Genomic DNA, 72,089 nt, shown 5'->3' with positions numbered 1-72,089 from the left:
TTTTTTTTTTTTTTTTTTTTTTTTTTGAGACGGAGTCTCGCTCTGTCGCCCAGGCTGGAGTGCAGTGGCCGGATCTCAGCTCACTGCAAGCTCCGCTTCCCGGGTTTACGCCATTCTCCTGCTTCAGCCTCCCGAGTAGCTGGGACTACAGGCGTCCGCCACCTCGCCCGGCTAGTGTTTTTTTTGTTTTTGTTTTTTTTGTATATTTTAGCAGAGATGGGGTTTCACCATGTTAGCCAGGATGGTCTCGATCTCCTGACCTCCTGATCCGCCCGTCTCGGCCTCCCAAAGTGCTGGGATTACAGGCTTGAGCCACCGCGCCCAGCCCACTAATATTTTTAATAGAAAAAATAAAATAAAATTAGCTTAATATTTACCCACAGTAGAGAATATTTAACTACCTTATGCTAAAACTACAATGACAGCATATTCTATAGACGGCAATAAGAATGAGGTGGATTTTATTGAAAAACCAAAAAATAGAAGTGTGCACTACTGTTATGTAACACAAATATGCTTGTGTGTATCTGCCACGTATTTATTACTTTTACCAAGAGTTTATAATATGAAACTATTAACTATAATTCAGGAAATTCAATGCATGAGTCTAAGTTGGCAATACGTCTTACTTACTATAACTTTTACTATATTTAAAGTTTTAAACATTTTGATGCATTTTTATTACTTAAAAGACTAAGAGATGAAAATATAAAGATTAATATTTTCCTTTTTCTTTTTTTTTTATTTTTGAGACGGAGTCTCGCTCTGTGGCCCAGGCTGGAGTGCAGTGGCCGGATCTCAGCTCACTGCAAGCTCCGCCTCCCGGGTTCACGCCATTCTCCTGCCTCAGCCTCCCGAGTAGCTGGGACTACAGGCGCCGCCACCACGCCCGGCTAGTTTTTTGTATTTTTAGTAGAGACGGGGTTTCACCGTGTTAGCCAGGATGGTCTCGATGATTAATATTTTCTAACTAAAACACTGTGTGCGATTTTACCTTATGCTCTCCTTAGGAGCTGTGTGATCAATTCCTTATAGAATTTGATATGAAATAAAATATGGGAAGAAATCTATGCAAACCTGTCTTCCTTTTTAAATCTCTTAAAAGTATCCAATCCATGTGAGAAAGAAACCATTCTACCGCTATTGGAAACAAAGAGGGACTTGATAAAGACATGTGTAGAGGCATGGGATGAGAGTAGAGAAAAGGGAATTAGAAGCTCACTTCCCTAACAACCACCATTCACGAAACTCAGGTGAGACTTCCCAGGGGTTTTTCTCAGCTCTGCCTCCATTCACACAGTCTCCTCACTTCCCTTTTCATTAACATTTTCCAAATGAGATTCGACTCTACAAAGAAAGATAAGCAAAATATGCCAGAAGGAAGAAATTCTAAAATTTAACTCCATGAAACTTTAAAAAAATTTTTTATCTTGATACAGAAATTTAAATTCAAATATATAATTAAACCATTAGCAGACTAAATCTAGGATTTATATCTTTCAGTTGAATAAGGAAGTGAGGGTAAGACATGATTGATAAAACTAGAAGTAAAGAAAAAAATGCAAGAAAAAAATAATCAACAGAGAATATAGAAAAAGACAAAAAAAACCTTTACATATGAGTTTTTCATAATACTATGAGGAAGCTAATGTGTGTTTGTGTGTGTGTGTGTGTGTGTGTATGAAAAGATCTCATAAAAATCTAGCTCAATCACTTTTATAAATATAGACGTAAAAACGTGAAATAAAATATTACCAAATTTAATCCAGCAAGTCATGATCAATTACAGTGTCATAAGGGAATGCAATTTCTTCTGAAAGCATGAAATTTGTTAATGTAGCTCATAATGTTAATGTATTATAGTAGAAAAAGAAACATAAACTGGATCAGTATTTCTCATCAGGGACACTGATTGCAGTTGAACATGATATTGCTATGCATGCGAAGAACCATTGGTATTTCTGCCACTTTCCAGTAAATTCCTGTCATAGTCACCAGTTACTGGAACAACCAAAAACACCGCTTCCCTCTTTCACACCACATTCAAATGCTTTCTATGGGAGACTAATACTACCTCTGGTTGAACGTTATAAGTCCAGCCAGATAGAAGCTGAAAAGCTTTTGTAAGATCTAATATCTATACCTTTTTTCAAGTATTGATAAACCAAGAACAGTTAAGTTTGTCCATAGGAGAACAATAGCAAGTATCCTTTTACAAGGTGAAATGGTGAAAATGTGCTGCACTGAAGACAGAAAGAAGAAAAAGAAGGCTGATTTGACAACTAATACTCAACATTGTTGGAAATTCATGTCTACGTGAGTATAAGTATTGGGAAAAAAGTAAAACAAGCATGAATGATAGTGGATGTGATTGTCTCCCTAGCACATCAAAGAGACATATATGAATGAAAAATAAATAATTATGTGTTTGTGTGCAAGTGTGTGTGTGGGATCTAAGCCATGAAGGAAGCCAATAGAATATATAGATAAATCCATAAGGCTGTCTATACATCAGCAGTGAATAATTTAAAATGGAATAAAAAGGAAAGCTCGAAATGCAGTAGCAAGATATGAATACACTTAATATGGAAAAGCAAATAATAATTTGGAAGACCTGTATGAAGGAAATATTAAACTTTACTCATGGACATAAAGAAAATTGGATTAACTTGAGAAATATTCTGTGTTCTCGGATTCTCTCCCAAATTAATCAACAGTTTTAAGCAGAACTATCAGAGATAGGAACTTTGTGTGTGGTAAAACTGGCATTTCAATTCATTGGTGATAGGATACATAATTAAATGAAAAATTTTAAGTCAAATTCTTAGTGGATTTTTGCTATTTATTTACAGTTTGACAAAATAATTCTAAATTTTACCAGGAAGTACAATATCTGGAGAACAGATACTATTTTTAAAAGAAAACAAGTAATCAGTATTTACCTTAGAAAATGCTAAGTTATATTACAAAGGTACATTAATTATAGCAGTGTGGTATTAATATATAGGAAAGAACAGATTGTAAAATTCAGAAACATTAAACTAAAAAGAAGCACTTAGAATATGATAAATAGGGCCGGGCGTGGGGGCTCACGCCTGTAATCCCAGCAGTTTGGGAGGCGGAGGTGGGCAGATCACCTGAGGTCTGAGACATTGGAGACCAGCCTGCCCAGTACAGCGAAACCCCGTCTCTCCTAAACATACAAAAAATTAGCCGTGGTGGTGCGCGTCTGTAATCCCAGCTACTCGGGACGCTGAGGCAGGAGAATCGGTTGAACCTGAGAGGCAGATGTTGCAGTGAGCCAAAGTCATGCCACTGCACTCCAGCCTGGGAGACAAGAGCGAAACTCTGTCTCAAAAGAAAAAAAAAAAAATGATAAATATATCATTTCAAATTACTGGGGAAAGGATATGTTGTTTAAAAATAAGAAAGGAAATCAGTATATCAAAGAGATATCTGCACTCCCATTTTTAGTGAAGCATTATTTAGAATAGCCAAGATTTGGAAGCAACCTAAGTATCCTCCAGTAGACAAAGCGATGAAGAAAATGTGGTCCCTGTACACAATGGAGTACTATTTAGCCATACAAAATGAGATTCTGTGATTTGCAACAACATGGATGTAAATAGAGTTTATTATGTTGTAAAATAAGCCACAAACAGAAAGACAAACTTCCCATGTTCTCACTTATTTGTGGAAACTAAAAATTAAAACAATTGAACTCATGGAGATAGAGAGGAGAATGATGGTTACCAGAGACTGAGAAGGGGAAGACAGGAAAGAGAAAGAAATAGGAATGGTTAATGGGTACAAAAATATAATCAGATAGGATGAATATGATCTGGTATTTGATAGCACAACAGGGGCACTATGATCATGAATAGTTTACTGCACATTTTAAAATAGTTAGGAAAGCAAAATTGAAATGTAATAACACAAAGAAAGAATAAAATGCTTGAGTTGATGGATACCCCATTTACCATGATGTGATTATTAAGCATTGTATGGTTGTATCAAAATATCTGATGTATCTCATAAATATATATACCTATTATGTACCCACAGAAATTAAAAATAAAAAATTAAAGTAAAAATAGATTTAGGTCAATATTTTAAAATTAATTTCTTTTGTTTTCATCTATAGGTACTTTATAATTTTCACCAAAATAACTTGTGGGATGCTTATATTTGAAAGTATAAATAATGTTCTAAATCTACTGGAGTAAAATTTAGAAAGGAAATACACACAGACACGCATGCATGTGTGCACATATATGTTCATAATATTGCAGAAATTTTTAAGATTCATAGTAAAGTAAAATGTGCAAAGGGAAAGACTGCTAGACCTAGCTACTTAAAAATGTAATGTTTCTTAATGGTAAGTACAGACAACAAATTAAAGACCAAAAAGTGAACTAACAAAAGTAATGAATGATTCCGATATGACAGCAAAGGATTAATATTGCTAATATTTAGAACCTTTTAAAAGATCATTAAGGAAATAAAATGACATTAGTAGAAAAATGGGCTAAGCATATTAATGGACAAAAGTTTAATGTATAAAAAAGACACATGGAAAGACATTCATCCTCACCAGCAAAGAAATGCAAGTAAATGCCAAAATGCCATGCTCTGCCTATGAGAGTGGGAAATATAAATAAGTATATACAGGCATACACAAGTACATACTTGTACTAATTGGCATTGATGAAAGTAATAAAAACAAACTTTCATTCGCTCATTTTTTTTTTTTTTTTTGATTAATGAAGAGTTCTATTGTAAGCCTTTGTCCAGAAATGTGATCTCTGTTAGGGGATTCTAAGGAAACACTAAGAGAAATAGGATATAAACGAGGACGCTTATTGCAGCACTGTCTTAAAAAGAAAAAAAATATGGGGAACAAAATTCTGTCTCTCTGTCTCTGTCCATGAAAACACACATGCACATAGAATTGTGTAATCACTTAATAGTCATACAAAAATATTATACCATCATTAAAGTAACTGAATACGTTATTTCCTGACATTATGCAATCTCTTCATGACATATTGTTATAAGCAAAAGCTGTATTATGAATATAATTGCATCCAATTTTTATAAAAATGTATGCACAGAAACAATTTTGAAAGTACAGCACATGCTCACATTAACGTTTAGTATCTCTGGACTTTGAGATTATGAGTATTTTTATTTTCTTCTTAATAATATTCCATATTTTAACTCTTTGAAATGAAAACACATTACTTTTATAATTATTAAATAATAAATTATAGATAATTCTAATTGTTTTTCTAATGAGAAGAAACAATAAAGCTATTTCCCTAAGCTTCCACAAATATGTAATGTGCCTATTTTGAATATTTTTTCATATTTTTTTTACATTTATATAATGAGTTCTATTTTTCCGTTTTTGTTCAGGCTGGCTAGAAGCTCAGCAGCTATTGTCATTTTCTAGTAAAAGATTATCTTAGTCCTCATATTTTGATTTCTTCTCTTTTCTAATTTAATATCTTTTCACACTTTAAAATTTACAATTTTCATCATTATTCCAATTACTTTCTTTTTAATATTTTTATTACAAGTCAACTCAAATTCTACTTGAAAGGAGTCAGAATATCAGGACATAGATAAGCAATGTAATAAAAAATGATGTGCTATTTCATGTCTATTGTTTCATGATTGAGTTTCAACTTCTTTCTACCCCCTGCTACACCCCAAAAAAGGAAGTAGGGTTGTGTTAGCTGGGAAGCTAAGAGAGAAAGCTTTTTTGTCTGATGACAGACAAGTTTAAGTATTTACTAGCATTGCACTGGTGCTTCAGAGATTAAGCTCCCAAAAAGTGATCACATACAAAGAAATCAATAATAAAATATTCTGTGAGGGAAGGTAAATTCTTAAAATTTCAAAACAGTGATATTCTCTCTCCAAGTATTCCTCTTACCCCTTTTTGATAATGCCTATTTTCTTCAACCTAATCATCCTATACACTTTTTATTTAAAATGTTTTAACTTAGTTTTTTTTAACATATTAAACATTCCAGAAGGTAGGCATTATTATATCTATTTTTCATGCTAACAAAGACAGACTAAGGCAGGTCAAGTGACTTGCCCAAGATCAAATAGCTAGTAAAATAAGCAGAACTTGGTTCTGACCTCAGTTTTTTAAAAATTTTAACTATAGTTCTACTCGTCATCTATCAAGATGCATCACCTGCATTGTCAGTGAGAAAGATTTAAGAATTCTAAAGTTGCTCACACTGCATGGTTTCAGCTAAATTTCCAGTTCCTAACAGGATTACAATGTATGTAGCGTTAGTTCATCTTTGCAATCTAAGCTGACTTAAAATTTTAAATGACTTGATGTAGTGCTATACTCAAGAAAAGTGCTTCTTTTAGCCTGCCTTCTGATATTTATTCCTTCTGTTAGAAATTTATTTTATCTTTATTCATTGGAATTTGTTAAGATCAGTTAACAAGAAATGTATTGCTACTAAACTTCTGGGTGACATTTGCGATATGTTGAGTCATTTATGAGATCTACTTATTTTGAATATACTGATGAAGAGGTTCTCTCCAAAAATTTATTTAGGTGGAATACAGACTTTGAAGTCATGGATAACTGGGCTAATATTCTATTTCAAACAATTATTAGCTTTATTACTGTGGACAAATTCCATGTTCTTTTCAAACCTCAATTTCCTCATCTATGAAATGGGGCAATTCCCACTTCTCAAGGCTGTTGTATGGAACTAATGACAATGAAAAGGAAGCACTTAATCTAGTATTTGTCACACAGTGTGTACGAAACAAATATGAGTCTAAAAATTAAACTGTATAAGCCTAATAGTAATATTTCTATCTGCATCAATTATATCTGCACTAATTATGTATCATAGACACTGTCTCTGCTATGGAATATGATGAGAAAGATGATGATTCTATAGGTTAGGGTCCCACCTGGAAACAAATGGTTCACTTAATATTGGCATTCAAAGAGAGTTTCAAAAAGGGACTATTTACAAAAGCATGCACAGCAGTAAGAAAAACCCATAATAGATGGTGAAGTATCTCTTGATTGCACACAGTCACTACTGTTCTAAGGTCTGGAGGGATAATAACTGCAGCTGGAAGAGACAGCTCTCCAACACAAGCTGTGGCCCTGGTGGATCATTGAAAAATTGGTCTAATACGGACGAAAGCAAGGATGATCACTTTCTGCATTTGTTCTGTGATCTGAATGAACCCAGTTGGATGTAACATGGCAAGACAGCCAAGTTCTATATGTCCATGGAAGACAACTTCTTGGACACTGAACAAGAGAAATGAGTCTTAGGAGTCAAGACTTAATAACACTTAAGCAAAAATAAGATACCATATATTAAAATTTGAAAGGAGAAAAAAAAGCTGCTCACGTGTCCTTCTCTGTGCAGTATAATCTATGGAAGCCCTTGAGTCAAACGAGCAAAAGATTATAAGTTAAACATTAAATCAAATGAAAATATATGTTATTTGAAAAATTAAAGATGGATAATAATAGTGATGAGAATAAAGAAAAAAAAAGGGTGGGGAGAATAGAGAGTTAGAAATGGTCAGTGAATGGGCAAAAGAAGAAAGAGAAAAAGAAAGATCATGGCCATGGTCTCTACAAGAACTAAAAAGAAATAGATTTGGGGTGAATGTTTTACTCGGAAAAAAAGTTGGGATTACTACCAACATAATTCTTGGTCTGCCTCTTTGAAGTGTATCTTTCACCCAACAACCCCATATCTAACTCCCCTCTTTCAATCTTTGAACAGTGGCTTAATAGTTTATATCCCAATGAGCCCTATGCTGATTTTTTTTTTTTTTTTTTTTGAAACAGAGTCTTACTCTGTCACCCAGGCTGGAGTGCAGTGATGCAGTCTCAGCTCACTGCAGCCTCCTTCTCCTGGGTTCAAGCGATTCTCATGCCTCAGTCTCCCGAGTAGGTGGGACTACAGGCACACACCACCACGCCCAGCTAATTTTTGTATTTTTGGTTGAGACGGGGTTTCACTATTTTGGCCAAGCTGGTCTTGAACTCCTGAGCTCAGGTGATCCACCTGCCTTGGCCTCCCAAAATGCTGGGAATACAGGGGTAAACCCCTGCACCCAGCCTGATCATTCTGTCTCACATTGCACTCCTGATCTCAATACCCTGTTCATTTTTTCCATCATCTGTTAACATACCATATAATTTGCTTCTTCATAATAGATATTATGAACAGCCTATCAACCCATGTAAAACTAAGCTCTAAAGGGTCAAAAATGTGTGCTTTATTCATCTATGTATCTTAAAAGTCTAATACAGTTCTGGGCATAGATTAGCTGCGGTGCTGTATAGCAGCACAACTTTGGCAAGTTCTCTTCAACATATCTAGCCCTTTTGCAAACTGATTAGTTTATTTTCCCTGCAATCAGAGTCTCCATAAGAAAGAACGATGCCCCTTCCTTGTACAGGCTTGGCTTATTGTGAACTATGTGACCAGATATAAAAGGATTCTTATGCTGCTTAGACATTTATGACTTAGGGTAAGACATGCAGCATCTTTAACCATTTGAAAAGTGTAAGTATTAATTCTTTATTTCTCAGCCTGAGAAAGCCACCAAGTACAATGTAGGTACCAAATAAGTCATTCCAATTATTTTTTAAATTGCCTTCTACTTACGTGTATGCTCTTGCTTCCAAATGGATCACGTATCCAAAGAACCATGAAATCTTTTGTGCCTTAATGAAGCAAACATCAGTACCATCCCTGGAGGCAACTTGTGACTGGGAAATTTTTCTCTCAGCTTTGCAACTCTGGTGCTTGAAAACCTTGGCAAAGGATCAGACATGCAGCCATGGGCTTAGATACTTATCCAAAATTACCTCCTGAACATTCTGAAATTTTCTAATTGCTAATTGCCAATCAAGGGCTGTTTTGTAAGGATTGATTCCTACCTTACTCCCTCTAATGTTAGCAGACTTTTAATTTAAACCCAGAAATGAAAACTAGTCTCAATTTTGATCTGAGATCAGACTTTAAAAGTTTCCACTTCATTACTTTAATGCGCACGCACACACAGACACACACACACACACACACACACACGTATGATAAACCAATTTGGGCAAGGGTCATAGCACCCATTTTATTAATATTAATTCCTTAGCAGATACCAATCTTTAAATTCATGTTGGTTTTATAATATTCTTTATGTAAAATAAACAAATAAAAAGAAGTAAAATTAACATTTTTTGAAGTTATAGGTCAGAAGAAATTGAAGTTTCTCATCCAAGTATAAAAAGGTTAACAACCACACTATAGACCACCCAATATAGAAAAACACAGCATTGACTTTAAATAAATCATCCAAGAGATGGTGAACTTCCTTAAATGGCAAGAAATACATAGTTTTTCTTTTCTATTCTAGACTCAGATCTTTAAATATTTTTAAAATAACTGCTGCCTGTGGGAAAAGAGCAGATAAACCAAGGTTTTAGAGTTCCTTCAACAATCATAAATATATTTAACTAAAAGACTTGTTGTTATTATATCAAATGTGTCTTGGAATGGGTAACACTTTCCTTTTCTATATCACTACCTCAATTATTTCTATCTCCAATCAATTACACAATGTATCTATGTTTGTTCTTTTGTGTGTGTGTGTGCACAGAAGCAGATTTGTGCAACATAATGTCTAATGTAACTACTTTTCTGAGTGTTTTTTGGTGCCACGCATCACACAGATCTTCCCACGCTCTGGGGGGTATGGAATGTTCCGTCCGGCCTTTACTACTTGGTTTCTCACCTGTGGTGGGACTAGAAAAAGACAAGCAACTCAGCCTATTCAGTTTGGATTGATTAATTTTATTTATGTAAATGAAAAGATGTGGCAGACAAACCAAGGACATTGCTAAAATGAGAAGGATGGGAATAACTAATAGCTGCCCACAGGGATGACTATTCCGGCTGCCTCAAAGATAGCATCCCTTATCACAGGCACTGAAAGTGAGGCTAGTCTTCAGTGCGCAAGTCTAGTACTGTACAAATAAGTAAGTTAAAGGGTTCGATTACTAACACAGACCCCACCTCCACCTGCTCCCTGGTCACCTCTCCTTCTGGTTATTTGCAGATAGAAAAATGTTAGATCCTGGGCCTGTCTGTCTAACCTTTTGGTTTGGAGGTCAGGAGATCAACAAAGACCAGAGAAGACAATGTCATTCAGGGCAGTTTTCATGTCTAGTTTTCTTTCCTGCTGAAAGACTTAGATAAGCTGGGGATTAAATATAACTCATGCCCTTTAGATGGTGGCACTTTCATCTACAAGAGCTTTCTAAAATTTAATGCTAACAAATGCTAAAAGCAGACATTTCCGTTCACAGCATGAAAGGAAGCATCATTACATTACAGTTTATTGGGGAAAGGGAACCTTTTGGTAGGTAAAAGAGAAGGGTTCTCCTAAACTCTTCCTACAATGTTGTTAGGTGTTATTTTAGTTTGTATATCGTAATAACAGCTATGGTCTGGTTAAAATTTCTGTTTTCAAGACATAAAATCAATGATATTTTACAAAAGTTTAATAGTGGCATTTACTAAAAGGATCATAGGTTATCTTATGGAACCTGAAGGTACAATATGATGCCAGGGTTGCTCCAGAATTCTTCACGCCTCTTTGTTTCTCGTGGTCCAGACACTGTACAATTTTCATCAGAGGATGTTCCCTGAAAACTGTAGTGGAATTAACACATAAAGAGGTCCTCAGCCAGGGGCTGTGGCTCACGCCTGTAATCCCAACACTTTGAGAGGCCGAGGCGGGCGGATCACCTGAGGTCGGAGTTCAAGACCAGCCTGACCAACATGGAGAAACCCTGCCTCTACTAAAAATACAAAATGTGCTGGGCGTGGCGGTGCATGCCTGTAATCCCAGCTACTCAGGAGGCTGAGGCAGGAGAATCGCTTGAACCTGGGGGGCCAAGATTGCAGTGAGCTGAGATTGCACCATTACACTCCAGCCTGGGTAGCAAGAGTGAAACTCCGTCTCAAAAAACAAACAAACAAAAAAAAGACGTCCTCCCCTGCACATATCCCTACCCAGTTGTCTATCACGCCATCTATGTTGTTTTTTTACATGGTGATTATTAATATCAGTGCATGTTTGCTTACCATCATCTGTCTCAGTGGCTCCTAAGATAACAAAAATCTTACAAGTAAAAGGGCTCTTCCTTGCTCAAAACTGTTTCTGTAGCAGCCAAAATGTGTCTTGGGCATAATGTATACTCAGTAAATATCTGTTGAGTTATTAACTTAATAACTGAAACCAAAATTGAAAAACAATTGAATGTTAGCAACTATCTCTTAGTTTACCTTCAAAGTCGTTCTTTCTTGTACTCTTTTATCTTCCTTACTCTCTTAATGTTTTCTCACTTTCACTTTGGCAGCTAATCTTTAGCCTTCTTCTTTTCCCCTTGACCTCATTCACATGATCTCTTGTCTGTTTTATTGTTATTATTATTATCATTTTAATATGTCAACAGTATTTATTGCTCTTTGCAAGTGAGTTTTCTCTACTTTCTCCATATAGTGGTAGAAAACAGCTTTCTCCATAGAATCCTCGTTGATAACTTCTCCAGAAAGAATGTAGACTAAATTGGGCTCCATAGGTCTCTATTACAAATTTCTGAAAGAGAAATTTTGATAGACCCAGCTTGATATTCCACATTTGATCAAATCCCATGTGTTCAGAAATGCTGTGTAAGATGCGACGGAAGCTGCTGAGCATTTCCAATGCTGAGAGGTGGAGAATCTTACAAAGAAGCTACTGTGAGTTTGAGAGAGAATTCAAAACAGTGCCTGGTACATGAATGGATTTCATCCTAATTTTGCAGAAGAAAAAAACTAAGACTTAAAAGCTAGATAAAGACTAAGCAAGTTGCAGAAATCATTAGTCATCAAGTGCCAGAGACAATTTCTAAAGTCAGGATGTTTGATTCAAGACATCTATACTTAATCATCTTGGTCTAATTATGCTGTAGAACTATCCAGAGGAAATTGAAAACCTTATGAATATGATAAGCTACCCTTCTCTTGGTTAGTTATGTTATGTGACAAAGGTGAAGGGATTTTACAAACGCAATTAAAATTCTTAATTATTTGACTTTGAAGTAATCAAAGAAAGCTATCCTGGGTAGACCTGACCTGGACCTAATCAGAGGAACACTGAAATAAGGTCCTAGAAGCCTGAGAAAATTTCCAGCTGTCTTGAAAGAAGCTAGTCCCTATGCTTTCTACAGTCATGAGGTTTCGAATCTGCCAAAAATGATGTGATCTTAGAAGTGGGCCCTGCACTTCAGATGAGACCACAGCCCAAGCTGATATCTTGATGTGAGACCTTGAGTAGAGGATTTGGATAGACTGTGTCCAGATTGCTGAGCCAGAGAAACTGTGAAATAATGAACATTCATAGTTTTAAACTACTAATCTGTGATAATTTGTTATGCAGCAATAAACAATGAATAAATATTAAGTAAAGATAATAATGCAATCATTGGGAAAATTATATGGACACGAAGTTCTTTTTTTTTCCTTCTCTTTCTTTCTTTCTCTCTTTCTTCCTTTCTTTTCTTTCTTTCTTTCTTCTTTCTTTCATTTTATTTTATTGTGGTAAGAACACCACATGAAATCTACCTTCTGATATATTTATTTTAACTATAGCATTTTGAACATGTCTTTTCTACCCCGTGAGCTTAATTTTTCTTACCTACAAAAATGAAAGACTTGGGCTTAATTTGTTTTTGTTTCTTTTTCCAGCTATCTGCTTGCAACATGATATATCTGATAAGAGAAGCTTCAGATATTGAATACTGGGGAAAGATGGAACTGTAAAAAGCATTTTCTTCCAATATCCTAAAACTCACAAGGATACACCTTTTCTCCTCCTCAGAGCTGCCCATTGATACCTTGCTTTGCTGCTTCTGTTTATATGCCCCACCTTAAAACAAATCTCCACAAATACATTAGAGTAAATGGTTAATACTAGGTTGGAAGGCCCCATCATGAGGCTTTACAACTAGGCCAGAGATGCAGTACTTCCCTTTGGGGAAGGTAACTCTTTCTATTAATAACTTAAAAGATCTCATTATGGAAGTCAAACTAGAATCAATTAAAATGAATAATATACTCAAAGCACCTGGGGAGAAGGACCCTAATTCCAAGAACAGTAAACTTGAGAATAAAATATCATGAGATCTCATTTTCAATTAAATTATCTTGAACGGGGTTCAAACTCAGAAAGTTTGTATAATTACTAACTAAATTACTATTATCTTAATGTTGAGATTAAATATTCTCCCCTCGTCTTTGATTTCCCTCTTTTCCTGGATTCTGGTGCATACTGAAGCACCAACTGCTAACAAGGGCATTTGGTAGTAAGACTTACATCAGAAAAAGAGGATATTACTCTCTCAACATGATTATGCTGTAAGGAGATAAATACTGACAGTGCAAAATCTCTGATTTACTACTGGAGACCACACCTACAGTAAAGCAACATATTCCTATTTAAATTTTAGAGATATTATTCTGATTGCAATGTAAAGATTAACAATGAGCAGTGGAAAAGCCTAAAGGGAGATCAGTTAAGAGAATTTTAAAAAGGCCTTAATGAAGATGATGGTGAAATAAACTGAATTAAAACAATAGCATTGGGGGTGGAGAAAAGCATATAAATCAAAAGCCACTAGAGAGCTAAAAATGACAGGATTTGTGATTGATTAGCAAACTGGGATAATAAAGAGAAAAACAAATCAAGGTGATACTTAGATTTCTGTCTTGAAAAAAGACAAAACACCTCAGGAAGGGAGGTGGTGAGATGATCTGTATTTCTTAATTTATTTTGGAATTTGATTGCTTGTGGAACTTCTCAAATTAAGCTACTAAAGAATTAAAGCCTGCATCTAAAACTCAGGAGGTAGATCTGAGTGGAAGGATATTTGAAAAGCATCAGCATTTCAAGATGAATTGAAATTAAGGAAGTTGATTCAGTTCCCCAGGGAGAATGGGTTATTAGAACAGTGCCTTTTCAAGAGAAGAGAGTGATTTAAGGAGAAAGAAAGTGTTGACAGATTCAAGTACCGCTGAGGGGTTTAGAAGAGTTAGAACGTTGTTGTACTTGGCATTAGGTTTATGTGCAGGTTTCACTGTTGTGTTGCTATAATAAATAAGCATTATTTTCCATCACTGCCTCTTAAATTTACATGGCAGAGCTGTCTACTTCTGATCAAATTTGTTGTCTCTTCTTTGTGGTTATAACCAGATGACATTCTCAGTCTCCCTTCCAGTTGGCTGAAGTTATGTGACTGAGTTCTGACAAAAATAATACAAAGTTTTAGTCAAAATTTGCAAAAAAAGACTGTTTGTTTATGACTTTGTGGTGTAAAGGAATCCCTCTGCCATCACATTCATTTCAACAGAGGTTCAAAGATGATTGAAAGGAAAGTAAGGTTGATAGAGTATTTTAGCTCAGGTTGCTATAGCAAACACCATATACTACATGACTTAAAGAAAAGTCATTTATTTCTCAAAGTCTGGAGACTGGGAAAACCAAGATCAAGGATGCAGAAGATCTGGTACCTGATGAGGGCTCTCTTCTGGATTCCCACACAGCCGTTGTTGCCTGGGTGCTCACATGGCCTTGCCCACGAGCAGGCACATGGACCGAGAAAAGGCAGCAAGCTCTCAGGTGTTCCCATCATCAGCACTGTACCCTTATGACTTAATTACCTCCTAAAGACTCCAGCTCACCTAACACATCACAGTGGAGTTAGGGTTCTAACATATGAATTTTGGGAAGACTCAAATACTTCATAATGTAAAGTAAAAAGAATAAAACACTGAGGCAATTTCTGAATGGCAAGCATGCTATTCGTGTGGAATTTGGAAACCAACCAAGCTGTTACCTGTTCTCGGACTCCCAGCCTTCACAAAGTAAGAAATAAGTTTCTGTTATTATGAATCACTCAGTTTAGGGTACTTTGTTATAGAAGGAGAACAAGGTGGTAAGGTTGTATGGAGATTCTGATGTTACCTCAGGGTTTTCCATACCACCTTCTTCTATTTCAGTCTACACAACTTATTTTTGAGGAATTTCATTGACCTGTATACTATTCATTGCTATGTGTAAGTAGCCTCACCTTTTCCTTGAGGAATACATTCCAAGACCCCAGTAGATGCCTGAAACCACAAATAATATGAAACTTAATTGGCCTAAATTGGCAAATGTTTCTGTTTGTTTTTTCCACTCACAAATTTAGTGCCTTTTTTCATCTTAATTAAGCACTCATCACATAGTGAGGCTATAGGTTCTGCGGTTTGAAGGGAAATGGCAACACAAGCAAGAATTTCTTTTTCCTTTTTCACAACTTCACAGGTAGAAGATTTGTTCTTACCCTGGATCTTAACAACCTTGGTATGTGTTCTTTGTTCCTCACTAGGTGGAGAACTTTCACTTTTTCACTTACAGGAAGCACATTATGGCTTTTCTTTGGCATATCCGCATTGCCAGCACCACAACCATTGTGCTTTGTGGCCATTGTTAAGTAAAATAAGGGTGACTTGGCCACAAGGACTGAAATGCTACAACAGCGGATCTGATAACCAAGAGAGCTACTAAGTCACTAATGGGTAGATAGTGTCTATAGCATGGATACACTGGACAAAGGGACAATTTACATCTTGGGCACAAGATTTCATCACACTTCTCGAACTCATTATTTCTGGAATTTTCCATTTAATATTTTTGGACTGAGGTTGACTCTAGGTAACTGAAACCTTACAAAGTGAAACCTTGGATATGGTGGGACTACTGTACAATGAAAGAATCTAAATCTAAACTCACATTGTACTACTGAACTTCAGATAAGTGTATGGAAATGCTTACTGCACATCGCTTTTTAGAACTTCCTAAGATATATAAAAATATGCCAAAAAAACCTTATAACCCTTCACTACTATCATCAACACACACATGCAACCACACTACTATTCTTTCTACTGTGTATATTGAAGGCAAAAAAATTATAACTTGGGCATGACTTTTATTTAATCCCTTGAAATGGAACAGCTATTCCATTCCAAGTCATGCTAATATTATGATCTAAATATTTTTCACACACACGCCCGCTCTCTCCACCCCTGTTCCTACCTCAGACTTATTATTCTGTGGTCTATAGAGCTGTGACTCAGGGCTATCAGTAGATCTCATTTTTATTCAGACAGTGCTAAGTTCACCGTAGTCCTCTGGAAGTCTGTGGTGGTCTCTGACAGTATCTCAGAGTCTGGCCATACTACTCAAATTGCAATCAGATTTGATGAGGCTCTCATATAAGCAAAGTGGGCTGAAGGACAGAGGCCAATTGGAGCTGATAAATGCCCTTAGGAATCTGGTGCCGAGAGATTCTTAATGAAGTGTTTTGGGATGAGGAAATGTTCGATAACCATAACATCATAATTAATGATCTCAAAATGGAAGAAAACAATGAGTATAACAGTTCGCTGATGACAATAAATAAATGAAGAAGTGTTGGACATGCTATTATGAGTCTAATATTTATAAAAGATTTACATGATTAGGCAAAATTTTAGAAAGTGATTTAACTCTCCAATTTGCAATGGAATACATTTCTGAGAGGCAGGCTAGACAGTAACAGGATGTAATGCAAATCTCTGAGGCAAGACATTTAAAAGAATAAATGAATCATTTAATTTGCCTAATTTTTCCCACTAATTATCACACTATTTATGTGTTTATTTTTTCAGAATAATTGATGAAAATAATGGTGGCTCACAATGTTGAATTAAAGTCATATTTACTTTATGATAAAAATGGTACTATGTTTTGATAGCTTAATTAGTGCTCTAGTATTATCTCAAATAATAACTAATCTGGAGAAGCCAATGCAGAAAAACCAAAAGCACAATATTTATAATCATTTTCCTCATGTTTGTATTGCCTTTTATGTAGAGCACAGTACTTCATACTGTATGTTTTGTGTTTCAGACATAAAGTCCATTTTTCTGGACTTCTCAGGTAAAATGAATTTTCTGATTATCAGGAGAGAAATACAGGAATGTAACAGGCAGAAAAATGTTTTCCCCTCACCAAAGATGACCATGTCTTAATCCTCAGAACCTGTGAACATGTTAAGTCACATAGAAAAAGGGACATTGCAGATTTGAGTAAGGTTACAGACCTTGAAACAGTAAGATTATCCTGGATGCTCAAAGTGGGCCCATTAAAATCACATAGGCCCATGAAAGAAGACATAGTCATCAGGTTGCAGACGCAGCAGAAGGGGAGTGGGAGAAGGATTTAGCTTGCCATTCCTGGGGGCCACAAACCAAAAAAATGTGGGTGGCCTCCAGAAACAGTACAACCACCAGGTGACAGCCAGCTCTAAACGGAAGTTAATTTCTGCCAACAACCTGAAAAAACCTGAAAGCAGATTCTCCTCCAGTCTGCAGCAAGGAAGGCAGCTCTGTGTATGCCTTGATTTCAGCCTGGGGTGGAGGAAGCTGGGTTAAGCTGTTTGTGCACTGCCGATCCACAGAAATGTGAGATAACAAATAGGTGCTACATTTAATCACTGAGTTGTAGCAATTTGTTATAACAATGATAAGCAACTAATACATTGAACCCACTAAAGATGCCAATTACTGGAAATTTGTATTAGTCTGCTAATAAAGACATATCAGAGACTGGGTAATTTCTACAGGAAAAAGGCTTAATGGACTTACAGTTCCACATGGCTGAGGAGGCCTCACAATCATGGCAGAAGGCAAAGAAGAGCAAGTCTCATCTTATATGAATGGCAGCAGGAAAAAAAGAGCTTGTGCAGGGAAACTCCCCATTATCAAACCTTCAGATCTCGTGAGATTTATTCACTGTCATAGGAACAGGATGGAAAAGACCTTACCCTATGATTCAATTACCTCCCACTGTGTTCCTCCTACAACTGGTAGAAATTTAAAATAAGATTTGGGTGGGGACAGAGCCAAACCATATCATTCCACCCTGACCCCTCCCAAATCTCATGTCCCCAGATTTCAAAACCAATCACACCCTCCTGATAGTCCTACAAAGTCTTAACTCATTCCAGCAGTAATTCAGAAGTCCAACTCTATAGTCTCATCTGAGACAAGGCAAGTCACTTCTGCTTATGAGCCTGTAAAATCAAAAGCAAGTTAGTTACTTCCTAGATACAATAGAGGTAGAGACATTGGGTAAATACAGCCATTTCAAATTGGAGAGAAATTGGCCAAAACAAAGGGGCTACAGATCCCAGGCAAGTCCAAAATCTAACAGGGCAGTAAAATCTTAAAGCTCCAAAATGATCTCCTTTGACTCCACTTCTCACATCCAGGTCACACTGATGCAAGAGGTGGGTTCTTGGACAGCTCCACCCCTGTGGCTTTGCAGGGTACAGCCTCCCTCCTGGCTGCTTTCACAGGCTGATGGTGAGTGTCTGCAGCTTTTCCGGATGCACATTGCAAGCTGTCAGTGGATCTACCATTCTGGGGTCTGGAGGACAATGCCTCTCTTCTCACAGCTCCGCTAGGTGGTGCCCCAGTAGGGACTCTGTGTGGGAGCTCTGGCCCCACATTTCCCTTTCACATTGTCCTAGCAGAGGTTATCCAAGAGAGCCCCGCCCTTACAGCAAACTTCTGCCTGGACATCCAGGCATTTCCATACATCCTCTGAAATCTAGGCTGAGGTTCCCAAACTCCAGTTCTTGACTTCTGTGAACTAGCAGGCTCAACAACATGTGGAAGCTGCCAAGGTTTGAGGCTTGTATCCTCTGAAGCCATGACCCAGGTTCTACTTTGGCACCTTTCAGCCATGGCTGGAGCAGCTGGGACACAGGGCACTGAGTCCCTAGGCTGCACACAGCACAGGAACTCTGGACCTAGCCCACAAATCCACTTTTTCCTCATAGATATCTGGGCCTGTGATGGGAGGGGCTGCCAATGAAGACCTCTGACATGCCCTGGAGACATTTTCCCCATTGTCTTGGGAATTAAGATTTAGCTCCTTGTTACTTATGCAAATTGCTACAGCCAGCTTGAATTTCTCCCCAGAAAATGGGATTTTCTTTTCTATTGCTTTGTCAGGCTGTAAATTTTCCAAACTTTTATGCTCTGCTTCCCTTGTAAAACTGAATGCCTTTAACAGCACCCAAGTCACATCTTGAATGCTTTGCTGCTTCGAAATTTCTTCCAGCAGATACCCTAAATCACCTCTCTCAAGTTCAAATTTTGCATATCTCTAGGGAAGGAGCAAAATTCTGCCAGTCTCTTTGCTAAATCATAACTAGAGTCACCTTTGATCCAATTCCTGGCAAGTTTCTTATTTCCATCTGAGACCATCTCGGCCTGGACTTTATTATCCACATTGCTGTCAGCATTTTGGGCAAAGCCATTCAACAAGTCTCTATGGAGTTCCAAACTTGCCCACATTTTCCTGTCTTCTTCTGAGCCCTCCAAACTGTTCCAACTTCTGCCTGTTATCCAGTTCCAAAGTTGCTTCCACATTTTCGGATATATTTTCAGCAGCAGCCCTGGTACCAATTTACTGTATTAGTCTGTTTTCACAATGCTAATAAAGACATACCAGAGACTGGGTAATTTATACAGGAAAAAGGCTTAATGGACTTACAGTTCCACATGACTCAGGAGGTCTCACAATCATGGCGGAAGGCAAGAGGAGCAAGTCACATCTTACATGGATGGCAGCAAGCAAAAAAAAAAGAGCTTGTGCAGGAAAACTCCCCCTTATAAAACTGTCAGATCTCATAAGATGTATTCACTATCATGAGAACAGCACGTGAAAGACCTGCCCCCCATGATTCAATTACCTCCCACCAAGTTCTTCCTACAACAGATGGGAATTTAAGATGAGGTTTTGGTGGGGACACAGCCAAACCATATCAAAACTTGAATATACAAATGACACTTGTTCATTTAGTTATAGGCTAGAAGCCTATAGAGGCTAAAAAGAACGTAGAACCATTGGTTGTTTACCTTAAAATGAGGTATTGCTCAAAGTTGTTCCTCTGCAATTTTCTGTTCTATCATTTATAAATGTTGGTCAAATACTTTTTTAAAAAATACAGTTAATTGTAATAACAAAAGTATTATGTGCCTTGAAAAAGATTCAATACAGAAGTTTGCAAATGTAAAGTCACAGTTGTTTCATCATCTGTACTTCTAATACACAGAGTAAGTAGTGATAATTTTTCCCAGATATGCTTCTGTGTATTTATCTTCCTAGATTATTTTTATTTATTCATTTTTAGTAGATAACACATCATCATAGTTAAGTATTCAGATAAATATATGAGAAAATATTTTCCATGTCTGCCCTATGTAACCAGGTCTTCCCAACCCAAAATAGGCAATCACATTTTTGTATTTGTGTATTCATCTAAAGATTTTAATGTATCTGCAAATACTAATATATATTTATCTTTATAATTTTTACTTTTTTTTTTTTTTTTTTTTTTTGAGACTGAGTCTGGCTCTGTCGCCCAGGCTAGAGTGCGGTGGCCGGATCTCAGCTCACTGCAAGCTCCGCCTCCCGGAATTTTTACTTTTTTTTAACATGCTGTGCACCTCATTCTGTACTTTGCTTTTTTATAACTTAAAAACATATTTTGAAAAATTTTCATATTATTACATAAAGCTCCTAATTCAAGCAACATGATTGCGTAATGACTACATTAAGAACAAATTCTGGGCACAGGGCAAATTACAAATGTATATAAACATGGTCCCTTTCACCAATAACTATTTCACCTAGCAAATGGATAGCGTAAGTAGGAAAGAGCTATCATATAAAACAGTTCCAATAAAGCCCACAAGAGTAATGTAGGCACTAAACAGTATAGAAAATATTGGGAGGGGAAGGTCACTTTCAAATAGGAAGTTTTTATGTGTGTTCACAATTGAAAGAAGTAATTTATGGTGGCTAAGAAAACAGGAAAAAATATTCTAGGGAGATGGCAAGGGCAGGAACAACCTCATGGCAAGAAAGTGTAGCATTATGGGGAAAAAAGAAGCAAACATAAAAATGGCCACGTAAGGTAATAAAGATTGGCATGTGAAGGCGTTTGAAGGTATTGGCTCCTTCATGATTGCCCTGTGAAGGGAAATGAAGTGAAAAGAGACCCAGTGTCAAATTCTGACTCTCCCACCTGTAGCCTTATTAATGGGTAACCTAGAAGAGGAAGGAGTTTATGTTTGAAATAATGTTTGAAAGCCTTTCTGGAAAGATGCCTAAGTAATGAATTAAAGGGAGTGTGATGATGTAAGTTATGCCAAGTCTCATGTGCTATGGACTGAATGCTTGCATCCCCACAAAATTCATATGTTGAAACCCTAACTCCCAATGCGATGGTGTTTGGAGGTGGAGCCTTTGGGAGGTGATTACGTTTAGATGAAGTAATGAGGGGAGGACCATCATGATGGGATTAGCACCACTATAAGATGAGACAGGAAGACCAGAGCCTCATTCTGCCTGTACCATGGGAAAGCACAGTGAGAAGAGTACCATCTGCAAGTCAGACAGCGAGCCCTCACCAGGGATCAGATAAGCCAGCATCTTCCCACTGGATGCCCCAGCCTCCAGAACTGTAAGAAATAAATGTCTGTTATTTAAGCCACTCCATCTGTGGCATTTTGTTATAGCAGCCCGCACTGCAAATGTGATGACATGGAATAAAAAGGTAGGTATCACTGGAGCATAGGGAGCAGGAAGCAGAGTGAGATGAAGTGAGGCTAGGGAGGAGAAGAGACACAAGTCATGCAGATTGTGTCCACCAGGGTAAGGGGTGCATATTTAAGAATACAGGACATGCAGCCGGCGCGGTGGCTCACGCCTGTAATCCCAGCACTTTGGGAGCCTGCCTCTACTAAAGAAACAAAAAATTAGCCAGGCATGGTGGTGTGCATCTGTAATCCCAGCTACTTGGGAGGGTGAGGCAGGAGAATTGCTTGAACTCAGGAGGCGGAGGTTGCAGTGAGCAGAGATCACGCCATTGCACTCCAGCCTGGACAACAGGGCGAGACTCTATCTCAGAAAAAAAAGAATACAAGACATGGAAATCTATTAGAATGTCTTAGACTAAACATACTGTATATAAATAAATTAGTACTGTTTCTGCCTCATGGTTAGTGTCAAAATGATGACTATTATTCTTATTTATCTTAGATGGTAAAGTTGGCATAAGCATCTTTTTAATAAATTATTTCCACAGGATCTTGATAAGTTAGGATAGATTATAAGCTATGTCATGGTACATGGGACCAAAATTAATACTGCATTAATATACAACCCTACTAATAGAGAATCAGAAGTATCTTTATATACATAGAAAAGAAGAGGATGGGTTCTGAGTGTAAAATGTTAGGAGTTGCGGTCGGCAACAGGACAGGGGCTAAATCAGGCAGAGTCCTGTAGGCCATGGTAAAGGATATAAGGCTTTTACTTTGAATGACATGAAAATCCATTTGAGGCTTTGAGTAGCAGAGTGAAATCACCTGGCTTTAAAAGCTTACTCTGGCTTCTGTGTGGTTGGAGGAGAGAAAGAATGCAGATCAGTTAAGAAGCTGCTAAAATCACCAAGAACAAAGACAATAGTAACATGGACCAGGGTGCTAGTTATGAAGTGCTGTTAATTGATTAGATTTTGGATATATACCAGTGGAAAGCAAAATAAGTTTGCTACTGGATTGACTGTGCTCTGTGAGACAAAAAGAAGACACAAGAATATAATGCATTAAAATTGTACTTTACATCTGGGTCTGCCTCCCCAAAACCCATCACCCCAGTCTAATAAAGGGAAAATCAAATTCTAACAGAGGGACATCCTACAAAATTTCTGACCAGAACCCCTCAAAATTGGCAAGATCATCAAAAACAAGGCAAGTCTGAGAAACAGGCACAGTCAAGAACAGTCCAATCAGATATGATTGTTAAATTGCCTTCGTCGGTTCAAGATGCAGTAATAAAAATACAGTAGACTGGCTGGCTTAAACAAAAAGCATCTTTCCTCATGATTCTGGAGGCTAGTTAGTCCAAGATCAAGGCATCAGCAGATTTGGTGTCTGGTGAGGGCCCTCATCTTGGTTCATAGATAGTATCTTCTGATCTCTTAGATCAGAAGACATCTCTTGATCTCCTTATCAGGTCACCAATCCCATTGTGGGGCTCCCCTGTCATGACCTCATCCAAGTCCAATTACCTTCAAAAGATCCCACCTTCAAACCCCATCACAATGTGGCCTCAAAATTTTAATTTGAGGGAAACACAAACATTCAGTCCATAGCATAAATGTAATGTCATATCCTGGATGGGATACTATAATTTTTTTAAAAGTTCATTAGTAAATACTAAGGCAAATTGAATGAAGTGTGGACCTAATTAATTAAATGTGTCAAAATGTATTAATAGTCACAAATTTTCCATACTAATGTAAAATGTTAATAATAGTGGAAACTGGCTAATAGCTAGATCTTCACTTTTTTGTAAATCTATAAAGGAAAGCCTATGTATAAGAAAAAACGTAGAGTCCAGAATGACTTAACTTTTATGTCCTGAGCAATAAGACAAGTGCAGTTGTCATTTAGTAAAATGGAAAGAGTTGGGGGAGGAGATCTGGTGTTCTGCAAAGTGATATGACTTGCTTCTGCCTTCCTCCCTGACATTCCTCCACTCCATCCTCAAGACACAGAGACAGAGGACTTACTGCCACGTGAGTACCCAAGGCTACAAAGGTCAGATTTAAGAAAGTTTGGGTTTCTTGGGATGCCTTCTTGGAAGAAGTGGTGATTGCGGAATGCACTGAAGATGGGAAGTATTTGTAAACATAGAAAGGATAAAACACTTCATTGCAAGGAACTTCGTTCCTACCTTTGTAATCCCACACTTTTATTCTGCATATTTCCTTGCCTCTTTAGTTGATATGTCTTCCCATTTAGTAGAGTTTTGATTAACTTTTGCCCTTTATTCACGTTCATTTACTCTCTTTTTCTCAAAGCATGTTTATTATTAAGTAGTAGGTAGCCCTCTGGGGACACATTAATTTTTTTAGGAATCCTTTCCCATGCTACACTGGTGTCCTTTATCTTCTCGTTCCGTTTGGTTGCAGTCAGCACTTTTTCCTGTCTCATGAAATGTCTCTGATGAATTGCACCGCTCTCACTGCTATTACTACAAATAGGAGATGCAACTCCCCACCATCTGCAATAACGGTGCTTACAGAGACACATTAGCGGCATTTAAAATTATAACTCCTTCATAATATTCTAAATAATTCCTCTGAAGCATAGGAATAGAAATAAACTGTGAGGTCGCTGATTCCCAGCTATGCTTTCTTCAGGCAGCACTGAACTAAATCTACTACAAATATGGAGGCTTGCACATATGTAACAAATATTCTTGTCAACTCTTACCCATTTTTAGGGATTAGTCATAGTGTCTCTCATAGCATCCCTTTTGGAATAACTGGAAAATCTATTCTTTTATATTTCCATATTTTGCTACCCTATTACCAATGGGAATCAGAAATAAAACAATTCTCTTTGCCAATTTCATAGATCATTAACAAATTTCTCCTTTCTCTTTTTCCAATTTAAAACCCAGTAGGTAGAACTATTTAGCAAATAACAAAGTATAGTTTGCTAACGTAGGTGAACAAGTGTGAGGAAAAAATGATTCAGGGAGTAAAAACGATCATAGTAAAGTCTAGTTGCTGTTTATCCTTAACTAGATTTTGTCTTCATTTCTAAAAAGATTTGACTGCTCATCTAAATTTCAACTCAGGATTGTAAGGGCCAGAGGATGCACTCAAGTTTCAGAGCAGTTCAGGGTATTACATTTTGGTTATGCCTAAAAATCGAGAATTGGCAAAATTTAATAAGCACGGGCTTTTACAGCTGCCTCCCGACACATCCAGGCTCAAATAGAAAAAACATTGCTTCCAGCTGAAGGATTTTCCCACGGCCTCATCCAATCTGTTGTGGCTGACACCTGCTAACGGAGGCGAGGGGGAGCGTATAAAATGGACATGCTGCCACAGCCTATGGGTGTAAGGCACTGGCCATTCTTATCTGCTCAGTCAGAAGCTATATTTGTGTCTGTGGGTCATAAGTACTGCCGAAGTGGCAAGACTGCAGAGCTTGGCCCTACTGTACCATTGGCATAGAGGGGAACTGGAATAACATGTGCTTGTAGAGAGCTGAGCGGGTGTGTTTGTGATCTTTACCAGAAGAGCTCAGGTGGCTGCAGACGTTATTTCACCATCCACCTCAGTCAAGGTACTTAACTGCAATCTCAAAGCTGCATCATCCTAACATAATCATCCAACCCGTATAAAAGAAGCCACATTACACGATGAGTTTGTATACTTAAAGTGACCTATCATGGCTATAAGATTAGTGATAGCCACAAGGCTCACTTCTCACTCAAACTTCTCATGAGGCCTACACTGTGTGTCACTTAACAATGTGATGTAGTGTGGTCTGCGGAATTCCCACCCTTGCTGAGAGATTACCTGATCTTCATAATAATGAGACCAAAAACACTGGTTTCCCCAGGGACAAGGCCACTTTAGCAGAGACGCAAAATGAACCTTAAACAAAGCTCATCCTTACAAGAATTGCCTAAACTTCCTTCATGAAAGAAATATCTGGTAACTGACCTGAACTGTACACAGATAAAGAAAAGGGGTAAGAATCCCTTGAACTCTGAGAACAGTCTCTGGATGGAGAATCTTGAAAGCAGGGGAGTCATCTGACCCCTTTCTATATCTAGCCTATGCCACTAGCCATAGGCATAATGCATACGCTCCTGTTATCCATCTTGTAAGAACATTAGCCATAGGCATCTAGCATATGCTCCTGCTATCTATCTTGTAAGAACACTGCCAGAATAAACTGTACAAGCATGACATGGTGTCTAAGACTCATCATGGGTGGAACTGGAGGAAGGGGAAAAGGTGCCGCTAGGGAAGCTGGTTAACTAGGACCACTCTGGGGAAAGATAGGCTCCAGAGCATCTTCTGGTAGTTTTTCTCCCATTGTACTATCAACTGATCAACAGAAATGAATGAAACAATAAATAACTAAATGAGTATATCTTTTAGTTATACAGCTGGCTTGTTTGTAATACAAAGGATAATTGTTTGAGGGGATAGATAACTGAGTCTTCATGGCATACTATGCAGTGCATGCCTGTATCACAACATCTTATCTACCTCATAAATACATACACCTACTATGTACCCATAAAAGTTAAAAAATTAAAGTACATATATTCTAAAAAGTAAATGCAATAGGTGATTCTAGGGACAGCACTGAAGTCTAGTATTAGCTCTTAAGTGAAACACATTTGAAGGACTCCCATGGTATGTTTTATAAAAAATGTGAAGAAAGAAATTCTAAGTAAAAGAGGTCGAGGAATGTGTATGTGATACCAATTCAAATGCTACCTATCTTAGAAAAGGAAGTTGTAGAGTAATTTTAACTAGAGCTTGCTGTAAGTCATTCAGCACATCTTTGGAATCGTTTTCTGTGACCAGTATCCAAGTACCTATAAGATAGGACTGCATAGTAAATAATACCACAGGCAGCTAACATGCCTGTGTGAAAAAGTGAGAGCCTTTGCTACTTCATAATCCAAAAGGGAGGGAGGAGATATTCCTCTCTCAAGAAAAGCAACAGAACTCATCTGAGTACAAAAAAGGAGCTAAGAAGAGATAAGAATCCGTGCAAGGAGCCAAAACAGCCACAGAAAGTTAGTGCTGAACAATATACATAAATACCCGTTGAAGCAAGGAACTTCAGGACAGAGACCCAAAGTTATTCCTGGAAATAGTGAGAAGAATATTTGTTGGTGCTCAGAAATGCTTGAGACGCAACTACGGCACTCACAGTACTGGAATATGAGGCTGGCTTTGCACTCTACCATTTCATAACTGAGAGCCAAACTGGAGCAATTGTAGTTGTTTTCTACCCTTTCAGTTTGATTTTACACTACTGGTTGATGTGAGTAGAAGAAGTGTGGTCTATCCAAATAATTGAGGAGTTACTAAGTGGTCATCCTTGGGCTCATGATTAATGAGGAATAAAAATGAAGCCCAAAGTTGTCACTTCATTATTTTTATGTTCTAATTTTTAGGTTGTTGAATCATGAAGTGTTTGTGGGTAACTGAACCTAGTTTTAAATTCTGCCTTACTCGCTTTTTAGCTCTCTGGCCTAGTCAAACCCACCAAACTTTGTAAATTTTACTTCTCTAATCTGTGAAGTGGGGATAACATTTTATGACATGTGTATTGATATGGACTGAGTTTGTCCCCTTAAAATTCATAGGTTGAAATCCTATGCTAGTGGGAAATGGCAGTAGGAGGTGGAGCCTTTGGGAGGAGATTAGGCAATGTGGGCAGGGCCCTCATGATTGGCATTAGTGCCCTTACAAAAGAGACCCCAAGAAGTTACCTTGCATCTTCCACTATGTAAGGTTACAGTAAAAAGATTTGTCTACATACCAGGAAAAGAGGCCTTCACAAGACACAGAATCTGCTGGTGCCTTGATCTTGGACTTCCCAGGCTCCTGATGATTCTGTTCTTTATAAGCTACCCAGGCTCAGATGTTTTGTTATGGCAGCTTGAATGGATTAATAACATTCAAACATGAAGGTCAGTGATTTATTTAGTCCTTTATAGAACCTGATGATCAAGATTAGTGCTTCCTTAGTGAGGAGGGTAAGTCAGCAGTGACCCCACAGGCACAATTTTAGACTGAGAGCCTCCTGTGTCTTCACAGCTCCCTGTGGTTGCTCCTATCACACTACACCTTTCAGTATAGCATCTGTCTTCATGGATGTCTCCCCACTAGACTGTGAACTCCTAGAAAAAATGAATGGTGTCCTAGTCACCTTTGTGTCTATTATCTGGAAAATATAAGGACTAGGAAAATACGACACAAATAATTAAGTAAATGAGGTCATATATTATAACACTTTCAGTTAGGAAGATGTTAAATAGTAGCATATAAAAATTAACATATTGTTTATATCCCAAATCTGAAATAACACAGATAGTCTCAAATAAAATTTCATCAAGAATAACATGCACTCAAGGTAAGATTTGAAAGTACATTTAGTATAGCCAGTTTAGCTGCTGTTTGAAAATATGCACCCTGTGGGACTCTCAACTGAAGCTTAAACTCTCAACTGAAGTTGTTCACAAAGGCCAGTCTCCCTTAGAAGAACTTGAATTACAATTTGCATCCTCTCCTGTCCCCTACCCCCAGGATCACCCAAATCTCTGACCAGCTTATCAGCCACCAGTTTCTGTCTGACTTTCAGCCACTATGCCAGTTACTACAAATGAGCTTGTTCTTAAAGAGATCTTTTGCCAAATTTTGAACTCACTTCTTTACACTTCCGTTCTCTCGGTATTCTGACCCTTTTGTGGCTTTCTCAATTGCTTTGAACTTTAATTCTTGTCCCCAAAGCACTGTAATTTCTACCAGCTTTGCTCAGCTTCTCAGTTTCTTCGAAGCTGCTTTCTTTCAGTTTTTCATCCTCTGGAACCCGCATAACTTATGCATCTGCAAATGCCCTGAGGGGGAAAAATAGTGGAGCAGATTGGAAAACATATTATTGGATTTTTTTTTTTTTTTTTTGCGCCAGCATGTTTGTTTTGAAATCCCTGGTAACTTTGATAGCTTTTCAATACCTAAAATCAGAGATTTAAAAAAATATACACGTTCTTCATTTTTCTGATTGTCAAAGACTAAATCTAGGCTTATTTGTTAGCAATATATTTTCTGCTGTTATCTAATAAGCTTCTAATCTATGGGCTGAAGTCCCTGTTTGGGGCTAATAAGTCATCTGCAAATTTCAGTCCCACTTCTCACGTGGGCTTTATCCTTTGCTTCCTCCTCACCTGCTCACTCAGTTCTCAGTCTCTTGGCTAAATGATGCAAAGTGGAAGGTTGAATGGGAAAGGCACACCCTTGTTCTCCTCAGTTGTCCGGTTATTTAATCCAAATATTTAACACATTTTCAAGCCTCTAAGATCAGTTTTTCACAATTTATTCACCTGATCACAAAGCAAATGCAACATATCTCACGATTATTTTTTTCAATAACACTCTACTTCCATTGCCAATTTCTGTAGTATTCATGGAACGTTACAGAAGAAACTACAGCAGACAGATCCTGAATTTTCAGTGGATTAATATTATAAAGGCTAAATTCTTGCTCACATTACATTCACATGGGACTGGGAAGCTCCTCAGGGCTGCTCTCCATGCAGTGACGCAAAGATCAAGGCCACTTCCATCCTTTGTCACATCATCTGGAACCGAGAGTCTACCATATCCTGGCGGGAAAAGTGAAATCTTGAGGATCTTATGAGTTATTTAAAAAACTAGCCCTGAAAGTGACTTATGCTACTTCCCTCTATAAACTACTGGCCAGAATTAGTGACAGGAATTTAACTAGATGCACGAGGCCTGGGAAATAAGGACAAACATTCTCTACCACAGGTTGTGCACTAAAATAGTCGATGACCACCAAGCCCGAAAAGAACATTCACTTTGTATGGTGAAGTTCATTTAAACAAATAGATGGCTTAAAAATATTTTCTAACTTTACAATTTTACCTTTTCACTCACCTTTCTATTCTAGTTATCATGCAATTTTACTGAAAGCCAGTAAAACAGTTGATAATTTTAGGAAGAATCTAAATTTACAGTTATTCATAGATTATTAAACTATTTTTATGTATCATGTATATTAATGTAAAACATTTAATTATATCTAATGCATTCCTTATAATTAAATACTTAATTTCTATTTTTTAATATTACAGCCCTAGTATGAATCATTGTCAGAAACTTAAAGCAGAAAACTCTTAAAAAGTCTATTTATTTGATGAATATGTTCACGGATTTATAAATGAGAATAGAATCATTTCATTCTATCACATGATTAGTAAGAGTTGAAAAAAATGGGCACGATTAACATACATTTTTGAGCAAATAGTTAATTATTTAAACCAAATTATCAGACACCAATTTGCTATCAATGCAACTGCAGAGACCAAATTGGTTTCAGAGCACAGAGCTTCCAGCCTCTAAATGGAGAGTGTGACTTTCACGCTTCCTGTGGTGCATCAACTCTGAAATACCAAAGCCCACTTTCCATGTGATTTTAATGTTATACCACCTTCATAATTATAGAGCATAATTGTGAGATTAACTTGATATTTTATCTGGTACGCATTCATTCTCTTTTCTTCCCCCTCATGTAGTGTTTGTTCTGCTTATTCAACCTGGGATTGTCAATTTAGTCCCTCACTGCTTTGTCTTTGGGGTGCGTCTGTGTTGTAATTTCCTATTAGTGAGTTTCTGTCTAGGTCTGTCAGTGGGAACATTCATGTTAAATCCTGTTCATAATTCTTTAGCTCAAGAGCACATCCATGTGACTTAATCCATGCATGGATTGTGTATGTATATACATATTTACATATGCATCCAGGGAAATGTATTCAAGAAATATGATGTAAATTGAAGATGAAGAGATTAATAAGTATTTTAATTCTTATGTGTTTTCACCTTTACATTTATTAGGGATGCTAATATTTTATGGCCACAGGTGATGGATAGTGGTAGGATTGTGAGAGGAGGCAAAAATAATTTGGACATAGAATGAGTGATGTATCATGTAAGTGGCAGAAACTGATATCTCTGGCTACCTTATTAAGATTAGACTGAGGGAAATGGCTGATAGGGATCAGAACTTAATTTAAATGCAGAAAAGCAAGAAGAAATTTACATAAAAGCTAAACCCTCCAACAGTGAATCTAAAAATGTATAAAACTTAAGAGACCCACGCTTCTCATTTGGGTACTCATTGCTTTCATATTTTGCAGAGAAAGGGGGAAGCAAAGAGTTGAGAAAGAAGCGTTTTATTTAGCTATTTTTTTCCACCTAATCATCTTCTGTTGTCAAGCTATATCTTAATTATTTGGTAGCCTGAACCATCTCTAATTTCTCCTCACTAAGGACTACAAGAATGAATTATGGTTTTGATGTAATTACAAAAGTGCATGCAGTTTTATCCTGTACCTTTATATGACCTGAATTACATAACGTCAAAAGGAATTTGATAAAAAGTTCACTTCATGGTAAGAGTACATTTACTATTATATCTATGTAATACATTTGAACAAATACATTAGAAAGGGACATTTGGCACAGGCTAAATTTCAGGAAGTCAGACTGAATGATGTTAAGAGAGAATATTAATCAGCTGGATATCACAGCACCTGAACACATGATCCTGTGTTTGAAAGGTAGCCTTTTTCTAAGGTCCCATTTTTATTGATCCTGATAGCTTTTGTGTCATATCCATTAATTCCATCAAATCAAAGAGGAAGATTAGGGTCATAAAAAAGGAAGCAGTACCCAGTCCATTTGTCTAGGTTGGCAGTAGCAGAGCCAAAAGGAGAAACAAGCTGGAGAAAAGTTGAATTGAGTCTAAGCTTTGTATGAGCAAACCCTTAACTGTTCTTTCTCTATACACAGAAGAGGCTACACCTGCTTCCTAAAACAACAAAAACAACAACAAATAATACCCATAAATAACACACAGTTCCTAGGATCGTTGTTTGGGTGTCAAAGAGTGATCCTCAAGTTTTATATGATACCCAAGTTAAATAAATTTTCCTTATCAGACTTAGCAAGATTGTAAACATCTTTAATCAAGTGACCTTTATTAGTTACGGTAAACGATCCACCATTAAAGAAGAAAAAAAAGAAACGAGACCCTAAAATAGAGCAATTTAAATAAGTTTATTCCTCTAACATGGCAGTCTAGTTCATTAAAGATGACTGTTCACTTTTTCTTCATAAAGTTTCCAGATTGTTGCTGCTGCAACAATCTCTAGATTGTTGTATTCCACAGTGTGGGAAAAATTGACTGATGGCTGCATCTGCATTTTAGATCATAGGAAGGGGCAAAAATGTCAAGGGCCAAGAAGAAAGGCCTTTCTTTAAGTTGGAAATGGCTGAAAGGAAGCTCATGTCCTGATGTATGCACCTTTATTTTTCCAAATCTAGTTGCATTGTCCTAAGTAGACGCAAGGTAAGCGGGAAAAGATAGTTACGTGTATTAGAAAACTGAGAACACAGTTTTTAAGGATACTAGCCTGCTGCCACAGAACTGCATCAGGACATGACTTCCCTAATCCAATCTCTTCCATCTTTCCTAAATGCCTATCCCTTTATGAGACACGCATTCAGTGCTAATGGCCTTGCTTTAATAGATTAACTCACAGCTAACTAGGGGTCAAATAGTTCCTAGCTGCCTATGTGTGTCCACTACCTGGAATCAGTAAGAGCTTTGATTTATCTTTTCTTATCAAATCCAATAAATCTACAAAATAACTGCATAAACTTGTAGCCACAAACTGACCACATTCCTCATAAAGTAAGAGTTTGCCTTGCTATCCAACAAGGGGCATGTCATAATATCAGGACCAAGGAGGATGTGGGTTTGAAAGTTGATTACAGATTTCCAGACTTTAGACACTGAGCTGTATTTCAAAATTCACAATGTAATTGACTTAAAATCAGAACTCTTGAGTAAAATAATAAACTAAGTGTTTAAAAAGATTAACGACAAATAAAAACTCTAAAACTACTCACGCAGCAAGTCGAATAGCTCAATCAGTGGGAAATTCTTGTCAGGCACTTTGATGTGATCATTTTTACCAAAAATATCTCCGTAAATTGCCATGTGATTAAACCAGAATCATTTATTTACAAATTCTAATTTGTAAGACATCAAGCATATGTTTTCCAGTCTATTTAATTTTCCTAAGTACTCTCTTGGACATTTTGGTATTAACAAGATCTTTCTTTCATTATATCTTATAGCCTTGAATAATTTGGCTATAGTAAAAATGATTAATGAGCCCAAAAGCAGATTGTGTGCATATGTCGTATATGAGTATTACCTATACAGTAACTGTTCTTTACCCAAGGTAAAGGTTTCCCCAAAGAACAGAGAGATTTTCTGCAGAGGTTACTTGAAAAGTCAAAGCAGTATTAGTGAGCCTCTATCAAATTCTGCACAAGGACATACAGTTGATTAAGTATTGTATGAAAAATACCTCCACCAGTCCCTCCATACTCACATATGTCTTCTCAACTGTCAGAAAAGTCTCTTGATTGCTTGCCAGTCTTTTTCTTATAGTCCCGGGGTGACCACAACCAAAAAAAATGATAAAATACTTGTGTCAGATACCTAAGCCAGCTCTGTCTTGCAGCCTTGCATCCAAGTCAAGCCTATAAATCCTCTCTCCATAAACATCCCTAATTTGGCTTCTTCTTCCATGGGCCCACTCTCTCACCCAGCTGATGAGTTAGTCAGCAATGCCAGGGAAATGATAGCTTTGAAAAAGATAAGGAAGGGGAGCACTATCATTTATCCCCCATGGAGTCTCACCTGTCCAAGTGCTTTCTAGTTGCTGACTGATCCAGAGGAAACTCAAGGTAGAAGTAGGGAAATATCAGGTGGGAGGAAAGATATAGTCAGGGCAGAGAAACAGGCAGTTCACTATAGGCATCACACCATTGGTCCTTCTTTACTTGATTTGCTTGTGAAGGGTCCTTTAGGTTTAGAGTTGGGTTAATAACATAACTACAGAAATTTAGTTGGAATAAACAGTAGGCAACTTGACAGTGAAAAAGTTTCCATTAATAAGTCATATTGTTATTTATTTCGGCCAGTAATGTCTATCTATAAGATATGCACAGACAGACAAGATTATCTTTAATGCTGTCATGCCAAGTATTTCAATTATTTTCTCCTTTTAGCCACATGGTAGAATTGCACTCCTTTTGAAGTTAATGAGCCAAACTTGACTTGCTTTGAGTGATGAGACAGGAGAAGCCAAAGCATAGACTGTTCTGGTACCCACAGTTTAAGAGAACCACTGTCCATGCTCCCCAGAAGGCTTTATTCCTTCCCCATTCAGTTTCCATAAACAAAGGGGAAACTGAACCCTTTTCTCATAAATCCCTGGTAGAGGCCTGCGCCAGCCTGAATGATTTCCTTATTTATTCCCCATGCCAACCCCTGCTCCTCCCCTCATCTCTGGGGTATTACATAATCAGTGGCTCAAAGAACAATTCAGTTGGATTTAAAACAAGCTCTGTTGATAAAAGTGAAAGGTGTTCACCTAAGCCAAAGTTGTTTTCTGTTTGTTTGTTTTTGTTTTTGAGACAGAGTCTCTCTCTGTCACCCAGGCTGCAGTGCAGTGGTGCAATCTCAGCTCACTGCAACCTCCACCTCCCAGGTTCAAGCAATTCTCCTGCTTCAGCCTCCCAAGTAGCTGGGATTACAAACGCGCGCCATTATGCTCAGCTAATGTTTGCATTTTTAGTGGAGACGGGGTTTCACCATGTTGGCCAGACTGGTCTTGAACTCCTGACCTCCAGTGATCCACTTGCCTCGGCCTCCCAAAGTGCTGGGAGTACAAGTATGAGCCACTGCGCCTGGCCCAAGCCAAAGTTTCAAATGGTGCACATTCCCTAAAAATGGTGCCCTGTGAATTAGTGTGTGATTATATGCAAACAGATGATCATGAAATAATTATAGATAGTAGACCATAAATGGCACAAACAGACAATATTGTAAGAAATCAGGAAGTGAGGGGGATTTAAGTGCTCACCGAAATGGCATATGAACAAATAGTCTGTGAGTTGTTGAATGTGATTGTCATTGCAAAGAATTGCGAAGTGTCTTTTAGCATGCCTCTAACATGGTAACCATGTTTTATTTTATTTTATTTTATTTTATTTTATTTTATTTTATTTATATAAGGAAGAGCTGGCAGGGCATGGTGGATCACACCTGTAATCCCAGCTCTTTGGGAGGCTGAGACAGGTAGATTACCTGATGTCAGGAGTACGAGACCAGCCAGGCCAACATGGTGAAATCCTGTCTCTACTAAAAATGCCAAAATTAGCTGGGTATGGTGACGTGCCCCTGTAATCCCAGCTACTCGGAGGCTGAGATGGGAGGATTGTTTGAACCTGCAAGGCAGAGGCTGCAATGAGCCGAGATCACGCCACTGCAGTCCAGCCTGGACAACAGAGTGAGACCCTATCTCAAAAAAAAAGACAAAAAGAAAAAACAGCTGACAAGATATTTACTGGGTTTTCTAACTCTGAGATAAGCTATAGCTAATTAGGCTGGAGAGATCAAGAATGTCTTCAGAGATGAAGGACATCTACTTGCTCCTTGAAGGATAGAAAGGCTGATTCGGGCAATCATGTTGTAGAGTAAGTAAAACTGTAGAAGTTGGAAAGCACAAACAAAAGTAGCAATAAAATGATGATAGGTAGCATTGATTGAGTGCTTACTGCTTGTAAACAATAAAGTGACAGTTTTACATGGATAAAACCACTTAAGTTTCTCAACCTGGTGACGGAGGTTCTTTACCCTCATTTTATAGCTGTGAAAACTGAGACAAAATGAGATTAAGAAACTTGTCCAAAGTATTCCCACTTACCTACTTCGCTGTATTTCCTTTGACAAAGTGAACTGAATGGAAGGTCATTATAAGGGACACTGTAGAAGTAAGAATGGAAAGCTAGAGTGAGGCCAGCTGCTGGGGGAGCCACACATGCCAGACTAAGGAGTTTGGGCAAAATCGAAAGATATTAAATCTGCTTTCAGGATTCTTATATTTTTGTTGAGTGAGGTAAACATTAGCAAAGACTAAAATGACAGTGTGTAGCAAGAGATGTATTGCACACAAGCACAGGTAAACAACTAACACAGACAATACAAGTGCAGGTCATTTAACTTGTGCTTGAATTAAAAATAAAGGGATATCTTACCCAAGCCTTAGAAGATCTTAAATTTTGAAATTTTGAATACATTATTCTATACACTAAATTGATTACAAAGGTGTGGGGAAGGTTCTTTAAATTTCTCTTTAAAGAAGATATACAATCTTCACTGTAGCAGCATTTAGATATTATTATCTCACTATTCACTGATATCAGGCTGGTTTGGCTAGGATGTATTAAATTGGGGTTTCACCCCTACCTAACCAGATTATCCCATTTCTAATCTTAAATGTTTCAGTCTATTTATTGGAAGAACTGAGTTTTATATCTAGCTGAAGAAAAAGATAATTACACGCGATAGTAAATATGCAATCCTGTTTCCTGGTTGTTCAAAATTTCTGACCTTAACTACAAGTAAACTCTGTGGTTTACTGAACAGAATCTGATTCTCGGCATTAATAGCATTCCATACAGTCTACTAAAGATCACCTTTTATTGCATTTCTCATAAGGAGATCAGAGGGGATGGTGAACCATCTTCCTACAGCTTTTCTCTCTCTTCTAAAAGCGTACATTGCATCCCTGTGGAGATACAAGAAAGGAAGATTCTTCAACCTTTGTTCCCTTTTGGTCATTTTCTTTTAGGGCAACCTCCTCTCACATCTGCATGCACCTGATCATGCATGACTTATTCTTGCTGGAAGTTTGTGACTAGTTCTCACATTGAGCTGCAAACGGCTCCTCTGTGCAGGACTACTCACTGACAGCCCTCTCGTAATAGGGAATGTGATTGTTGTTCTTCCCCTCTGTGGGTTTTTGTTGTAGTTGTTATCGTTGGCTTCTTTTTCCCCCCAGTGGCATCTTGAAAAGAAAAAAACACACACACACACACACAACAACAACAACATTCAACCTCTAACTTATTGAATTTTGGAAACTCAAAATAGTATGGTGAGAAGATTTGTAATTATACCTATCTCTCAGGGCATAATGACTTAATTAATATACCCTTCACGAGATTTTGCTCTGTGGGAAGCACACAGCTGCACTGGCTGATGGAAATTAAGGTATCGTGAAGTGCAGAACTTGAGTGTTTTGATTGTGTGTGTGTTTTAAATGCTTAATAGAGATTTTTTCTTCCTTTTGGTTTAATTTGTGCACAGAAATCAGCTCCTCCCCTTCATCAGCCTGTAGATGATAAATGGTAAGGAGGACAAATGTATGGAAAGTTGAAGCTGCTCAAGTTGCTAATGACAAAATCAATCATAGCTGGATATCCATGGCTCAAGGCTATTTCGAAACATTTATGCTATTTGTTCTATTTTGCACAATTATTCAACCTAAGAGTATTCCCAAGATGGTTTGGAATTAGATTTTTATTTTCACTCTCACTGCCTGCCTGGATTTTTTAGAGATCTTATATTTCTCTATTTTTTTCAGTTTTTGAGAACTCATGTAAGTTCATGCCTTCTTCCTTTTAAAAAGTGACTTTGGCCAGAAGCGGTGGCTCATACCTGTAATCCCAGCACTTTGGTAGGCTGAGGAGGGCGGATTATGATGTCAAGAGATCAAGACCATCCTGTCCAACATGGTGAAACCCTGTCTCTACCAAAAGTGCAAAAAAAAAAAAATTATCTGGGTGTGGTCACACGCACCTGTAGTCCCAGCTACTTGGGAGGCTGAGGCAGGAGAATCGCTTGAACCTGGGAGGCGGAAGTTGCAGTGAGCCGAGATCATGCTACTGCATGTCGCCAGCCTGATGACAGAGTGAGACTCTGTCAAAATAAATAAATAAATAAATGTGACTTCATCGCATTATACTTGAAAGTTATTTTTGCTTATGAGAAGCAATAACTGCCCTCTTTGATCCATTTGCACTAACTCCCAGGAAAGCTCAAAAGTCAGGTATAATTTCAAGACCCTCGAGCACTTCCGACAGAGGGAAACGGTGCTGATGCAGTCCTGCCTCGGCTAGGGCAGCATGGGCGTGTTCCACATTCTAGAACTTTCTTTTTCTGTCTTTCTCATGCTTGTGCTCTCTTTCTCTCTCTTTTTCATACAAACTTTTAGAAAGAATAAATTGATATATGTATGAGTGATTTTGACTATCAGGTAAAATTTATGTGTTGTGAACCTGGGTAACAAGAAGCCAGGAAAAGCCCAATCTAGTAAAACAGAAAGAAGACTGGTGAAATCAAAGGCCGTTTAAACCAAAGGTCAAGTCAAGAGAAAAGTTAACAAACACAGTGAAGAGGAGGCTAGAAACAGAATTTTACTGGCTTCTTGATGGTTGTTGTCATGGTGGATTTTTATTCTGTTTTGTTTTTAAGCTAAAGAAGGTCAAAAAATTCTATTATTTCACTTTTATTATTTTTTCAACCAAGAGAATGACTGTGAACCTGTAGAACAAAATGGGCAAAAACAAAATCTAGCCAGCTTCATAAGGACCAGGAAGAGACACTTTCAGTGATTTAGATGTTAGGGTTCAGAAAACAATACCCCAAAACGAAGGCCTTAGAAGCAGCCTCAGAAACAAAAGTTTTTCCCTGACCTTCTCCTGTCCAGTCTCTCAGTCCCTTTCTCCCACTAGACTAGCCATAAAAATTAGAATCTTTCTTTCCCGAGACGAGTCATAGAAACCATAACCCCTTTCCCGAAAGCCAGCTATAAGACCTAGAAATATTCCTCTAATTTTCTCTCAACCTTTCTGGATAAAAACTCACTGAAAAGAAATTATTTGACATACCTTGTTTGACTGTAGATCATAAGATCCCTATTCCCCCTATTCCAGAGAGGGCCCTGACCCACACCAAAAGAAAGGAATGCATGCTCAGACAGGCTCAGAAGAATCTAGAAAGACGGGCCTTGCTGGGTTTCCCCACTCAGTCCACTAGCATTAAATCATACCCATTTTGTTGAATCATGTTTCTACATAGCTGTACATATTTTGTTGAACCTAAGCACAAAAAAGACAATTTCCTCTGTATCTTTGTGTTTTCATTCTAAAGGCCCCCATGTACACGCAGTAAATAAATTTTTATGCCTTGTTTCCAATTAATCTTCATTTTGCATGTTACTTTTTCAGCGAAGCTTCAGAGGAAAAAGAGGAACTCAGCCCTTGGTGCTACATAAACAATGAATGTCAAAAATCTATAGGAATCATATTCAAAAGTCTGAAACAAAATCTACAGATACACCTGAGATTTTTCTGAAACATCTTGGGCCACTAGAGAGGCTCCAAGCATCTGAATATGCATCCACTGAGTCATAAAGGTTACAAAAGAATAAGTGTAAAGTCTGAGAATTAGCAAGTAATAAGTTTGACATTGAGATGAGGTATACACTTAGGACCCAGAAGACTGGTGCTGGATTCCCAACTCTCCAACTCTTACCAGCTGTATGAATGGGGACAAAGTGAGTGAACTGTGAACTCTCTGGTGGCAAAAAGGTCTTGCCTAAACACTGTGCCAGGAGGACTGACCAAACTTTATCCTGGCATCCCCCTACAATATGTCATGCTCCTAAAGGTATCAACAGCCCCCAGACTGAACCTTTCTTCAATAAAACGCAATGCTGGCAACTGAAAAATATATTTTGTCCAACCCATTTGCCAAATGTCTTCCACTAGCTTTTGACTGATGCCCTCTGCTATAAGTTTCCATTTCCCTTAGTCTTCTTTTTGTTCTCTTTAGTTCTCCAACCCAAATTTGGTTGCTTTTTTTCACTCCCCCATAGCCTCTTTATGTTCCCTGCTTGTTATGTCTTTAAAAATTTAAATCATCTTTGTCTTAGTTGGAGTTAAGCTTAGTTTATACTGGAGTCTCTCTCCCTTACTGCAGTAGTCTGAATAAAATCTATCTTGTCACCTTTACCAAGTGTTCATTGCTTTTTTTCTTGGACAGTTTTCTTTTATGCCTCAGTTTTTTGTCTCTAAAATGGGGGTACTTACAATACTTTCCCTCAGGTTTGTCATGAAAATTAAATAGATAAATATTTGTAATGTGCCATATGTGTTTATTGAATAAATACAGCACATTTATTGAATAAACACATATGACACATTAATTTTAAAATTTAATTTAAAAATTAATTTTAAAAATTTTCAGCAAATTTACAGTAACCCTAACAATATAGACATTTAAACTTTACAATGACTTTTCTGTAAAGATTCCACATTGGTTTGTAGTGATCTTCTGGCTCCAGAATACTACCCCAATGTCACAATTCAAGGTCAAGTGTATTAACCATTCCTTTCAAATACCCACTCTGATTTCCACCTGTGGTGCTCATTTCTGCTCCTCTGTGACATGGCAGCATCACGTGCAGTTTCTGTAGTCTTACTTATGTATCTTTCTCTATAAAAATCTCGCATCCTTTTCTTTACAGTACCAAGCATTTTGATTATACCTCTGCCATAAAACTCAGTACAGTATCTATCTACCTTTCCTCTTTGATGTCCTTGTATTTCAAGGGCTTATAAATTTTTGCTGTCCAATTTATAAAGTGTGTTTATACTCATGATATTGTTCAATTCTTACAATTCCATGACATATTTTTATTTTCTTTCCAATTTAATATACACAGAAACAAAGTCGTGGATAGTAAATAACTGAACCAGTTCAATTTACTTGAAAATGGTGAGACCAACACTTGTTCACAGTTATTCTGTTCAATAGAAATCTAGCTTTACTACTTTTTAGATGAGCTCTTATGGGCCAACTAATGAATTGTTTGGAGCCTATGTAAAATGGGATTGGCCAGGCACAGTGGCTCACACCTGTAATCTCAGCACTTTGGGAGCCTGAGGCAGGCGGATCACCTGAATTCAGGAGTTTAAGACCAGCCTGGCCAACATGGTGAAACCCCATCTCTACTAAAAAAAAAAAAAAAAAAAATTAGCTGGGCATAGTGGTGGGTGTCTGTAATCCCAGCTACTCATGAGGCTGAGGCAGGAGAATCGCTTGAACCTGGGAGACTGAGTTTACAGTGAGCCGAGACCATGCCATTGCACTCCACCCTGGGCAACAAGAGTGAAATTCTGCCTCAAAAAAAAAAAATGGGACTATGATATGCACTTCAGAAGGCTATTGTGACACCCCCAAACCATGGCATATATTACATATATTAAAGTGATTTTGCTTCAGAGAAGACTATTAAGTGCTTTCACCCTCCTTTTGGTCAGCAAAACAATGGTGTCTTAAAGTCTCTGCTAAAATAGCCTTTCAGAAGCAGCACAAAGTTCAAGTTAGATGAAACAAAAAGAGGTTGCTAATTTCAATTAGAAATTGCCAATGTAGACACTGTATAGCACATAGATTGGACACGCTTTCTTTAACCAAAGCATGGAGTTTTGTGATGCGCTGAGTCATACAATCATGAGATCCTTGAGTTTTCTCCTCTTCACTTTTTAAGAAAGAAAAAGTCTAGGTCTGAATGAGACTGACTAACTATTATACTAAATCATCAGAAAAGCTTGGAATTATTCAGAGGGTGGTGCAAGATGACAGATTAGAAGCCTACACTGTTCGTTCCCCCACTAGAACACCAAATTTTAACAACTATCTGCACACAGAAAAGCACCATCACAAAAAAGAAATCAGGTGAGTAATCAAAGTACCTGATTATTAACTTAATATTATGAAAAGAGGCATTGAGGACGGCAGGAAAAAGACAGTCTTGAACTACTGATGTCGCCCTTGCCCATTCCCCTGTAGCAGCCATGCAGCAGGAGAACCTGTGCACTTTGGGGAGGGAGAGCACAGCAGTTGGGAGACTTTATGTTGAACTCAGTGCTGCCTTGTCAGAGCAGAGAAAAAAAGCTGTGCTGGGATCAGTCAGAGACCTTGAACTTGGAGGAAGTATTTGGACCAGCCCTATAATGAGATGAATTGCACCTCCCAGAAGTCAGAGCTTGAATTTTTTGGTAAAACTTGCCATTGCAGGCCGAAGTGCTCTGGGGTCCTATTAGGTAAACTTGAAAGGCAGTCTAGGACACAAAGACTGGAATTCCTAGCCAACTCCTAGTGCTAGGCTAGGCTTAGAGCCAGTGAACTAGGGTGGCATATGATCTTAGGAGATTCTAGCTGGCATGGCAAAAAAGAAAGAGGGAAAAGTAAAGTGGACTTTGTTTTGTACTCTAGGTACCAGTTCGATCACGGAGCAACAAGTAGGCCCTTGAGGTCCCCAAGTACACACCTAGGTTCTTGGACAGCATTTCTGGACCTGCCCTTGGCCAGAGCAGAGCACATTGCCCTGAAGGGTGAGTCCCAGGCCTGGCAACGTTCACCACAAACTGACAGAAGAGCTTTTGGTCTTTAAATGAACAACAGCAGCTGCCTGGCAGAACCCTCTGTGGATTGGTGGTGATGGTGGCCACTAGCAGAGAGGCTCCTCTGCCTGTGCAAAGGGGAGGGAAAGTGGGAAGGATTTTGTATTCTGATTGGAGTGCCAGTTTAGTCACAGTAGAATAGAATACCAGGTATATTGCTAAGATTTTTGACTCCATTCCCTGCAACTCAAACAGTATCTCTGGATGTGCTTGGATCCTGGGGGAACTTGCTATCTTAAAGGAAAGGATATTGGGCAAGACCCAGTGTTGTGATGGTTTCAGGTCTCACACAGCACAGTCCCAGAAGTGATTGCCACAGTGGTGCTTATATCATCACATTTCCAGTGCCAGATGGCTCAGTAAAGAGAGAGCCTCCATATGATTAGGAGAAAGTGAGGGAAAAGAACAAAAATTTCCGCCTGGTAATACAGCGAAATCTTCCAGATCTTATCTAAGACCACCAAGCTGGCAAATCTATGAGTCTGCAGAAATTGCAGCATTATTGATATTGGGGTCCAAGTTCCCTCAAACACTTGGAAAGTCTTCCCAAGAAGGAAAGGCATAAACAAAGCAAAACTGTGACGTCTACAATAAATAACCAACTCTTCAATGAGCAGACTCTGAGGAACGTCTATTAGCATCAACATCATCCAGGGAAACATGGCCTTACCAAATAAACTAAATAAGGCACCAGAAACTAATCCTAGAGAAACAGAGATATATGGCTTTTCAGAGAGAGAATTCAAAACAGATATTTCAATGAAACGCAGAGAAATTGAAGATAACACAGAGAAGGAATTCAGAATTCTATTAGACAAAATTAACAAAAAGATTGAAATAATTAAAAAGAATCAAGCAGAAATTCTAAATCTTAAAAATGCAACTGACATGCTAAAGAATGCATCACAGTCTCTTGATAGCATAATTGATCACACAGAAGAAAATTAGTGACTGTGAAGTTAGGCTATTTAAAAAAACACAGTCGGAGAGATAAAAGAAAAAAAGAATAAAATAAAAATAATGTGAGAGGCCGAGGTGGGTGGATCATGAAGTCAGGAGTTCAAGACCAGCCTGGCCAAAATCTTTACTAAAAATACAAATATTAGCTGGGCATGGTGGCTGGTGCCTGTAATCTCAGCTACTCGGGAGGCTGAGGAAGCGGAATTTGCTTCCACCTAGGAGGCGGAATTTGCAGTGAGCCAAGATGGCGCCATTGCACTCCAGGCTGGGAGACAGGGTGAGATTCCATCTCAAAACAAACAAACAAACAAAAGAAGCACTCCCTAGACGATCTAGAAAACAGCCTTAAAAGCACAAGTCTAAGAGTTATTGGTCTTAAAGACGAGGTAGGGAGATAGGAGTAGAAAATTTATTCAAAAGATAATATCAGAGAACTTCCTAAACCTAAAGAATGATATCAACATTCAAGTAAAAGGAGGTAGGACACCAAGATTTAATCCAAGGAAGACTACCTTAAGATATTTAATAATCAGAATCAAAAGACGAAGGATAAAGAAAGAATCCTAGAAGTAGAAAGAGAAAAGAAACAAACAACACACAATGGCACTCCAATATATCTGGCAAAAGACTTTTCAGTGGAAACTTTACAGGCAAGAAGCGAGTGGCATGACATATTTAAAGTCCTTAAATAAAAGATTTTAAAAACCTCTCAGCATAGTATATCTGGTGAAAATATCCTTCAAACATGTTGAAAAAATACTCTTTCAGACAAGGAAAAGATGAGGCATTTAATCAACACCAGAGCTGTCCTACAAGAAATGCTAAAGGGAATTATTCAGTCTGAAAGAAAAAGACATTAATGAGCAAGAAGAAATCAACTGGAGGTACAAAACTCATTGATAATAGTAAACACATTGAATAACACAGAATACTATAACACTGTGATTGTGGTGTGTAAGTGTCTCTTGACATAGGTAAAAAAGACTAAATAATAAACCAATAAAAATTAATAATCACAACAACTCTTCTAGACATAGGCAGTACAATGAAACATAAAGAGAAACAACAAAAAGTTAACAAATGGGAGGATTAAATGAATACATAGGGTTTTTATTTTTTTTTAATGTTTGTTATGCAATCAGTGTTAAGTTTTCATCAGTTTAAAGTAATGGGCTATAAGGTAGTGTTTGCCCACCTCATGGTAACCTCAAATAAAAAAACATTGAACAGATAAACAAAAAGTAAAACACAAGAAATTAAATCATACCACCAGAGAAAATCATCTTCACTAAACAGAAGTTAGAAAGGAAGGAAAGAAGGAAGAGAAAATCACAAGACAACAAGAAAGCAAATAACAAAAGGACAGGAGTCAGTCCTAATGATATTACTTATCAGTAATAACATTAAATGTAAATGGACTAAACTCTTCAATGAAAAGTCATAGAGTGGCTGAATGAATGAAAAAACAAGACCCAATGATTCATTGCCTGGAAGAAACATACTTCACCTATAAAGACACACATAAACTGAAAATGAAAAGATAGAAAAAGATATTTCATGCCAATAGAGACTTAAATAAAGCAATAGTAGCTATACTTATATCAGAGAAAATAGATTTCAACACAAAAACTATAAGAAGAGACAAAAAGTTTATTATATAATGATAAAAGGGTCATTTTAGCCAGATGATATAATAATTGTAAATATATATGCACCCAAACCTGGAGCACTCAGATATAGAGAGCAAATATTATTAGACTTAAAGAGATAGACCAAATGCAATAATAGTTAAAGACTATTTATTACATTCAGCATTGGCATATTTCCCAGACAGAAAATCAACAAAGAAACATCAAACTTAATCTACACTATAGAACAATTATTGGGGAAAACAGCCTCCAATATTTCAATGTATGTTCTTTCTGTTTTCCCTAAGTGTTGGCCTGTCTGAGAAATAGAAAGAGTACAAAGAGAGAAATTTTACAGCTGGGCCTCTGGGGGTGTCATCACATATTGGTAGGACCGTCATGATGACCCCAAGCCGCAAAATCAGCAACTTTTTATTAGGGATTTTAAAAGGGGAGGGGGTGTACAAATAGGGAGTAGATCACAAGAATCACATGCTTCAAAGGGCAATAAAGATCACAAGGCAAGGCAAAATTAGAATTACTGATGAGAGTCTATGTCCTGCTGTGCACGCATTGTCTTGGTAAACATCTTAACAGGAAACAGTGTTGGAGAGCAGACAGCCAGTCTGACTAGAATTACCAGGCTGGAATCTCCCAATCATAGTAAGCCTGAGGGTACTGCAGGAGACCAGGGCATATTTCAGACCTTATATCAACTGCATAAGATAGTCACTGTCAGAGTGGCCATCTATAGACCTACCCCCAGGAATGCATTCCTCCCCAGGGTTACTCCTTGCTGGGGAAAGAATTCAGTGATATTTCTCCTACTCACACATCTGTTTATAGGCTTTGTGCAAGAAGAAAAATATGGCTTTATTCTGCCTGACCCCGCAGTCAGTCAGACCTTATGGTTATCTTCCCTGTTTCCCTGAAAAATCACTGTTATTCTGTTCTTTTTCAGGGTGCACTGATTTCATATTGTTCAAACACACATGTTTTACAATCCATTTGTATAATAGTGGTCTTGAGGTGATGTACATTTTCAGCTTACGAAGATAGCATGATTAAGGGATTAAAGACAGGCATAAGAAATCATAAGAGTATTTATTGGGGAACTGATAAATGCCCATGAAATCTTCACAATTTATGTTCAGAGATTGCAGTAAAGAGAGGTGTAAGAAATTATAAAACTATTAATTTTGGGAACTGATAATTGTCCATGAAATCTTCACAATTTATGTTCTTCTGTCTCAGCTCCAGCCAGTCCATCCGTTCGGGGTCCCTGACTTCCCACAACAAACAATTGACCCAATATATATTTACAGAACATTTCCTTGAAAAGCTGCAGAATACACATTTTTCTCCACAGCACATGGATCACTTTCAAGAAGAAGCCATTTATTAGGTCACAAAACAAGTCTTATAACATTTTGAAAAGTTGAAATATCAAGCATTTTCTCTGGCCTTATGGAATTAAACTAAAAATCAATGATGAGGAGTTTTGGAAAGGATATAAACATGTGGAAATTAAATAATATGCTCTTGAATGACCAGTGAGTCAATAAAAATATTAATAAGAAATTTAAAAATTTCCTGTAATAAATGAATAATAGAAACACAACATCCCAAAACCTATGAGATCCAGTGAATGAAGTACTAAATGAGAAAGTTATAGCTACAAGTGCCTATGTCATAAATGAAAAACTTCAAATAAACAATCTAATGACGCATCTTCAAATACTAGAAAATAAAGAGTAAATTGAACTAAAACCTATTACTAACAAATTAAAGATTAGAGCAGAAATGAATAAATTTGAAAAGGAGAAAAAATACAAAAGATCAATGAAGGAAAAATTCAGTTTTTTAAAAACACAAACAAAATTGGCAAACCTTTATCCATTCTAAGAAAAAAAAAAATACCAAAACAAATAGAATCAACGATTAAAAAATGAGACATTAAAACTGCAGAAATCATACTGCAGAAACTCAAAGGATAATTAGTGTATCGTATGAGCAACTATATTCCAATAAGTTGGAAAACTCTCAAAGAAATGGATAAATTCCCAGGTACATACAATCTACCAAGATTAAACCACGAAGAAATTCAAAACCTGAAGAGATGAATAAAAGGTAACAATATAGAAACCACAATAAAAAGTCTTCCAGTAGGAAAAAGGCTGGAATCTGATGACTTTACTGCTGAATTCTACCAAACGTTTAAAGAATAAATACGAATCTTACTCAAACTCTTCCCAAAAATAGAAGAGGGAATACTACCAAACCCATTCTATGAGGCCAGTATTATGCTGATACCAAAAACAGACAAGGAGATATCAACAAAAGAAAAATACAGGTCAATATCTCTGATGAATATTGATGCAAAAATTCTCATCAAAATATTAACAAACCAAATTCAATGAGAAAGAGATAATTCATCATGACCAAGTGGGATTTATTCCAGGCATGCAAAGATGGTTGAACATTACCAAATCAATCAATGTGATATATCATATCAACAAAATGGACTAAAACCATATGATAATTTCAATTAATGCTGAAAAAGCATTTGATAAAGCTCAACATCCCTTCATCATGAACCCCCTCAAAAAACTGGTTATACAAAAAGCATACCTCAACATAAAAAAGCCATATGTGACAAATCCACAGCGAGTATTTTACTGAATGGGGAAGAAAATGAAAGTTTTGCCTCTCAGATCTGAAACAGAATAAGGACGCTCACTTTCACTACTATTGTTATATTGTTATATTTCAACATAATACTGAAAATCTTAGCTAGAGCGATCGGACAAAAGAAAGAAATAAAAGACATCCAAATTGGAAATGAAGAAGTCAAATTATCCTTGTTTGAAAATGATATCCTGTATTTGTAAAAACCTAAAGAAACTATCAAAAAACTACTAGACTGATAAATTCAGTAAAATTGCAAGGTTCAAAATTAACATAGAAAAACATTCAAATTGGATTCAATGCATACTTCCCGGTTGTTGGGTGCACCAAAATCTCACAAATCACCGCCAAAGAACTTACCCATGTAACCAAATGCCACCTGTTCCTCAAAAATCTATGAAAATTTTTAAAAAATAAAAAAACATAAATCAGTAACATTTCTATATGCCAATAGAGAACAATCTGAAACAGAAATAAAGTAATCCCATTTACAACAGTCACAAATAAAATACCTAGGAATTAATCAAAGAAGTGAAAGATCTCCACAAAGAAAACTATAAAGCACTGATGAAAGAAATTGAAGAGGACATAGAAATGAAACAACAATCCTTGTTCATGGATTGAAAGAATCAGTATTATTATAATGTTTATACTATCCAAAGCAATCTACACATTCAGTGAAACTGCTATCAAAATACCAACGACATTTTTTTAAAAAAAAATAGAAAAAAGCAATCCTGAAATATATATGGAATCACAGAAGACCAAGACTATTTAAGGATATTCTGAAAAAAAAAAAAAGAACAAAACTGTTGGATCCACATTACCTGACTTCAAATAATACTATACAGTTATAGTAACCAAAACATCATGGTACTGGCAGAAAAACAGACACACTGGGCCAATGAAATAGAACGGAAAACTCAGAAATAAATCCATACACCTAAGGTGAACTCATTTTCAACAAAGTGCCAAGAATATGCACTGGGAAAAAACACAATCTCTTCAATAAATGGCCCTAGGAAAACTGGATATCCATGTGCAGAAGTATGAAACTTGATCCCTATCTTGCCTTATACAAAAATCAAATCAAAATACATTAAAGATTTAAATCTATGGCCTCAAACTATGAAACGACCACAAAAAAATAATTGGAGAAACTCTCCAGGACATTGGTCTGGATACAATTTATTGAGTAATGCCCTACAAGCACAGGCAACTAAAGCAAAAATGGACACATAGAATCCCATCAACTTTAAAGCTTCTGTACAGCAAAAGAAACAATTAACAAATTGAAGAGACAACCCATAGAATGAGAGAAATTATTTGCAAACTACCCATCTGATAAGGGGTAATTATCAGAATACATAAGGAGCTCAAACAACTGTGTGGGTAAAAACCTAGTAATCCTATTAAAAATGGTCAAGGGAGTTGAATAGACATTTCTCAAAAGACATACAAATGGAAAACAGGCATATGAAAAAGTACTCAGTATCGCAGATCACTAGAGAAATGCAAACCAAAACTGCAATGAGATGTCAAAATGGCTTGTATCTAAAAAGCATTGCAACAACAAATCCTGGTGTGGATGTGAAGAAAAGGGAACCCTTGTTCATTATCGGTAGGACTGTAAATTAGCACAGACCCTACAGAGAACAGTTTGGAGGATCCTGAAAAAACTAAAGATAGAGCTACTGTATGATCTAGCAATCCCACTGCTGGTTATATATCGAAAAGAAAGGATATTAATATATTGAAGAAGTATCTGCACTCCCATGTGTGTTGCATCACTGTTCACCTTAGCCAGGATTTGGAAGCAACTAAGTGTCCATCAGCAGATGAATGAATAGAGAAAATGTGGTACTTATACGCAATGGAATATTATTCAGTCACAAAAAAAGAATGAGATTCTGTCATTTGCCACAACATGGATAGAATCAGAGGACTTCATGTTAAGTGAAATGTGCCAGGTACAGAAAGACATACATTGTATGTCCTCACTTATTTGAGAGATATAAATGTGAAAACAATTGAACTCATTGACGTAGAGAATAGAAGGCTGGTTACCAGAGGCTGGAAAGGGTAGTGCGGGTTCAGAAGGGAGGTGGGAAAGATTAATGGCTACGAATAATAACAATAATAATCATAAATTTTAGAACTAATAAGAACTAGTACTTAATAGTACAACAGGAGGGCTACAGTCAATAGTAGCTTAATTGTATATTTAAAAATAACAAAAAGGATATAATTGAATTGCTTGTAATACAAATAATAAATGCTTCAGGGGAAGAATACCCAATTTTCCATGATGTGATTATTAAGCATTGCATGCCGGTATCAAAATATCTCACATACCTCACAAATACATACACCTACTTATTTACCCACAAGCCTTTTTAAAAACATTGGCAGTTAATTCAGCCATGAGAACAGATTTTTAGAAAATAAACTTAAGGAAAAAAGATTTTAATTTAGTCCAACATATGAGAATAATAATAATTCTATCAACATTTATTTTAATGTAAAATATATTAGAGTTTATGCTATGGTTTTTTATATTTGCAAATATATTTCATCATCGCAGTAATGTATATAGGTAGTTACTAACCGTTTTCCCTGCGATAAAGTTTGTGCAACTTCCCCAATGCCAGCCAGCCAATAAGTGGCAGAATTTGAACACAGACCTAAGACTGTGCATCCAAAGAGCTCACTGTCAATGCTCTGTATAGAGAAAGACATTTTAGTACTTATGTAGAAGTTCTGTAAGAGACACAAGATTAAACAATTAAAATAAAAAATCATCTAGGTATTAGAGAAGAGATACATGTAAAAATTTCTCATTTTAATCTAGGAATTGCCCATACATGTCAAAAAATAAATGTAAAAGTTAAAAAGTTTCAATTGATACTTCTGTAACCTCAGACACATCCAAGCCAGCCCCAGCCCACCTAGTGTACCAAGATACAAAACCACAACAAATAAGTTTCTGAAATTTTGGAATCTCAATGCTCACAGAAGAGAATATATTACTAGGCATCCTTTGATAATTCATGTATTTTGCAAAAAATCAGTTTTCTTCTTTTCAACTCCAATTTTCTGTATTTTGCAAACATCATACATTTCTCTGCAATTTATGTTCAAAACTATTTCAAATAATCTGGAAACATAAACAAAGAGAATTTTGCCCATTATAGTACAACTTTGATGGGTGGTCACATATAATGGAAAATAAGTTTTCTTAATATTGACCCTAGATACACTGATGAACTCAGTATTTTTGCAACCAATAAATACATATCAAATTAAAGTTAGAAAAAGTGTAGAGTGAACCACGTTTTTATTTGTTGGATCAAAGAGGCAGAAGAGTGCAGTAGTTTCAAGCACAGCCTTTACAGTTACACAGACCTTAATCAGAAGGCTCCTCCAAGAACTCCGAAAATGAACTTCAGCACTTCATTATGTCTTTGCTTCAGCGGCATCTTCATATCTGTATATTTAAGGTGCTGATGGACAGATTGCAGGACGTTTCTCAAGATTGAAACAGATAACATAGTTACTATTTTTGACATTTTACTACATTATAAATATTATATTATGACCTGAGCATAAAGTATAAAATACAAATATTCAAATTATAAACGCTAATTGATAAATGACAGCATCGCAGTTTATAGCACAAGCCACAGTCTTTCAAAAAGAAGTTCATATTTGAAATAAGGAGACATATACTTCACCTCTTTCAGTTTTAAAATTTATATAAGCAATAAAGGTCAATTCATCACATGTACATAACAATTGCTCCTGTGGTACGGCACAGATATATTGAGGAAGAAATGTAATAAAATAGGTTTCCGAACTTTAGGAATAAAGGCGAAAACTTATTTGCTATTAAAATGACCTAGTGTGGAGTTCAAGAAACTCTAGAGAATTGAGCCAACTCTACAGATTAAATGACAAACCAGGAATCTGTTTCCCAACAGGGGATATGCCCTTGGTTTCAGTAGACTACGACTGAGTGTCCAAATGTCTGGGAGAGAGGGAATTTATAAATTGAAATAAGATCTCTTGGCACATGGCTTTGCAGATATGTATTGGCAAAAAAAAAGGATAAATGCTGGTTGGGTACCAAGACACCTTGTGAGATGGCAGTTCCCATGGTGATATCCACCATCTGCTGGACTGCAGACCTCCAGGCTCTGGAACTTAGATTTGTCAACACCCCTGATGATGAGATTTTTAGATGTCAGTTCATGCTAATGAATCCTGTGAGACCAATGTTGAAGACTAACCCGCCAACCAAACAATTCACAATAAACAGAAACAGAACTGTAAAACATGCTGGCATACTGCATAAAAGACACCAAAGCATTCGACCTCTAGTGGAAGATTACATTTCCAGGAAGATGAATGGTATTTGGTACTTCAATATCTGTTTACCCCATTTCTTTATATATTCAAAACCCTAAATTCCAGCTATACACATGACCATCCAGGTAACAACTTTTGTGTAGCTTGACCATATATTAAATAAACATATATTGTGCAGTTGGCCATATATTATAAATCTTACCAATATTTCTATGGAAGAACTTTATAAGTAACATCAGAGGAAAGAGTTATACAATGCAATATTAGGTGGGCTAAACCTGGAGTGATAGAAGGGAGAACATTCACATCCTTCTAAGGGATTTAAGTCACATACCGAGACTGTCAAAAAAAGTAATTTGAAGAATTCTGTAATCCTACCACAAGGAACTTCAGTATTAACCCTGTGCGGTTTTTGTCTGGGCTGATTTGATAAAGAGAGAAATAAGCTTCTCTCCTTTTAAGTTATTGATGTTTTGCCCTTTGCTACAAATAGCCAAATAAATTTCCTAACTAATAACCATACTGGCATAATTTCAAGTTCTTGAGGTGATGAACCTCTGTCCAATTCATGTAATATCTGGACCAGTTGTAAGTGCAATGTAATTAGAGAGTAGTTTGTAGTCAATGAGTTTTTGAAGAATTAGGGAAGTATATATAGAAAGGTTGGCAAAAGGGAGCCATGCTGAGCAAAAGACAAACAGGAAATGAGCTTAGTATATTGAGAGAATAGTGTGGAGCCTATTATGCCTGAAGCAATAAGGCTCAAATAGCAGACACTGTCATATAAATGAGACTGGAACATGCTAATTATTAGCTAGAACATTATATTAACTCAAGTATTTTGCCTTTTTTCATAATTCTGAAATACCTCCAGAAAGCATATGCAAAGAAGAAATTGATAAATCGATTAGAGGTACAATGAAGAAATTGAGAAATGGATTACTGATCCTTATGACCTGTTTCACTTATCTGTTTCCTTATTTATTTTGCCATACAGGCCTATAGGCCCACAGAGAAATCCAGTACTGTAAAGCAAGTAGAAGCTTGCATTCAGAAGGGTTCATCATTAACAGTTTCTTTTTTCAGTGAATGGAAGAGTTTAACATAAAAATAATTTTGTAAGCACACATTCAGAAGAAGTTACTTGAAGAAGCTTCTTTCTGCCATATGCACTTATACATCCAAAGAGATATCCAGTCCTGAATGGAATTTGTCTACAAAATAAATCCAGAGAGGGCATTTGGAAGCACAAAGGACAGTGACAGGAACATAGAATATAACTGCTCAGCTACTTTAAGCTCTTAAGAGGAAAACTGTTACATAAATCCCATCAAATAAAGCATGTATATGGGAGCTTCACACTAGAAGTTTGGAAATGATTCATAATTTCAGATAGCTTCATCCTGCCAATTGTCTGAAATAAAATTCTGTTTTCCCACTGATGATTAATCATATTCAAAAATAGGAGAGCTTAAAGCATTGGGTAAAAATAGGAAGAGAAAATGAAGAACACAAGGGTCATAGATAAAAATGTAATTTTTGTGGAAAGATTAGGTAACTTTCCCTCTTTTTCTTTTTAAGTTATTCTCTAAATCAAAGCCATCTGGATTAGAGGGACTTTATTTTTCTCTGTCTGTGCCTTTTTCAAGACAATAGCATGTGATGTAGTTAATATATGTCCACCTAAATCTCTACTTAATCTGCTTATACACGACAGAGAATAATAAACCCAGAAAGAATCAATTCCTGAGAATCACTTCTCTTTCTCTTTAATTCATTGATTCAGGTTAGCTTCAAGATGATCTCTCAATGAAAATACTGCATCTGTTTTATAAATGTAGAGTTTTCTGTATTTGATGACTATTCAAAAGTGCTTGATGAGGACTAAACATTTATTGAAGATTTAGATATTTAATCAGATGACATCGTCTTGTCTCCTTTAATCCTTGTGAGATATTATTGCCATATTAAATAATTTTCCAAAGATCTTGCAGCTGGAATGTGAGAGTGCTAGACTACATGCCCAGTTTTACTGATCTCAAAGCCCATGTTCCCCAACTCTGGTAAGTCCACAGTTTAGGGAACACATACTGCTACTTCTCCCCGCCTTGAAACAAAATCTGCAGTCACCTGTAGATTAGGGATATTTACATATGACTCCTCCCTCTCTCCCTACAAAAACATACATGTTTTCTCATCAGAGGTTACAAACTCACAGCAGTGAGAGACTGGCAGTCACTGAAGGGTTTTGAAGTTGAAAGATATTGTCTAACCTTTCACAGGACCTTTTTGGCTGCTGGCTTGAGAAGAGACTTGAGGGAGACAAGCACAGAAAGAGGAAGATGTATTAAGATCCAGTGTCTTACATAAAGCAATAGAAACAGTGAGAAGTAATAAGAATTGAGATATATTTTGAAAGTAAGTAGAATTTCCTAAATAATTGGACTTTTGGAATGAGAGAAAGAGAGTAGTAATAAAAAAGTTCAACATTCAGCCTGAGTAAGTGAAAGGTTGCTATGAACTGAGATGGGGAAAGCTCCAGAAGGAGCAAGTTGGTGGGTGCATGAGGGCCAGCGTGAATTAGGGATTAGGTTTTGAGAATGTTCAGTTTGAGATATGATTTGCACATGCAAATGGAAACATTGCATAAGAAGGTAGGTATACAGCCTGAAGCTCATGAAAGTGGTCTAAGGTGAATATATAAATTGGAAGTCCATATATACAATAGTATTTAAAGCCACAGGGCCAAATGAGATCATTTAAGGTGTGAGTGTAGTTAAAAATTAGAAGAGAATCAATGACAAAAATTTTAGGCACATCAATATTGGGGTATCGTGGGGGAAAGGGGGAAGCATCAAAGGAGACAGCTGTGGGATATACTGTACAGAAAACTAAATCCAATAAAGTTTCACTTAAGAGATTTTATATTGATTGGATCCACTTTTGACAAACATGCACTCTAAATAAACTTTATTTTGTCAGTGAGATAATACCTCTACACGCAACTACTCATTACTTCAGGCAACAATTATTAAACATCTCAATGCCAGGTGTCCTACGTACTGACAAAATCAAGGCCAATTTTAAAAATCCCTACCTTCAAATAATTCAGTCCAAAGAAGAAAAATTGCATAACATAAGAAAAATTGCAATTAAAGTTGTCAGAGTATTATAAGAGTGATATATACCAAGTGCTGTACTCCAGGACTTCCACCAAAAGTACTACTCCAACTTTTGCCGGTGGCAGGTGCAAGGAGGGAGGTTATGTTTGCAAATGGAAAAATGGGAGCTTAAAATCGCCCTTGGTGCTCTTTTTTTTCCTTAATTTAAAAGCCCTCTCTAAAGCTCTGATGGCCCAGTAACTCCCATATTTCATATGCAGGCATTTGACTTATAAGGAGCATCTAGTTAATATGGTAGAGTCTGGGAACACGTCTTAAGTTGTTTTTCTCCTGAAACCAAATGACCTTCAACCCCACTCAACCAACCCCTGCAGATGGACATGGAATAGTCTTAACTGACAGTGAAAATTTTCATAAGATGAAATATGAGGAATGCTTTTGCACTTCTGTACAATAATAGTGAAATGACAAACATATTATGAACAGCATCTTACTTTAAAAAATACTGTGCAGCCTGTTGGGAGTCTTGAACATGGGAAAGATTACTCTGAAAGGCCCCACAAAGTTCCTTACTTCAGATGCCTAAGTCTGGAGAGTGTGAGAGAGACAAAAATGCCTCTAACCACATCATATATCTCAGAGAGACACTGGACCAGTCTAAATGAGGCATCAAGTGGAAGGGTCCTGTGTCTGAGCTGCATAGATAATGAGCAAAACAGAGTTAAATGACTACAGATCTCACTGACATGAGGAAACATAAACAAAACACCAGCATACACAAACACATTGTGTCATACAGGCTTGCACAATTAGCCATTGAGACATATTATCTCACAGAGGTGATGAAAACTGGGCACATGGCCTCTACAATAGACTGCATATCAGATCCATGAGAAAGTGAAACAACATAGAACAGTTCAAGCTGCTTGCCTCCAGCTTATACCCCTAGTTCTTCCCTAAAATATTCTTCAGAAAATAGCTGTCCTAGAAAACACATGTGTCATTCAAAGATGACTAAGAATCATAGGAGAATCTTAATGAAGTCTATGGCTACAAATTGCAGAAAAAGAGAAAGAAATGAGTTAAAAATATAAAATGAATATAGAAAACAGAAAAATCACATCATAAAGTAGATGTCAAAGGTATTTCTATATGATATCAAATACATTAAGGAAACTTTAACATTTAAAAATAAAGTTCAATAATGCAGCATGTAAAGGCAGATGTAAATAGCAGTTGATGCAATTCAGCAAATAATTAAATTTAAAAAAATCTTAGCACTGGTGTGAGTATCCACCATACAAACAAAAAGAGAAAGTCATTGCTGAAAACAGAATTGTAGACATTAAACAAAATTGATAACATCTAGAAAAATAAATTGAAAAAGGTAGCTTTCCAAATAATGAAAGAATGATAGAAATTTAAAAAGATTCTAATTCAACTTATTTTTTATCCCTGAACTAGAAGAATGCAACAGATAGAATATAGAACTATGAAAAACATAGCAGAACAAAACTTCTTGAAAAAAAGAATACCTGAATCTGTATATTGAAACCTGTACCATATCTAGGAAAATTTGAGCAGGTTAAGTTGAGTAGGTTAAGAGCAGTTAACCTACAACGTATCCATCTGAGGCTACAGAACTTTATTTAAAAAAATAAAAATAAAAACACTTTTTGTTAATCCAGGCAAAAAAATGTGTATGTCAAATAATGTAGAGGAAGAAACAATTCAGGTTAGTCGTAGCCTGTCCAGCAATAACTAGCTGTAGAAAACAGAGGAAGAAACTCTATAAACAATTCATGGGAAAAAAAGTGTGAGAAAAAATTTGATAACTAGAACGTTGTTCAAATACAAAGACACAATGAGCATTGTCCACACGTGCAAGAATGATGCAAAAATAGAAGGGTCCAGGAAAGAAAGGACCCATTATTCTTTCCTAAAAATAGCTTTTTTGAAATCTAGAAAATTATGGAGAAGGGTTTTAAAATTAAATAGATTTAAATATATAATTGAAGCAAAATAAAAACTTGTGGTAACCAGAATTATAAAATATAATTTATATTTTAAAAGATAGACCTAATATAAATTTGCTTACCTATGCATTTTTATTCCACAGTTAATAATACTGCTTAAAAAAAACATCAAATTATGTTTAAAGGCAGGAACAGTAGCTCATGCTGTAATCTCAGTACTCTGTGAGGCCAAGGAGGGAGGATCACTAGCCTTGGCAATATAGTGAGATGCCCCAACTCTAGAGAAAATATAAAAATCAGCTGGTCATGACAGCACATGCCTATAGTCTCAATTACTTGGGGGGCTGAGGTGGAAGGATCACTTGAGCCCAGGAGGTCAGGGATGTAGTGAGCATGTGATTGTGCCATTGCACTCCAACCTGGGCAACAGAGTGAGACTGTGTCTCAAAAAAAAAAAAATTACAAAAAAAAAATATGTGTGTGTGTGTGTGTGTGTGTGTGTTTAAGCACATTCTTAAAAGTTATACAATAATCAGCTAATAAAGAGGAAGATTATAAATCCTCCAAAATATCAAAAGATTACAAAATTTAAAAATTGAAAATAAGCCATAATATTTAAAAAAATTATTTGAATATAATAGAAACTAAGGCAAGATAATTATACAAAGAGAGTACAATTATACGATTATGCCTTTTGATACAAGGACAGAATCAGGCAGTTGATACAGATACCATATGGACCAAAGAGCCCAACATATTTACTATCTGACCCTCTAGAAAAAAAATTTTGTTGGCCACTGCTTTGTTATATAAAGACATCATGAATATTAAATATCTAAATGCTAGAAATCATTCCTCATATATTATTGCATTAAAATATATAAATACTCAATTTAAAGAAAATACAGTCAAAATACAACTCTATAATGATTAATAAGCTTAACTATCTCCTTGTTTGATGCATCAAATATAAAATGTAAGGAAGCATGAAGCAGATCTAAATAACTACGTAAATTTAGCAGTTCAGTCTATACCAGGGTGTGGATACAGGCACATTATATACTGTTAGTGTATATTAGATACAGATTCAAGGAAGGGCAGTCTAGCACTACTCATCAATAGCTACAATTCTATTTCTAAGAATTTGTCCTGAACGCATATTTTCGAGTGATGGAAAAATTTGTATATCAGGGTGCTTTTTTGAGCCATTGCCCATAATAGCAATTACAAACAAACAAAAATTCAAGAAATATCACAAATAAAATTGGAAATAACCTAAAAGTTTAATAAAGAAAAGAATAGTGAATTAATTTTAAGATAAGTATGATGAAGCTATTAAAAACAATAAGGAGAATTTATAAGTTTCCAAGAAATATTAAGTGAAAAGTAGAAGCAAACAGAAAAACAAAATGAAAAACCACTCAAATGTAAGTGTAGGCAAGGAAATTTTCTCATAGATTATATAAAAAATATTAGATGAGTTTATATTGTAGAGTTAAACACAGGAATTAGGGTTGGGAAGAGTTTTTTTTTTTTCATTTTAAAAATGATGTTAATTTTTTATAACAATTAATTTAGCTTAACTTTTTTTTTTTTTTTTTTTTTTTTTGAGACGGAGTCTTGCTCTGCCGCCCAGGCTGGAGTACAGTGGCCGGATCTCAGCTCACTGCAAGCTCCGCCTCCCGGGTTCACGCCATTCTCCTGCCTCAGCCTCCCGAGTAGCTGGGACTACAGGCGCCTGCCACCTCGCCCGGCTAGTTTTTTTTTTTTGTATTTTTAGTAGAGACGGGGTTTCACCGTGTTAGCCAGGATGGTCTCGATCTCCTGACCTCGTGATCCGCCCATCTCGGCCTCCCAAAGTGCTGGGATTACAGGCTTGAGCCACCGCGCCCGGCCTAGCTTAACTTTTTAACAAAGTAGATATCTCACTTAAATGGCAGTGGTACTGGGCTAGATTTCTATGGGGAGATTAGTGTGGAATATATCAGAACCAAATGGCTGCCTATGCTTATTCATATGTTCGCCCACGGACACACTCACCCATGACAAGAGTGGCTGCCATCATGAACATTAGTATAAAGGAAATTAATCATCTACTTCCCTTGGAGACATTGTATGGACACAGCTGAAAGCTTCAATTTCCTACTTTGCTCCTGGGATCTCATGACCAAGAACCAGAACTACCTATTTGTATAATTTTGTAATATCTGAGAAATTCATGTCTGGCGACTGTGGGCTGCCGGCCTTCACTTTGCCTCGTTTTCCTTAATGAGATCTTCAACTTGAAGATCTCATTTCACACTTGTTTTCTCTCACTGCAGGTGATGTGGCACTCATCACATGCTGATATCGCTAAATGTAAACACGTTGGCACCTACTGACTATTCTTACACAATATTTTCTGGGTACCAATTCAAATAAGCCTTTTTTTTTTAATGTGTTATGAATTTTCTTTTTCTCCCAATTCTGTGATTCAGTTTTCTCTTTTTTTCTAATCTTAAGGGAACCTATAATAATTAGGAAAGCAAACCTGTACTTAAAAACTTGAAGAAAAAAAACTATTTTTGTAGTTCTCATTAAAAAACAAAATAGAGTTGTGTGCTATACCTCTTGATATTTATAAAAATTCAACATTTAGAAAGTATAATTGTGATAGGGTTCCTGTATCTCTGTACATTGGAATTTCGATAGTAAAAGACATATAAGTGGGCCAGGCAAGATGCCTCAGACCTGTAATCGCAGCACTTTGGGAGGCCAAGGCAGGTTGATCACTTGAGGTCAGGAGTTCAAGACCAGCCTGGCCAATATAGTGAAACCCCGTCTTTACTAAAAATATAAAAATTAGCCAGGCATGGTGGTGTGTGCTTGTAATCCCAGCTACTCAGGAGGCTGAGGCAGGAACCTGGGAGGCAAACATTGCAGTGAGCTGAGATCACAGCACTGCACTCTAGCCTGGGTGAGAGAGTAAGACTCCATCTAAAATAAATTAAAAAAAAAAAAAAAAAAGACAAATGATTTCAATCACCTATAAACAACTAGAGCAACATGCAAGGTTAGAGCTGAAGAGGAGTCCAATATAAATCCACTCTCAATTGATAGATGAGGAGCTGATAATCAACACAATTGCCTTTCACGTGCTTAGGGATTTTTTTCCCCACCTGTATTCAAGATGCTGTAGAAACTGTGCTTATCCTCCAGAGGGCGACCTCTTATAACATCATAGCTTCCAAGACCAGAGACTTTGAGTTAATGACGCCTACCAAGCTTTTATATCTAGAACACTTGGAATTAGGACTCTTAAGTTTTGGTCAGCTGGTTAAGGGTTTTGGAGCAGTGAGTTACTGTATCTCTGGAAATATGAAGTCCATTTGCGAACATGTGCATCAAAGAGACAATTAGCTGGTCTGTAAAGAGAGAATAATGAAGTAGTTGTGCCGAAAGCAAAGGAGTGATTGTGCATCCTAGGAGAAACAGAGACAATTCCTGTAACTCTCTACTCCAATGCTGGTTGTCTCTGAATTCTTTATTTATAAGTGACAGAAAATGTAACCCAGACTTCTGAAGGTCAAAATAGAAATTACATATTCGTGGAGTTAAAATCTTAGGATATGTTTCCCGTGCGATTCGCGCTAGAATCCAGACGCTTTTCCAACATCATTTTTTCTCTTTCTCCAGTCTTTGATTTCACTTCCCTAAAATCTACTTCACTGGGAGACAATCTCATCCCATGTGTGCCAAAATAGTTGCCAATACTTTTTTGATGCTAAATCCAGGTTAAAGTAAAGAAGTAAAGGGAGAAAATTTCTTTTCCAGAAGTCCATTGAAATTCTCATTGTATCTTACCAAATCAAATTGAGTCCTTGAACCCAAATTTTGCATTCAGGGTTGTTATGGACTGAATTGTGTCCCCGCAAAATTTGTATGTTGAAATTGCAACCCAAGAAATGACTGCATTTGGACCTTTAGGGAGGCAATAAATTTGGATCTTCTAAACAACTCTGATTACCTGTTCCAAAGAAATGACAAACAATGTATCTACAGCTGAAATCATCATTGCCCCAACAAACCTATTCTCATATATATCCCAATATGTTCTTGTTTTGGCCTCTCTCTCAAGCCTGGAATCTGGAAAACATTTTTGAGATCCCTTTGAGGGCACATGATTCTACCTCCCTAATATGATTTGATTATATTTGCATGTTTTTATCCTCTTTGACTGTGTATAAGGTGAGGGCCATCACCTATCTACCCTATAAGACTGTAAGACTGTGGTAGTTACTCTCAAAAATAGTCAGAATTAGGATGACAGAGACATGTGACCATGTCATTTCCTTGCTGAAAATTCTTGGATAATTTTATGTTGCTTACTGATTTCAAGCAAGTTCCTTTACAACAGAGTCACTAACAGCCTTTTATCTTCTGATCCTACTCACTTCACATCCTATGCTCTATAGAACTGGTTATGCCCTTCCGCATGATTTTTTCTGAAGTGACTTCAAGTGTGTCCTTCTGGATGTTTCTTTGGCTACTGTCTCCAGCAAGTCTGAATTAGGCCTCTGCTGTCTGCCAGACCCTGTAACATCACATTCCTCATTGCATCACGATTGTCTTTTGCTCTATTTGTTGCTCCCACTGATTGTGTGGAAACTGTGAATGGTTTGATTGTGGCTGGGATTATTCATATCTTAATTTTATTTTATTCCTCAGTACCCAGTACAGTAAATGGCACACAGTGGCAGCTTAGTAGGGAGAGCTTCTTCCTCCACCACATCCTCAGTCCATGACAGGGAAGTAGCAGCCGTCACTGGGAGAAGTTTTGCTATTTAATGACCTATGGGTCCTACTGAGGAGGATGCATATCCTAGTATGTATGTATGCATAGTCTATTGTTCAACCTTTCTACAGCCTCTCTTCACAGCACACCAGGTGAACTGTGGGTACTAAATGTCTTCGTAAAACTCAGACACCAATTTTTGAGGAGAAATCACATGCTTGCTCTTCTTAAGATCCAGTTATTGTAATGATATGGGAAGCTTTGTGACACATGCAAATTGATGACTTCCAAAGTATAAAAAAAGAAACCTGAATATGTGCATATTCAATTAGAACAGCTTATTCTTGAGGCTAGCTTAGGAGAAAAGATAATCATCTGTAGACAAATGTGATTTTGCAGTGAATAAACCTCTTAAGATTAGAGAATTAAGACTGACATTAATTATATATGTCATTATTGTACTTAACTCCTTGGTTAGGAAGAAAAAGACATATATAATGATGGTGAAAATTACTAGTATTTGTTCACATTACAGTTAGAAATCTTCTCTGTTATATCCTTGAGGAACACCATCTGGCTTGAAATGTTGGAACTTGCTAAATGCTCTCTAATAACAAAAGTCAACTGAATTGATTTGAAGAAGGTTTTTGTTGTTGTTGCTGTTATTGTTTGTTTTCCTGAAAGCATGACTAGAATTTCTATGTTTTGTAAAGGGGCACTGTTTATTTTTTTCTACTCTGTCTCTGTAGATTCTTTGAAAATACACATTCCACACATCTGGGATTTAATTGCCTGAATCACCTTTTTGCCTGACAATTTTTGTTTAATGTTCCTGACAGCTTGACATATTTGACATTGACTCATTGATATACTGCAGTAATTCCAAAACATTCAAATAATTAGATGGGTAAAAGTTCAATGCCTCTTCCTTCAAAACTGGTCACGGTGATATGGCAAGGTAGAAGGGTACAGAATCAGAGAAGCCTCGCCTTTTCTGTGTGATACCATCAGCAATCTCCACATGGCTGAACTTTCTCCACAGCCACAAAGAAATTAAAATGTTTTCCATTGTTTCTCGTGGATAATTATAAACTTCAGGAAATATAATACATTTCATGAAATACCCTGTTTTCCCTTCTGAGAACTTGCAGTAGTCTCAAATTATCTTTATTCTGTATTTGTTTTATTTTACTTTATTATTTTGTGTTATTTATTTATTTATTTATTTATTTTTAGAGACATGGTCGCACTCTGTCACCCAGGCTGGAGTGCAATGGTATGATCATAGCTCGCTGCAGCCTGCACCTGGGCTTAAGCCGGCCCTCGCAACTCAGCATCCTGAGTAGCTGAAACCACATATGAGCCCCACCATGTCCAGCTTCTTCTCCTTTTTTTTTTTCCCTAGAGATGGAATTTTACTATTTCATCCAGGCTGGTATTTTGTGATTATTTTATAAAAGTTGCCCATGTTTTTGCTATGAGCTTCACAGCAGTAGACAAACATTTGTGTTGCTTGTGTTGCAGCCTCAGTACCTAGCTCAGTGCCTGGCACACATGATAGCTCAGTAAGTATTTGTTGAATATCTGAAGAACCATTAGAGTTTTACTCAACAGCCATAGCTCAATACTTGGCTTCTTAAGTGAAGGGAGAAAGTACCTTAACATTTTCTGAGTACAAAAAATGGAAGGAAGCATGATTATGAATGTGTTCAACGGTTCTAGACAGTGAGTTACACAAAAAATGAATGAATGAAGGAAGGAAAGAAGAAATATAAAATAATCATTTCATACATTTCGTGCTCATTGCAGTAGTGTTTATTATGTTCTGGAAACTCCTTGAGCTGAAACCACCAAGAAATGTTGAAACCAGAACTTACTTACATTTAGATTTTCCTACACTAATGTCCTTGCCATATTGGAATATTAGACTTTTCTTAATAAACAGATCTTTAGAAGTTATGTAATTCAACTCTTTCTTTCAGAGACTGGATACCAGAAGTCTTACATATGCAAAGACTTGTCATCACAAAGAAGTGATTGAACTGGGCCATGGTGTCTTAGGAAGTTAACAATCTTAAAGGCAATTCTCTGAGAGTATTAGTCAATTCATTTTTTAAAGAGCTCCACTGAGGTATAATTGATAGGCAATAAAATGCATATGTTTAATGTATATATTTTGATAACTTTGGACATATGCATATACGTACAAAACCATTACCATAATCAAGATAATATGCATATCCATCACCTTCAAAGCTTCCTTATGTCCCTTTGGGTTTGGTTTATTTGTTTGTTTAATTTCGTTTAGTTTAGTTTAGTTTTGTAGTAAGAACACTTAATATGATATTGCCCTCTCAACAAATTTTAGTGCATAATACAGTATTTTTGACTACAGGAACTATGCTTTACAGCAAATCTCTAGAATGAAGTCATCTTGTGTAACTAATACTTTAAACCAGTCAAACAATAAGTTTCCATTTTGTTCTACTGTTGGTCCTTGGTAGTCACCATTCTATTATTTGCTTCTATGAGTTGATGACTTTAGGTATTTAAAATAATTATGTTTTAAGGCCGGGCGCGGTGGCTCAGGCCTGTAATCCCAGCACTTCGGGAGGCCGAGGCGGACAGATCACGAGGTCAGAAGATTGAGACCATCCTGGCTAACACGGTGAAACCCCATCTCTACTAAAAATGCAAAAAATTAGCCGGGCGTGGCGGCGGGCACCTGTAGTCCCAGCTACTTGGGAGGCTGAGGCAGGAGAATAGCGTGAACTCGGGAGGTGAAGCTTGCAGTGAGCCGAGATCATGCCACTGCACTCCAGCCCAGGCGACTGAGCAAGACTCCGTCTCAAAAAATAATAATAATAATAATTATGTTTTAAAATAGAAGAAAAATGTTCGGCTAAAGTCTTACAGAAAGAAGCCAAACTACTACAATAAGTATTATAAATGACATTTCCAAGATGAATGAAAACATCTTAGCTTCTTGAATAATATGGACTTTAATATGACACCTTAATCTTAAATACCTGCCACTTGCCTCCCACCTTTCTTCAGAATAAAAATTAAGACATTCTACTTAGCCCCAAAGATCTTTATGCAAATCCCTGACCCCAGACTCTGCATACAGTTTTGAAAATTTTTATTTAGAACAGGGTAAAAAATGCTGAGATTTTTAAATTAAAAGAGAAAATGTAAAGTTGATCTCTTCTTGATGCACTGTTCTAGAAATTTTAATAAGTTCATGGAGCACAGCTATAATCAGGATACAGAGCAGTTCCATCACCATAAAACCTTGCATGTTATTCCTTTTTTCCATCACACCAACACTGGCAATACTGATATGCTCTCTTTCACTGCAACTTGACTTCTTGAGAATCATAAATGATATCATACAGTATATAAGCTTTGAGACAAGCTTCTTTCACTCAGTAGAATGCCATTGAAAATGTCTTTGAGATTCATCCAAGTTGTTCTGCATATCAAGAGTTTGTTCCTTTGTAACAGGGAGTAATATTCCATTCTACGGATGTACCTTGGTTTGTTTGTTCACTCATCTTTTGAAGGATAATGAGTTGTTTCCACTTCTGGTGATTATGAATAAAATTGCTGTATACTTCATCCACAGATACTTCTGTGAACATAAATGTTCCTTTCTTTGGTGCAGGAATAAGTAAACTAAGGCTTACAGACCAAACACACTCCACTGCTTGATTTGTAAATATACTTTACTGGAATGCAGCCATACTCATTTGTTTACATATTATCTATGGCTGTCTTCAAGCTACAGCTGAGCAGTTGCAATAAAGCCCAATGAGCCTCCAAACCTGAAGCTTACGTTATTTACTCGAGGCTATAAAGTTTTCTGACTTCTGCTGTTATATACATGCCCAGGAGTGGAATTACTAGATACTATCGTGAAGGGAGTGAACTGTAAGGTGGGCCTCAACAATCTCTGTCTTTTGGTGTTCACTACTTCGTAATCCCCTAGAGTGTGGGAAGGACCTCTGAGTTGCTTGTAACCAACAGAATATGACAAAGATGCTGTGTCATTCCTGTAGTCATAAGACTCTCCTTGATGACTTGACAATGTAGGGAGCCGTATCGTGAAAACCCACCTGGCAAGGAACTGGCCAGCAGGCTCCAGCAGCTGTGGGAAGACTCTACTGATGACAGGTAAGAAGCCAGACATCTCAGACCTAGAGTTATAAGGAAACCTGAGTAAGGTTGGGATGAATTTATCCCCATCAACCCACCAGGTAGGAATAAAGCCTGGGGGACACCTTGATTGTATCCTTGTGACCCTAAGCAAAAGCTACAACTAAACTATCCCTGTGCACTTGACCCATAGACACTATGAGATAATGTGTATTATTTCAAGCAAATGAATTTGTAGTGATTTGCTATGCATTAAGAGATAACTAACACATGTTCTATATTTAATACAGATATTACAAAAGCCAGTAAAACTATTTTCCAAGATGTATTTACCATTTTGTGTTCCCACTAGTAATCTACGAACTTTTCTAGTCATTAGTTGATGTTGTGTGTGTTTTAAGACACTAATAGGTAGATAGAGTTATCTAATTTGAATTATATAATTTGAATTACCTTATGTCTAATGATGCTAAACATATTTTCATGTTCTTATTTGTTTATCCATAGACTCTCTTGGTGACATAGGTCAGCTCTGTGTCCCCACCCAAATCTCATCTGGCATTGTGATCTCCATGTGTCAATGGAGGGGCCTGGAGGGAGGTGATTGGATCATGGGGGTGGATTTCCCCCTTGCTGTCCTCATGACAGTGAGTGCGTTCTCATGAGTTCTGGTTGCTTGATAACTGTGTAGAGCTTTCCCGTTTTCTCTCTCTCTCTTATACCACCATGTAAGACATGCCTTGTTTCCCCTTCACCATTTGCCATGATTGTAAGTTTCCTGAGGCCTCCCCACCATGCAGAACTTTCAGTTAATTAAACATCCTTTTTTAATAAATTACCCACTCTCAGGTGGCATCTTTTATAGCAGTGTGAGAATGAACTAATATAGTTGGTAAAATTACTATTCAAATGTTTTGTTCATTTTTTTAAAGTTGTGTTTTGTTTTCTTAATTGAATTTTGAGAGTTCTTTATATATTATGAATACAAGCGCTTTATCAGGTGTGTGAATTGCAAGTATTTTTTTAGTTCATAGATTATTATTTCCTTTTCTGAAGAGTGTGTTTTATAGAGAAAACATGTTTATGTAATGAAGTACTAATTATATTTTGTATGTCTTGCTTTGGTGTTATGCCTCCTTACCTAAACCCATATCTCAAAAGATTTCTCCAGTTTTATTTTATGTTTTTTACTTTTTATATCAGTGGTAAATTTTGAGTTGGTACTTACATGAAGTTCAACAACTGCATCAGGTTGTTTGTTTGTTTTTTTAACATTTTTCCATGCGGATGTTTGATTATTGCAATCACTTTTGTTAAAAGATTTTGTAGGTCCCTTGACTTGTTTTTGCACCTCTGTCAAAGTCAGTTGGCCATATTTGCTCAGACTTTTTCTAAAGTTCTTTGTTCAGTTTCTCAATCTGTATGCCTATATTTTTGCAAATGCCATAATGTTTTGACTGTTGTACTTCTATAGTAAGTTTTAAAATTATGTATTATAATTGCTCCAACATTATACTTCTTTTTCAAAATTATCTTAGCTATTCTATTTGCTTTATCTTTCCATGTGAATTTTAGAAACAGTTTGTCTATATTTACAACAAATTCTTCAACAATTTTGAGTCTATCAACACATAAACATAGTATGTCCTCCAATTATTTAGGTCTTGTTTGAATTTTTTTGTGGCTTTTAGCATAAAGTATCTGAACTCTTTTCAGATCTGTAGCTAAGTATAAATTTCAGCTTAAGTTAGGAAAGTAGTATTTCTGCCGGGCACAGTGGTTCAAGCCTGTAATCCCAGCACTTTGGGAGGCCGAGGTGGCCGGATCATGAGGTCAGGCACTTGAGACCAGCCTGGCCAACATGGTGAAACCCAGTCTCTACTAAAAATACAAAATTTAACCAGGCGTGGCGGCACTCGCTTGTAATCCCAGTGACTCAGGAGGCTGAGACAGGACAATTGCTTGAACCCAGGAGGTGGAGGTTGCAGTAAGCTGAGATCATGCCCACTGCACTCCAGTCTGGGCAACTGAGTGAGACTCTGGCTCAAAAAAAAAAAAAAAGAAAAGAAAGAAAGAAAGTAGTATTTCTGAATCTATTAAAAGTAGCACTATTTGTTTTTAAATTTCTAATTGCTTATTGCAAGTATATGAAAAATATAATAGATTTCTTGTCTATTGACTTTGAATCCTGTGATATATTGCTAACCTCACATCTGAGTTCTAAGAATGTCTTTGTAAGATTTCATGGAATATCCTACATACCCAATCTTACTGTCTGCTAATAGTGGCAGTTTTGTGGTTGTACCAATATGTATGTCATTTATATCTTTTCCTTGCAATTTTGTACTAACAAGAACCTCTATTTAGTATAAAAATATTAAATAAGAGTGGTAAAGGGGACATCTTTTCATTGTTCTCTGTCACGATAAAGACAAAAGACGCTAGGCATCTGCACTGTCTTTATTAATGTGTGGGTGCCAGATGCAATATTTAAATGTTATTTTCTAGTGTGGCAAATTTCACTAAGCAGCTAGGAATCTTCAATAACTCCCTCTGCCCTCCCCACTTTCTTGGAGCCAGCTCATGCCCAGAAAACTCTGCTAATTCAGTATCTACTTTTGGAGTTGTTACAATGGCTTCTCTGAGCCCTTGTTGGTTGAGAGAGTTAAACACACTTGCTCTGTGTTAATGCAACAAGGAAAGGGGGAAAGACCTATTTTAAGAATCTGATTTTATCCTTTACTCCTATAGGAGCTCCTTCTCTGTGGTGATGATATGAGGCAGTGTAAATGGAGGAGGCAATAATCTAGAGTTATTTTGATTGAGATTAAGAAGACCAGGATGCTTGACAAGCAAATGCAGTCAACAACCAGCAGCCTTTGTTCGTATTCCAATTTTTTTCTAATTTGAATATTTTATTTATGCCAAGGTACTATGTTCGGTGCTTTAAAATACAGGTAATTTTATTTTTATCTTAGATCCATGAAGTTGCAGTCTTATTTTCATCCTACAAGAAAGAAAACTGGAACCCAGAAAAATACGGAATTTGTCCAATACTATAATGCAAATAATAAGCTATGTGAAGATTTAAACCCTGATGTAATTGATTCTAAAGTCAAAGGAAAGCCAAGAATTCCTTTTAAGTGAAGAACAACAACAAAATCACTTCTTTAACATGCAAATGAATTTTTGAGAGCATATGATCCTCTTAGCATTGGAAGAATATCGTGGATAAATTCAGCAAAATGCAATTATGTCAAAAGATAGAAATGTACATAAACATATAAATGGAGAGATGTGATGAACCATAAATCAGGGAAGGGGAATAAATAGATTTTGGTCTGATAACATTTCATTCCCTTTGCTGCCAACTCTTGCGGTTCAACTGACCAAAAGTCACTATGAAAAAAGGGAAATAAAAGCAAACTACCAAGAAACAGCAAGGGAAACAATAAAGCAAGATATGTGAGGCTTCATGTTTGTACATCTGAGGAAGTGGTTAATGATACACATTACAAAGGGAAGTGAGACAGAAGCATAAGCGGGCTGCCACACACGGTTAGCAAAGCAGAAGTACGTGAGGACAGTGCAGTAGATGCCCTTTAATACACATGCAAGAAAATGAGCACTGCACTTTTCTCTGTCTTTTTTTTTTCAGAATTTTGTTTTTCTGACACTCTGTGCCCTTATGCTGTCTGACATGGCCATGGACAAGTTTTGTCCCCCAGCTTTGGGACTCTGCCTTCCTGGGGATATAAACAACTAACTGTGGTTTGCCTGGCTTGGCCACATTTGAGCTTTATGTGAGGGGTTTGGCTCTTAGCCTCTATCTTTTCCCTCTCCTCAGCAAGGATGCTTCATTTCAAATCTGGCACCCAGGACTCAAGGTCCAAAAGAGATCCAGTTCACCTAAACTTTGCTGAGGAAAAGTTACTGTAATAGTAATTTTAAAACTCTTAGATTGTATTTCATTCTCAACTAATGCCTATAGGTAGGAAGAGCAAATGGATTAGCTCAATCTTTTGTATGAAAAAATTATGGTATAAAAAAGCACCAATGCTTACGGCTATCAAGTGGCTGAGACTGTATTCCAAATACCCAGATCACAACAATTTTCATGATTCAACTCTGCCAAATGAAATTAGAATTGCCACTGCTAACTCATCCTCTTGGTGGATTCTGGAACTTCTGTGGAATCAGGAATTTATTTATTAAAAATTCCAGGATTGGTGACATTGTTGGAGCATCAGAAAATGATCATTGTACATTCAGAGTGAGCTTTTTCCTCCCCTACACAACAAGTAATTCAATTATAATAACACTTTTAAAAATAATGCAGTGCTTTGGGGTGAAATTGCTTTGCCATCATTAATTAATGCATTCCCTCAAGGACATGCATCTTAATGTCTCACGTTTCTTTGGTCTACCTTTCTTTTGCAGCTCAGAGGAAACAACTCAGTAGAGCTGTTTTTCTTGGTACAAACAGCATGACTCAAAGCATGGGGTCAGGTTAACTCGTGTCTATTAGTATTTGCCACAAATGTCACAGACATTGTTGAATACATAATTTAGCTTGGCATTATTTCTAAATCTATTTTCAGCAGCTTAATTGGAGATTAAAAGTCAATAGGTAGATTAAGTTTAATTCTACTAAGATGTGAGCAGTTGCTTGCTTAATCACCTCCACCTGCAGAATTCCTGTGTCCCAGGCTAGGTACACATTAACAAAATCCACTTTATTTTTTCTTTCTGTCTGTATGTTCTAAGACATTGTAACACAGAGTCCTAGAAAAAAATTGACTAAAAATGTAAAATGTTTCATCATTGTCCAACAAAATGACTGAGAAGACAAATTTGGGGGGAGCTTTAAGTTTACACTGAGATGTACATACAGAGATGATGCAGTAATTTGAGGAAGTGATAGAGAAAATATGTAACATCTTTTAAAAATGTTAAGTTAAATAGATGAAAATAAAGGGTTCTTGAGAATAAAGTAACGAATTTAATCAAAATTTTATATAAAAACTGGAATGTTGGCACTGATTGATAATTTAGAATATTTATGAGAATGCACTTTGCTGGTGTCTAATATTCATCAATTATCTAGTCTGTCTAAGACTGTGCTACGGCCGGGCGCAGTGGCTCAAGCCTGTAATCCCAGCACTTTGGGAGGCCGAGACGGGCGGATCACGAGATCAGGAGTTCGAGACCATCCTGGCTAACACGGTGAAACCCCGTCTCTACTAAAAAATACAAAAAACTAGCCGGGCGAGGTGGTGGGCGCCTGTAGTCCCAGCTACTCGGGAGGCTGAGGCAGGAGAATGGCGTAAAAACCCGGGAGGCGGAGCTTGCAATGAGCTGAGATCCGGCCACTGCACTCCAGCCTGGGCGACACAGCGAGACTCCGTCTCAAAAAAAAAAAAAAGACTGTGCTACAAGGCTAGTGACTCCCAAAATCCACTGACCATTATAATCATGCATGCTTTTAGGTTTTTGTTTGTTTATTTGTAAAACAGATGTTCCAACTCCTCCCAGGCCTAACAAGTCAGATGCGAGGTTGGGGCTGGTAGCAAAGAGAAAATTTATAAATATAGTAATCTTCTCAAGTGATTCTGAAGCCAATAGTTTGGTCCTTGGAAGTTTGTGCTGTATGGAAAAAAATCACCCTTCTTGGCTAACATTTGTTATGCTGGTAACACAAATGCATCTGCTTGATCATTTAATGCATTGCATATAAGAATCTGTCCCAGGGGTAAGCAAGGTAAGATTTGTGGGCCAAACCTGACCCTGTCCCCTTGTTTTTCTATGCCTTGAGAGTTGAGATTTTTACATACATATGTGTGTATTTACATGTTTGAACAAAATCAGAAGAATGACACTGTTCCATAACATGCAAGATTTATGTGAAATTCAAATGTCAGTATCTGTAAAAAAAGTGTTACTGGAATACAATTATACCCATTTGTTTATACACTATCAATGGCCATTTTCATGCTATGATAATTGAGTTAAATATTTGCTACAGAGATTGTATGTGAATTACAAAGCCTAAAACATTTAATATCCACCCATTTACAAGAGAGGTTTACTGACCTTTTATTCCCCAGTTTGAAAAGCGAGTTCAAAGCACATGGTTTGCCGAAGCAATTTAGTGAG

This window comes from Theropithecus gelada, unplaced genomic scaffold, assembly GCF_003255815.1.
Source record: "Theropithecus gelada isolate Dixy unplaced genomic scaffold, Tgel_1.0 HiC_scaffold_15886, whole genome shotgun sequence".
Taxonomy (NCBI): domain Eukaryota; kingdom Metazoa; phylum Chordata; class Mammalia; order Primates; family Cercopithecidae; genus Theropithecus; species Theropithecus gelada.
Note: the sequence above shows the minus strand (reverse complement) of the source record.